Source organism: Uloborus diversus, chromosome 2, assembly GCF_026930045.1.
Source record: "Uloborus diversus isolate 005 chromosome 2, Udiv.v.3.1, whole genome shotgun sequence".
Classification (NCBI taxonomy): Eukaryota; Metazoa; Arthropoda; class Arachnida; order Araneae; family Uloboridae; genus Uloborus; species Uloborus diversus.
The window spans coordinates 116,817,916-116,890,004 of record NC_072732.1 but is presented as its reverse complement, the minus strand read 5'-3'; the positions used below and the strand labels follow the sequence as shown (position 1 = coordinate 116,890,004).

General features: G+C 35.0%; 1 protein-coding gene across 1 annotated transcript; it reads right to left on the bottom strand.

Annotated features, from left to right (window-relative positions):
• Window positions 1–24,874: 24,874 nt before the first annotated feature.
• On the bottom strand, window positions 24,875–61,914 carry LOC129217270 (protein O-mannose kinase-like). The gene is made up of 3 exons (XM_054851538.1): window positions 61,783–61,914; window positions 38,190–38,471; window positions 24,875–25,810 (listed from the first exon to the last, which is right to left on the bottom strand). Exons 2-3 carry the CDS (start codon window positions 38,439–38,441, stop codon window positions 25,067–25,069), a joined length of 996 nt encoding a protein of 331 aa, XP_054707513.1. The 5' UTR covers window positions 38,442–38,471; window positions 61,783–61,914; the 3' UTR covers window positions 24,875–25,066.
• Window positions 61,915–72,089: the final 10,175 nt, after the last annotated feature.

Below are 72,089 nucleotides of genomic sequence, written 5' to 3'. Positions count from 1 at the left end.
CTATATATTAGATATAGAAGAAAGTAAAAATCGGTGGAAGAAGTTTATTAAAACAAACAAGATCTAATACAGCATGCAAAGCACGGCTAGAATGACTGCTCTGGGGGTGATGCGTTGGCGCCCAATTTGTGTCACTTCCCGGCGGACGATAAGCGGTCCAGTTCTAGTTGAGGTCTGTGGTCACATGATGCATCTATGAACCAATTTTCTTTATCAGCAAGAATGAGAAAGCTCGGTCTACTCTTATTATTAGTCTATGTGTTATTCCTTTGTTCATCTTTGTTGATTTCTAGCTGCTTTTTTTCATTCGCAACTCCAACGAACTATAGGAGGCACTGAAGTCACTGTCTAATGGCGGACTTGAAAACTAAAACAAACGCACATGGTAACGAAGAAAATGCTAAAAGTGTTGTGATTTTTGTTCGTAAGTATGATTTTTTCGCTTTATTCTTTTTAAATTAATTTTCAAAGTCTTGTGGATATTCTGGCCCACGTAGAAAGAAATGAGAATTCAAGAAGCATTACTAAACGTCAAAGATTAATGCAAACTACGTAGTTCGTAGTTCTAAGCAGCTATTTCCACGATGTTGAATTCGATATTTATCAATTCTTGATAAAACTAAATAATAATTGTGGCCTGACAAGAATAACAATTAATGCTAGAAAATTCAATATGACATTACAAATTGTTATCGAAAGAAGATACTTTTTTGCCTTGCTTGGCTAGCGCTTATTGTTTTCCATTTGTAGCTGAGTTATTTCTCTCGAATTCCCGAATCGGTTCATTTAAAAATTTTCTGTTTCGATTTTTCTAATTTCTGAGTTACGATTTAATTGTGTCATATTATGCAAATCATCAACAAAATTCTCACGGATATATGGTGGTAGTTTTCTTTTCAGTTGATTGACCATTATTTCCTTTCACTTATCGAATTCTGTAATCTTACTACCATTTTATTCCACTCATGATAACAATTAAAAATGGTTTAACTAAAAACGCGAAATCTCGCCAAGGCTACTTTGCTCGCACTATACTAAAACTATAACCCTAAACAAATTTGGCGAAACCTTTCAGCTGAGAATAAAAGGAATAAAGTAAATTCTTTCTCGGTTATTCATTTTGTTCTACGATAATAAATTCAAGAAAATATTTTGCATACTGTCCATTCCAACTAAATGCTTCTGTAAAATATGATTAGTTAAATTAATTTAAGATTAAAAAAAACTCATATTCTTACAAATTCATACAAAACAATAAAAAATTTTACCTGGTATAACGTTATCCAATTTTGTCAATCCAGAGTTTTCTTGTTTACGCTTCCACCATTTAATACTTTTTTGAAAGAAATAAGGAAAACTAACATTATTTTGAGAAGCTCGAGAATACTACTAAAAGACGAATTAATTTCTGTTGTTGAAGGCGTTCTTAGACATGTTGAATGCGTTACTCAGAACAAACTGACCGCGTTTACGTCAACAGATACAAGTGGAGCGCAACGTGGCAATGTTTTAGTTGCATTCGCAGTTTTATAAATCACCGCAAGGTAGCGTATTCGAGCGCTGGAGTTCCGAATAGTTTATTTACTGTTGTTTTAAAGAAATAAATTGGATTAAAAAAAACAGGAATATAGGAAATATAGAACATTTTCCAAAAATATAGGAAATATAGGACGATTTTCATACTTTTTTTGAAAATATAGGAAATATAGGATATATAGGACCACTTCGACCCCTGTAATACTGTCCATTCCAACTAAATGCTGCTGTAAAATATGGTAAGTTTAATTAATTTAAGATTAAAAAAAACCCCATTTTCTTACAAATTCATACAAAACAATAAAAATTTTTACCTTGTATAACGTTATCCAAGTTTGTTAATCCAGTATTTTCGCTTTCACCAATTATTAAGGAAATAATGAAAACTAACATTATTTTGAGAAGCACGAGAATACTACTAAGGGACGAATTAATTTCTGTAGCTGAAAGCAAACTAAGACACATCGATTGCGTTAATAAATACTCAGAACAAACTGCCTGTGTTTACGTCAACAGACACACGTGGAACGCAACGTGACAATGTTTTAGTTTCATTTGCAGTTTTGTAAATCACCGCAAGGTAGCGTATTCGAGCGCTGGAGTTCCGAATTGTGCTGTATTCTAATTTTATAATCTGGACATAGACCCCTTTTACACGATTCCCGCTTTCGGACCATAGGCGGATTTAGGACTGAGTTCCTGGGGGGGCAGGATTTCTTTCTTTTTTTTCTTTCTTTTTTTTTTAGCAACATTTTTACTGCCCCCACTCCCATGTTTTTGTCTGTTTCCTGTGATGCATAAGTCCGTGCTTTATTTTTTTGTGTGTCGTTTTCATTAATGTATGTTTTCATGCTGTCCTTTTTGAATTGACCTTGAGAGAGGGAGCTGGTATCAAGAGAGTGACGCAGGGCTCCCTTTTAAGTGGAAAATTGAATATCTCCAATTTTAGGAGGCCGGGGGGTTTCTCCCCCAGAGGAAATTTTGTAAAACGGATATAAAATTCTGCATTTTGAAGCCTTTTAAAGGTTAATTGGATAGACATAGAAATTGATAACTAGATTATACAGTTGTACAATATTGTTCAAACTTAGTAAGAAACAGCCATTTTAAGTTTGAAAGAAAAAATAAACTATAGATTTCTTACTGCAACAACCTTTTTTTAATTATAAGTAGTGCAGAAAGTGAAAAGGAATAGAAAGGTAGTGTATCATTTTTTTTCCTGGCTAAACAGATTAACAATATGCAGTAGAAGTATTTGGAGCTCATTTTGCTTAGGATTTTCAAAGACGTATCTAATTATTTTCAAGGACTCTAGAATAAATAAAATTATTTAACGCACTTCATTTGTGCTTTCCAGTCTCTGATATTTTAGTACTTGATTGTAAATTTTTACAGTCCTGTTCTAACTTTGTGAGAAAAAGCTATTTTAAATTTAAAAGAAAAAAGAAACCATATATTTCTCATGACAACAACTTTTCTTCAGTTGCAAGTGGGGCAGAAAACGAAAAGAAATAGAAGTAGTGTGTATTTTTTTCCGTGCTAAACAGATAGACAATATGCAGAAGAAGTAAGATAAAAGCAATCAATACAAAAGAATTTCCAAAATACTGCATTCGGGATTGAATAAATAGCAAGAAATGAAACATGTGAGTCACAAAAATTTATTCCAAATAATATGTTACCAACGTGAGAATCGTGATTTTTACACTTTTAATACAGGATATGTGGCAAGGAACTGAATTTGACATATTTTGTCATTCCTCCCCCTCTACCATTTGTTAGAAATTTTGAAATTTAAGGTTTGTAGCCACATGTTTCCAAATATTCAAGGTTTTCAAGTACTTAAAAATGAAATTAGTTTTTTCAAGAAATTCCCATTTTTTAAGGAACGAATCATGAAACTTTTTGGGGAGTTAGGGACTCACTTCAAAGCAGGGGCCCTAAGCAATAGCTTGTTTATCTTATAGTCAAATTCGGCCCTGTTTGTAATTCGCTCTTACCTGCAAATTTTTGCTTGATTTTTTGTAATTTTTACGAAAATTCGTCAGTTTTTACGGTAAAAGGATTTTTACGATTTTACCAAACTTTGTTAAGTTTTTATAAACTTTTATAAATTTCAGCAAATTTTTCCAAAACTTTTGATGACTCAATTATTTAGATTTCAATAATAACAAGGACTGACTCACTTAGACTTAGATGATTATGACACCTTACTTTTTAAACAGTATTTATAAAGTAAGTAAAATTGTACTCTCCCTCTAAGTAAAAAGATTCATTTAATCAGAATACTCAGATAACTGAAATTTATTCAGTGTGTGGTAGTATTTATTTTTTCTCTCTCTCTTTAAAAAGAGAGAGAGAGAGAGAAGGGGAAAAAAACTGTTTTTTAGAATTTCTCAAAAGGTTAATTAATCTACTAAGAACATAAATATTATGCACAAATAATACTTGAAATGTGGACATAAATCATAACAAGTAGATCGTTATTTTAACGCGAATGGGGGGGGGGGGGGGTCCCCTTTGCTTTAGGTTCTAATTTGTTAAAATAATCGTCAATTATTATAAGTGTTGCAGTTTAATGTATAGCTCGTTTAGCCTATATTTTCATTCATATACTTGCCTAAATGGTTTTCAGTCCAAAAAAGTGAACTTAGACACATTTTCAGCACCTCAGTGACAGCTGTACTATTTGTATTTAATGTTCGTTCCCTACCCCCCCGCTCCTCTTTTCTTTTCTCCCATCAGAAAAGGACATTCGCTTTTCCCTTCATTTTTATTGAACTATTAAAAAAAGAAAAGTTGATTTTTTTGTGAGATTTTGGAAGGTGTGTTGTTACTATAGAAAGTCCTCCCAAAACTGGGGGGCATTGCCCCTATGCCCCCCTATAAATCCAACCATGCCCTTCTAAACTATTCAAAAAAGAAAAAAAATATTTTTTTTTAAATTTTTGGAAGATGTGTTGTTACTACATAAAGTCCTCCCGAAACTGGGGGGGGCATTGCCCCCCTCTGCCCCCCCATAAATCCGCCTATGTTTCGGACATCGGACGGCAGACATGTGACGTCACAAGTCAGAGGAAAATCGTTGCTCATTTACACGAAGGCGGAAAGCGGGAAGCGTATGCAAATTTCGTAACCGGTTCGGTGTTTTGACAGGGCGTCTGCACATGTTTGTTTATATTTGCTTCCGTTGAATCTTCTGTTATTTCCTACTATTTTTTTAATTGTTAAAGAATTGAAGTGTTTTCCGTAAATGTTGAAGGTTTATTTTTTAGAAAACATGTCTTGGATAGCGCTTTTTTTAATCTTTTTTTTGAGCCACGCTAAAAATAGAAGTAAAAAATTCTAAATTTGCCAAACAGTGCTTTTCCTTGTTTCGCGGTAATGGTTTACCGCTGGTTTTTTTTTTTTTTTAATCTGTGTGCATATTCAATACATAACATGTGCACAATTAAGCCAGGCTAAAAAAATAAATAGAAGATAATTCTGGGTTCATCGAAAAAGCATTCCCTCCCCCCCCCCCTGAAATTCAAAGATTAATTTAAAAAATAGAATGGTGTATGTTCTAGGATCTTATCACATCATGCTGCTGTTGTATGCATTTTTCTGAGGGTATACTCCCAGTAAACCATTACGCACAATATTTGTATGCGATCAAATCGTTGCCTCAGAGCAACAGTAGGATATCTTAATGTTATTTCGGGGATTAGATGTCTTAGTGTTGCTCTGAGGCAACGATATATGTAATATGTGTTTATATGGAAATTTTTGAAACTTGAAGGTATACGCTATATGTCTAAAAAATAATTGAGAATATACAGCATAAATGGAATATACCCTATGGGAACACCGCTGTTCTCAGTGTGCAAAAGTTTTTCTTTCGGATAGCCGCTCGGAAAACAACAGTTGATAATTTTTGCTATGTTATTGCTATTACATTTTCAGAACTCGATGAGGAGCATTTTTTCATTTAGTGATACAGTGAAACCTGTGTATGTTGACCCCTTTATTTTCTTGAAACATCATTAAAAAGTGTTGAATTATATAATTCATAGTACAGCTCGAGTTCAATAATGAAAACTCTTAAGTATGGCCACTCCTTCTGTGTCCACATTTTCACTGAACGAAGGGGTGGCTTCTCGGAGAGGTTTCACTGTATAATAAAATGCTTGTAGTGATGTATCAAAATGTATATTTTTTTAGAACTGCTTTGCATGTTATTGTGGAATAATACTAACAGTGGTGTTGAAATATTTTTTCGGGGGGGCGGGGGAGGCTACATTTAACACATGTGCAAATCTACGTGTATGCAGGCCAGCACCAAGCCTGATCGGCGCCATCGTGCAAATGTCTTTTGAGCGCCTTTATGCATTAATGTTCGAGAAAATTCTAGTTAACTCCTGGGGTGAGGATTTATAGACAAATGCAGTATTGAAAAAATATGTTTGGCATTTATTTGATGTATCAAAAGGAAAGTAATGTACATATATTTCATTTTGAACACAGTGTACGTTTTTACCTTTGAGCAGGAGTTAGTTATCTCTTCATCTCGAAGTTGTTTCGAGTAAGGGTGGATGTAAGGGAGGGGTGATCGGAATTGACTTTTGAATTATGGCTTTTTCTCTTGGAAACCTTGCATTGAGTTGTTGTTAAAAAAAGATGGCCATTTTCAGTTAATCAAAGCATTTCCCCCCAACAATTTAAAAAAAAAAACGTCTTGGAATTTGATTGAAATAATTCTTGCTTACTTTAGTCTGATAAGTACTTTTTTGAAAAATGGGAAATGGCTAATATGCAGCCGTTACAAGAAAAACGGAACTGTTACAAGAGGCATTGAATTTAATATCTAAAATAAATATGTAGTCCTTCCAAGGTTTTTTTTTTAATACACAAATAGTAAAAGAAATAAAGGGAGGGGGAGGGGAATTGAATAATTATGTTCAAGTCATTACTTTTCAGAACTAAAAAGTTAACCTAAATTATTGTCCGAAGTACATACTGTCCAACCACGGATTGCATGGAATTTTTATACGTCCAGATAAGACGAATCTATGTGAATAAGGGGGAAAAATAAAAATTTGATGCCCGTATTCCACTCATTTGAATGAGACTCTGCTTCTGCAAAAGCTGGCATCGATAAAAAATAATAGATTTGTCCATTTCCGGCTGTAAAACGGATGTTTGTCTTTCCATACAATCCGTGGCCAGACAGTAAATGTTACGCACATCTAAATATTATACATATGAGCAAACTATTTTTTATGTATGATAACACGAAGCAGATGAATTACCACAAATTAAAAATCGCAAAAAGACCCCAAATTTTGCAAAGATCTGTTGTAAGTTATGGAGCTGTGTAAGGAAAACTCCTTATGGGGGGTTCTCCCCCATTAGGTAGACGAATACCCTCCTATGTGTATTCCTAAGCATTGCACGACCTCTGCACAGTGGCGTAACTAAGGTGAGACGGAGGGGTTGGTCCGCCCCCCGGGCACCATTTTGCGGGGGGGGGGGGGGGGGGGGAAGGGGGGCAATTTCATGCTCTTGATGTGAAAAAAGTTCAACATTTGCTAATAGGGAAATCATGCTTCTGATCAATTACTGGAGGCAAAAAAAAAATTCTCGTTATAATATGAAACTAGCACTTGATTTTAAGAAAGTTACTCGAAAACTACCTTATTAAAAAAAAAACTATTTTTTTGAGGAAAGTTACAACAAGAGTAAGAAAAGAGAGGTCTGGGCAATTAATTGCTTATCTTTGGGGTAGCATTATCTGTTTCAGAAATTGCTTTAATTGGTCACTTATTACAAAACTTTTATTCAGACCAGAATTAATTTTATGTTTATCTTATAAAAGTACTTACTCACAACTCAAATAATAACTGCGACTAATCTTACTGCTTTATATCAGTAAAATTCCTATAAACAGCGAGTTTCAAACTGAGACATTCATTTAAGCAGAAGGTTTTTAATTAGTGAATTGATGTCTAAGTAAACCTTTCACATTCACATGGAAAGTAATGATTTTCAATACACAACTTTTCCTTCTCATGAATCAGTATGGTTAATCGAACTTATAGGGCTCATTAATCTTATCACCCTGTATCAGTGAAAAAGAAAACCATCCAAATTCTGTAATATGGCAGTATTGGATCTAGGAAAGCGGCAATTTCCGAGTTTTTCAACATTAAGACAGGCACCCCAGCACGGATCCAAAAGGATGTCATTACCCCCTTTGAAAGGACCAAAGAAACCATAAAATTGCAGAGCGGCGGCCTCTAAGCTCCTGCCTGGTGTCACCAAAAGGTTAAAATGCATTCTTAGGGCTAATTTAGAAATTTTTTCTGAATAGAGCATATTCTTTATTTTTCTTCGTAATTAAGTTCTTATTTTTCCTTTAAATACTTTTGACTGTTTCTCAACCAAAGGGCAGCAAATTGAGGAATTGTCCCGGGCGGCAGAAAATGTAGCTACGCCACTGCCTCTGCACAAGATTTGATAAACTGTATTTGTGTAAGGAACCCCCCCCCCTCCCATGGTTGTGCACCGTGGGGTGAAACTCCTCATGTAAATTCTCAAGTATCAAAGGACCTTTGTGACAAATTTGGCAAAAATCTGGCCTTAATTGTGGATTTGTATAAACTACATAGCACACACAATCACTAACATACATCATATTTTGTTTAGATATATAGATTTTACTTTTATTGTTTATTTAACTTTTTCCATGATTTAATTGGAAAATAATCAGTTTAAATTTTGAAAGAAACCAAAATTTAAAAGTTACCTGAAAAAATCCAGGTGCTCCTTTAAAAATCCAGTTGGGGTTTTACAAATGCTAGTTTTACCAACCGCCTTGTCTGGTGGTCAAAGAAGTGACTATGGGTGGGAAGTTACTGGGGGGGGGGGGGAGTCATGACGCAGTCTGCACCATAGAAATGTTCAGAAGTGTATCTTTATGGTTTTTTTGAGCAATCATGATTGCTTATTGCTTTCATTTGACTGTTTTGATGTCCTATGATTTTATTTTCCCACCAGCACCCTCTGCAGCATCACCGTCGACCGGCTCTTCACGATGCTACTCCCTAGCCAAAACTGTCTCCAGGTAGCATCCATGTCCTACACACACGCACATACATACACAACTACATGCACACACAAATACCCACACACTCATGCCTGCACACAGACACCACACACAGACAGACATACATACCCACACCCATACACTCATGCCTGCACACAGACACATACACACACGCATACATACACACATATACCCACATTCATGCCTGGACACAAACACACACCCCTACATACACACTCGTGATTGCGAAAAACATAATTTGACTTCAAGATGTCAAAATTCAAATTATTATTATTTTTTTGACTCTCGCTACTTGCAAGCACAAATGGAAATGAATATAGAAACAACAAACACGAAGATAAATATTTTACCCTCAGCTAAAGTTGATTAGCAAAACCAGAGGTTTAATTGTGAAGGATGTGAGAGGAAACTATTTTAAACATTGAAATTTTAGTCAGATGAAAGATGTTTATGGTCATTTTTTATTCAATGATGGCAAGGAAAAAAAAACCCCTTGAAGATACCCCCTCCTGTATATAAACAGAAAAATCAGATAAATATAGCTTAAAATGAACATGCGTAACATGCATTGAGATTGTTTTCCTTTCGTCCACCCACCTTTCACGATAGTTTGACGCTCGCAAGTAATGACTATCCTTTTCCAATGTTGATGTAACTTTGGAAAGAAAGATATCGAACAAAATTTTTGCATTTAATATTCTTATTATGTAGCCAACTAATGAATAATAACTTTCTTTTCAACTCCTGTTGAATGTTCATGGAAAATATTTATCAGGAAATTGAAGAAAAAAGTTGTAATTAACTTGTACACATTGTATTTATTTTTATCATTATCATTAAATGTAAAATTTATACCTGTGTGTGTTTTTTCCGTAAACTCGGATTTTTTTTAAAAGACCGCATAAACCAAAAACTAGGGATGCACTGAATACCAAACATTAAGTTAAAATTCTGTCCTTATCTTCAGCTAAATACTGAATATTTTGCCAAAATTTGTTGTTGTTTCAACATTTAGTACAATTGTTGATTAAAAATAGGAGTGAAACTGATTCAGCACATAACAATTTGTCGTGAATATTTTTTTTACAGTACACATAGTATTATGTCCCATAATAAATTACGAACAATTATGCCCTAGAATAAAACACAGTAAATTTAAAAGAATCCATTGCACTATAAGCGGTCCCATAATTGAGAATATGTACCTACTTGGAAGTTCCTATGAAAAAAGTGACTTTACAACATTTGATTGATAATTATTTAAAGATTTCTTCATTTGTTATGAAATGAAGCTATTACAATATTGCGTAAAACATTGTTTAAGCACTTCTAGCTACTAATGAAAACAATGTCATTATTTTTATTACATAATAATCTAAGTAATATCACAAAGTATTTGTATGATAAACAATCACAATGGTACTTACTTGAAAAGGTTTTAGGTGTAACATTGAAAATCTAGTAAATCTTCTCATTGCCTCCATAAGCAAGAATAAAATTATAATATCTTCTTTTTGCCAGCAAGATAATTCTTATGACAGAATATACAGAAATGATCCTGCCGATAAGAATTACCCAGCTAATTCGTATAGATGCTACTCTGCAGTTCCTAGCATGTTTAAAATCGCTTTTTTTTTCCAGTGCATGATGGTCCTTCATAAAAAAGAGGCTCATTCATTTCGCGCGATTATCAATGATTTACGTAGCTTTGTTCAATTTCGAAGTTACACTTTGAAATTCACTTTATCAAAATCATTACCGTAGACACAAAGATGGCTACCTTTTCCATGATTTTAGAAGGTTTATTGTTACCATAGAAACGAAAGCATGTGACATCAATAGCCAATCATTGCACGTCGGACTTCGCTTTTCTGACTTCGAGTTGTGGACGATCCACAACCCATTCCCGACGAAGTCAGGCAGGTTTTGGAGGCGCAAAAACTGGTTTTCGAGCTCAAAATGACGTCAGATGTCCGAAAGCGGGAATCGTGTAAATCGGCACATAGGCTGTAAATTTTTAATAATTCTCTATTCTTATCTTTGGGAAAGTCATTGTGTTTTATTAATAAAAATAGTATTTTAAAACCAGTTTATCATTCGTCACTCAATTAGTTTTAATTAACTAAAGTCATTAATTATACAATTGGTTTATTCTTCAGAAATTTAAAGCTTAACCCTTACAGGCGCGGGTCATTAAAATTTTAGAAATATAATTAAAAAACACAATGGATGGGATAAATTGGTTACCTGGACACAGATTTTACAGTCAAATTTTTTTTTAATTCATCCCCTCCAGCTGGGGGTGGTGTCCCCGTTTGTGACTACCGCCCTCCTAGAGCAGAAATTGTTTTCTGAAGTGGTTATGTTTACCTCGTATGACAAAAGTGGAGTAATTTCAAATATTTTAAGTTCTTAAGCATTTTTAGCAATTATTTCAATAATTTATGCCATTAAGAATATTTAGAACACAAAATCCAATATTTTTACTAGAAAAATTCCAAAATAAAGATGGAAGTAAAATTCAAGAAAGTTCATAAAAATTATCTAAATAAGCAACTTAAAATGTTAAAAATATTTTTGGCATTGTTCTTGCATTATGTGCATTCTTTTTGTGCTATAAAATATTAAATGAAAAAATACGACTGTATAATACCATTTACAGAAAAAATAATATCAAAGCTGAGAATAAAAAAGTATACAACTGTCTGGTAGGAAAAGCAGATCTCAAATGTGTGCAGTCATGGGCCTTCAAATTCATCTGTTCTGGGTCAAGAACCCAAAATAAATAAACAAAAGCCCGTTGAAAACTATTCTCTTGGGTCCCCCTTCTCTAAAATGTATCAAATTACATCTTTCACCCGCAACAGTGAGATCAATGCTCTAGAAGGGCGGTGTCCACATTTGGGGACACCTGGAAAGAAACTTTGTTTATGCATTCAAAAATCAACTCGAATCTTTTGCAAAATTATGATCGATTAGCTCAGGATTCCTGAGGGAAAATGGTTGACTACTTTAGGTTATGGTGTAAATTTTAAAATCTTGAAAAAAATATCATATTTGAGCTTGAAAATTGAGGTATTTTAAACAAGAAATTAAGCCAACAAAAAGAGTCATATTTAATAGTGCTGCCATCTGTGTGCATTAAAGAGAAATAAAAGCAACTAATGCAGGGGTCATTCCATGTCAATTCAAACAAAAAAATGGCATTTTGACACCCACCGACACGGATTTTGATAAAACTTGGTGAGTTTAGTTCTTTAATGTAGAAAAATATCCACATCAATTTTTTCTTCTCAATCTGGTTTAGTTTTTATTTTACAGCCAGTCAAAATTTTGAATGTTTAGTATTTTCCAAACTATGACGATTCTGCTTGTTGATTGAAAATAACTTGTATTTCATTTATTTTTCAGCTAATTTTTATGGAAATTTACAGTAATATTAATGGAAGTATGAGGATTTAAGAAAAAATATAAAAAATTTCTAAGTAATATTTTAAAAGTAGAAAAAAATTATTTTCACAATTTTTTTTTCTAAAAGTATGAAATACGTTAAAGTCAATATCAACCAAAGGGAATATGATAATCAAAAAAATTCTTTTTTCCTGATTATCTTAGATGTGTGTTCTGCCATTAAAAAAAATATAATAAATGGCTTTTTCAGTACTTTATATTTTTAGCTTAAAAATATATCTGCTTCATTGTTTTTTTATTTTATTTTATTTTATTTTTTTATCTATTTATTTTCCCACACTATTATCAAAAAGTGAATGTATTTAAAAATATAAATACTCCAATAATTTGCACATGCAATGATCTTAATTTTTTATTTTAATCACAAAAATGCTATTTTTTTACAAATTTCATTACATAGTACACTTTGCAGCCAGAAATACCTTCTGGAGGGGGGTTTTTGAACCAAAAACCCCTACTGGAAGGATTTTTTTGGATCAGTAATACCTACTGGAGGATTTTTTTGATCAACAATACCTTCTGAAGGGGACTTCTTGATCAAAAATATCTTCTGAAAGGGGATTTTTTCATCAAAACAGTCCTTTCATATGCATAAACTATTGTATTAGAATACACATGTATATTATAACCAATGCATTGGGGGGGGGGGGGGGTCACCCCCCCCCTGCTGCACCACTGACATAGTGGCCTATTCAAAGTGTTCTCTTCTCATCTTTCTTCCAGCTTGTGAAATGGTCTCCTATTGCAAAAGTAAAACACAAATCCTTCTTCATCTACACATTTCCCAAGCAATGGTTTACGAACACATAGGGGTTCGTGAGGGCTGAGAGGTTGAAAGGGGGTTCTCAAAAATACTATTGTAATGGCGGAAGTTTATAATTCATGTGCTGTTTACTCATCATTTATTCATTTGTCTCTTGCAAGGCGCAGGGTTCCATATAGTGCTGAAGAAGTTACACTTATGGATACAGGGTATATGAAGTTGAAAAGCATATAAATACTTTCGTTTTCTCAGTAACTTTTGATCCGAAAATTCGATTAAACTTAATAGAAACTGTACATGGAGCATATGCGAACGCCTGCTTCACTATTTAAGTGGGACAAGGAGTTGTCGTGTTTGTTAGCAGTAATTTTCTATGAGCGTTTAATGATGAAAAAGAGAAGGAATGATTGGCAACCCAAAAATACATCAGGGATGGGAAAAAATATTTTTACTTAAGAAAAATTTTCTGTGTGAAACTTGCTACAGTGTGAATTACACAGTAAAAAAAAAAAAAAAATTCAAAGGAATAAACTATGCAACTTGCTTTGTGGTGTATCTAAAAAAGGAGTTCATGAAATTTGTTCAGATGGAGTTTCTCTTAACAAGTGGGCATACAAATATGTTTGTAGATAAAAAAAATACCCTTTTTTTTAAATACCTGATTATTAAAGCAGTTCCATTGTTTTTCAAAAATAAAAGAACATTCTTAAGCACTCAAACTCGAAATTGCAGTCAAATGATAATTATGTGCCATATATTCCTACCAAACAGCTAGACTCATAGTCCTGTACAAGAAGTTATAAATTTAAAGACTGTTCTAGTTTTATTGCAAGAAAAAGGATCATAGTGTTAAACTGAGAGTTTCTAAAGGGTATTTTCTAAAACTATTCCTTAATTGCCATCTGATTCAATGTTACAAATAAATATACTGTTGAGTCAGAAAAAACCTTTTTTTTTTTAAATTTGATATCCCCTTTTGATCAATGTTTCAAGGAGCAAAAGAATTTTCCCACACACAGTGAAGCAAATTAAATGCTGAACATAAAGTAAGACTGAAACTGTCAGATATTTGAGTCAAACTTTGAGATACTTTAATTCCACAACTATTGCAGTAAGTTGCATTTAGATGTTCTGTGTGCTTAGAGCTGCTTATGTTTACCTGTTTTAGTAAGAAAAATGGAAGTGTAGTGTGGGAGAGTTGACATTAACTCATTGTCACAAATTTAGTCATGGAGCACACAAGTTATAAAAAATGTTAATGATTTGTCTGAAGATGAACAAATTTTCCTAAAGCTATGAAGTGAATCAGAACAAGAATTCAAACTACTTGTCTGCATCACAAAATATTTCTGAAAAAGTTTGAATTTCTGCAAAAGGTAAAAAATATTAATCTCTCATACAACATGAAGAAATTGGAAAAACATTTAAGTGGAATCAATATTTCAGAGAAAAAGTAAATAAAAAATACCTTGTAAATAATAGAAATAACAGGCTGATTTGATAGATGCTGAATGTTTAATAAAATAATACATTAAAAATTGTGTTTGTAGGCTCTTTATTCTAACAAATAATACAGCTATGTAAACAAACTGGGTAATGAAAATTTTCCGAAAATATTTTGTTTTAAATATATACATACATAAAAAGAAATGGAATAGCCATTAATTTTAGTTTTTTAAATGGCAGAACACACTTTTAAGATTCTCTGAAAGGCATTGGTTTTAACATATATGCATATTCTAATACAGTAGTTTCTGCATATGAAAGGATTGTTTGATGAAAAAATCCCCTTTCAGAAGATATTTTTGATCAAGAAATCCCCTTCGGAAGGTATTGTTAATCAAAAAACCCTTCCAGTAGGGGTTTTTGGTTCAAAAACCCCCCTCCAGAAGGTATTTCTGGCTGCAAAGTGTACTATGTAATGAAATTTGTAAAAAAATAGCATTTTTGTGATTAAAATAAAAATTAAGAGTATTTCATGTGCAAATTCTTGAGATATTTATATTTTTAAATACATTCATTTTTTGATAATAGTGTGGGAAAATAAATAAATAAAAAAATAAAATTAAAAAAAAAAAAGAAAAACAATGAAGCAGATATATTTTTAGGCTAAAAATATAAAGAACTGAAAAAGCCATTAATTTTATTTTTTTAAATGGCAGAACAAACATCTAAGATCATCAGGAAAAAAAAAGTTTTTTGATTATCATATTCCCTTTGGTTGATATTGACTTTAACGTATTTCATACTTTTAGAAAAAAAAATTATGAAAATAATTTTTTTTTACTTTTAAAATATTAGTTAGAATTTTTTTTATATATTTTTCTGAAATCCTTATACTTTCATTAATATTACTGTAAATTTACATAAAAATTGGCTGAAAAATAAATGAAATACAAATTATTTTCAATCAACGAGCAGAATCGTCACAGTTTGAAAAATACGAAAAATTCAAAATTTTGACTGGCTGTAAAATGAAAACTAAAGCAGATTGAGAAGAAAAAATTGATGTGGATACTTTTCCACATTAAAGGACTAAACTCACCAAGTTTCATCAAAATCCGAGTCGGTGGGTGTCATGGCTTGGTTGAATTGACGTGGAATGACCCGCAGCGATTTTTGGAGTTTTAAAGAAAAAACTTTTTTTTAAAGAAATTTTTAAAATTGGTGTCCTTTTTTGTGACCACCACGCCGGAAAGGGTTAAAATATTATTGTCTGTGCATTATTTTTTTTTATTTCTTAGGTAGGCAAAAATACTTTCATTATCAACTTGAGCTTGAAAAGTAAAACACATGAAATTTTCGCCCAAGTATACGAGTCTTTATTCCTTTTCTCACCACCCAACATGGCCCCCGCTCTCTCACAGTTACTTCAAACGGGACAATGGGAGTAGATACGGCATGTTCCCTCCTGTACTTCTACCTCCATAGATTTGAGTGGGAGTACTATCCCTTGAAGCTTCGGGGAATTCACGTTTCCTAAATATGTAATTGTAAGCCATTTCTGATGAAGATAGTGGAAAGGATCGGGCTTGGGATTCTCTTACAGAACTCATTCAAAATGAAAGTTTAAAAAATGCTCTTTCAGTCAACTTTTGGTGACTTAAAATGAAGGGATAAGTTTTGGGGACTTCCCTCTCTTCCCTTTCTTTGGTATGACCCTATTATCTTTTTTTTTTTTTTTTGAGCAATCACGATTGCTTATTGTTCTCATTTGACTGTTTTGATGTCCTTTGATTTTATTTTCCCACTGCCACCCTCTGCAGCATCACCGTCGACCGAGTCCTCACGATGCTGCTCCTATAGCGAAAGCTGTCTTCAGGTTGCATCCATGTCCTACACACACGTGCATACATACACAATTACACACGCACGCACACATATACACACAACTACTCACACATTCATACCTGCACACAGACACAAACACATATGCCTACACACACATACACATACCCCCCCCCCCATACACACATTCGTATTCATATACACAACTACCCACACACTTATGCCAGCACACAGACACAAACACACATGCCTACACACACATACGCATACCCCCTACACCCCCCCCCCAAACACATACCCCCCACACACAAACACAGACGTCTACATATACACACTCATGATTACGAAAAACACATAGGCGGATTTTGGCCGAAAATTTTGGGGGTGCAATAATAATAAGGATTGGGGGGGGGGGAGGGCAGGGTTGGATTACGGATTTCGGGGCCCATAGGCATTAGAAGTGTTGGGGCCCCCTCACACATGTATTTTATACATAATCTCATATACTATTTCTCTAGCCTGTATTTCTGTCACCACTCAAAATCTTCCTTATTCCTTTATCAAATTTCATAACTTACCCCTCATTTTAAAGCTGTCTGTGTTTAAAGTTTTAGGTCCTGTCTACAATTTCAAGTATTACCAATGATGTTTATTAACAATGAATACAGTAACTAAAATGTGTTTATGTTTACTTTTCATTTTAGAGCTAGAAAAAAAGATGTACAGAGCATTACTCAGTAAAATATTTCTGAAGCATTTATACCGTTATTGCTAACTGTAGCGGATTTTTTTGGGGGGGGGGGGAGGACCGTTTCCCTCCCAAACAGATGAAAATTACTTAACTACATTATTAACTAAATTTTAAGTTACTTCTTCAGAACATAAGTAAAAATAAAAAATGAAAAACACACACACATAAAACATATATTTCCATAGTGTCCCTTTTATTCTTTTATGATGGCAATATTGCAGTCAGAGGTCAGTGCAAAAAAATACGTAAAGCTCACAAATTTCGAATTCAAAGGTACAAAAATTTTGGTAAAAAATTAATATCTTGTTACAAATAATATGCCTGCAGCAGAAATGAATGATATATAAAACCAATTCTTGCTTGTTTTTATTATTATTATTATTTTTAATCAGTACATAATTGTTTTCTTACCTTTCTCATAGGAAACTTTTTACTTCTTAGAAAAGTATTTCAATGTGCTTTGATGCTTCATTTTTAAGGCAAAAAAAAAACACTTCAATACTGGTACAAAACATCAACTCAAAAACTAGCTTTATACAAGAACTCCACTTTAAAGTTTGGTTACCTTGCACATATAAAAACTGAAGAGGACCAGGAATTCGTTAGAGTGAAACCTCTCTACTTAAAAACACCACCTTTCATTCTGGGTAAAAGAGGTGCGGAAATGATAAAAATAAAAGAAATGGTTTGCAGGCGTCTAACCATAAGCTCGTATAGAAAAAGGGTAAATAATAAGTGCACCAGAGAACATTGTCTCATGAAGTGTTCTTACAAAAAAAAAAAAAAATTGCTTTGAATTTCGGCAAGTGCCTAACCAACGCGCGTTTCCGCAAATACATGTGTTCAAGCTCTTTATTGAACCGCCCATGCTTTTTTAGACTACAACCACCAGAGTCGCATATTCAACCTCTATTGTAAAGGCAAGACCATAGTTGTAAAGGCGGCAGGATTGGAGGGCAGTTTATTTACTCTGGAGGGATCAAAAATTTCGGCAAAGTGACTTGTTCACTTATATCTACTATTCCAAGAAATGCCCACGAATAACAGCCAGGACCTTATAATACTGCAGTCCTGCTAACAGCTGCATTTCTTGGAATCAGAGCTCGGGTCCCCAGGACCATTGTGTTGAACAGCCAACCTGCAGCTTAATGTGGTGGAAGCAAAGGATTTTCTGATTCCCTTGTTTTTTTCTTTTCTTTTCGAAGGGAAACCAGAGAGGTTTGCTAAAATATTTTAAAAAGAGATTTTTACAAGAAAAGCTGTGTCCGTGTCAGGATAAGTAAGTCTCCACACTAGAATAAAAGGAGATTTACTAGTTTAACCATAGAAAATGGGGGTGGGGTTATTAAAAAAAAATATCCGTAATGAGGGGTGTTCATGCTTAAGGGTTGTACGTTCGGCGAGATTTTCACTGTATAAGAATTAACAAAATTTCTAATATGCTGGTAAATAAAAAATTAAACAATTAATAGTCTTTCGCGGCTATTAATTGTTTTGTGGCAAATCAAATGTATATGTAACTGAAAATTTCTATGTACATCATATTTCATGTATAAGAGATTCAGTAAGTTTACTTGGTCACAGGTGCATAATCTTCAACTACGTTTTTGATAAACAATAGAGGTTTAGCAGTAACTTATTCAAGCTAAACATTCCTCTTAAAAGAAATCCCAGAAGTAGTTCCAGGCTTTAAAATAAAAACTTATTTGTAAGAATTGGTTATATTTTATTATGACTATCAGAGACGCAAGAAAAATTGCGTTGCTGAAAACTTCTCACCCGCTCCCCCCCCATGCATGAAATTTTAAAAATCACTATAAATTGATGAAAATTTGCGAAGTTTTTGCCCCTATCACTCGTTTAATCGGGTCCTTGACAAATTTCCACGAGCATAAATCTCTGCTATTTGTGAAATTTCTCTTAATAATGTGTAACGAGTAGGATAGTAGGAAACTGGGGCATACTGCTGATAACTTTGTCCTCATTCACCCTTTTTCCGAATTTTCCTTTTCTTTCTGGGATTTTCTCTTCTCCCCGTATCAGGTGGTCTAGGAAGGGCAATATGATACTTTTTGCAACGATCCATGGTTTGGTTTTCACGTACGGAAGTATGGCAGTGGGCCCCCTTCTCTCCACTCAGGGTCTGTTTACTGAATAGGAAAATTAGACCGCGGTCTGTGCTATTTGAGGCCTCCAAATAATGGCTAAAACTGTTTCAGCAAATGGAAAAAAAAACTAATGTTTAGCTACAAGAGGGCCCCGAAAATTGTTAGGCCTAGGGCCCCGATATCTTAATTGGGGCCCCTTGGTCAAGGTTCTGGGGCTCTAGGGGTCCCCAGAACCAATATAAGCATTTGAAACTAAGTTTGATTTATGGAAAAATTTAATAAAATTGAAAACAAATCTCAACTCCGTTCCCTCCCCCCCCCCTTCTCCAATCCAAATCCACCGAAAACCTTCTCTTGGCTGCCTTTTTCCGGGCTCCGATACGGCCAGGACTTTTTCCTTTTCTTTCAGGGATTTTCACTTCTCTCCATGGTAGGTGGCCTAGGAAATCGACAAGCCAAGGTTTGGTTTTCGCACATGGAAGTTGGACTGTGGGCCCTCTTCTCTCTACTTAGGGCTTGTTTACTGAATAGGTCTACTAGGCCGTACCAAAGCCTCTGCTATTTGGGGGCTCCAATTGGCTAAAACTATTCTAGCAAAAGGAAAAAATTGTATTGTTTGACTACAAGAGGGCACCGAAAAAGTGCTTGACCTAGGGCCCCAATATCATAATTGGGGCCCTGGGTCAATAAGTTTTTGGGCTTTAGGGGCCCCAGAAAAAATATTACAGCTTAAAACTAATTTTGATTTTTGGAAAATGTTTACAAAATTAAATGAAAACAAAGCTTAACAGTTTTGGGGCTCCTCCTGACTCCCCCCCCCCCCCCCGTGGTGCGGTGTCTTGCGTTACGTAGTTACGCCACTGAGTTATGGAGTTTATCGTTAGCAAACATTTAACGATCTGGATGCCGTCGGGCCACAATGACGGATCTACTCATTTTTTTGGCCTAACTTGTATAACGTAAATACTTTTTTCATGTTCAATTTTAATACCTTCTTGAGGCCCTTATATTGTGGGGGACCCCCCATATGGGACGATTGAGGTATGGAAAATCTGCCACTGTTAGCCCTTTAGCAGCTGAAACAAAAGGCCATGGTCTCCATGACCTTTGAAAAATGAATTACAAAACCTTTTGGTAGGGGCCCCATAGCTGTTGTGTATGCCCCAGATCCCACATGTATAAAACATTTCCTGTTTGACAGCAGTAAAAGGTGAGATAGAGAGAAAAAAAGGAAGGGAGCCTCATTTTTTAAAAAACTTTTTCCTTTTTTTCTTTTGTCGAAAAGAACTTTTTTCTTACATATTTTCAACTTTAAGATTTCTCCGGGGCCCCTGAGAACCTCGGGGCCCCTAGGCAACTGCCTACATTGCCTATTTAGTAATCCGGCCCTGGGGGGGGGGTATTCCCGGAACAAGAAAGCAGTGGTGAAATCAAAAAGTATTTTAGGCGGGGCGCACTTTTGTGTCTAAAAAACGCGATGTAAACCATACTTAGTAACATTAGGGGATCAGCAATTCTTAATATTTCAAACTGCAGAAAAAGTCGTAAACGAAAGTCGATGTTGTTAGAAGCAAAAGGTGAATAAAGCTTCTGGTTTGGAAGGGGATTCATGCCCCAGAAAAAATTTGCAATATGTAGTAGTTTTTAAAACGCAGTTTAACAGTTCTTCGTGACATTTTAGTGGAAAGAAAACTACGTGTGTGGGGGGGGGGGGCCTCCAAGCAGTGGCGGATCCAGCCGATTGTTTTGGGAGGGGCCATCCGAAATTTTTTGAACTAACTCCCCAGGGTCGAATTAAGTTTCATGCCGCCCCTAGGCAAATTTCAAATCTGCCGCCCCCTCCCCCCCCTAAAAGAAGCAAAATATCCTTGACTCAAAAAAACGTAAAAAAGTGTTCCCCAGGTTTAAACTGTCAAACTTATGAAGAAATGATCGCGTTTCACATTCTGAGGCGCCCCGATGAAATGATCACAGTGATCTTCCAAAAAAATTTTTATTCGGCAAATTTTGTTGACGATTCAGCAAATACCATGATTGAAAAACATTTGACTTTCATAAGATGTGTGAAAGTAATCACTATTAAATGACAAGAAAAGATTGTCTCTGTGGAAAATGAAAGAATGCTAATATTTTACTTTCAAGAATAACAATTTAATTCAAAATGTGTATTATAATAGCAAATTTGCCGCCCCTGAGAAGTTTGCCGCCCTAGGTAACTGTCTACTCTGCCTATTGGGAAATTGGACACTGATAACTCCCCAGAAATTTTATTAAAATGAAGTTTTAAAAACTCAATTTTCGGGGGTAACGAGCATTAGGTGAGGGGGTGGATTTAGGAATCTCTCTCGTAACTGTTTCAAAATTTAAATTTCCGAGTAATTTTTGAAAATTAGGAAACTAAAAACGCATTTTGTCTATTTTTGATGATGTACGGAGAAAGGTCAGGTTTCGAGCGCTGGTCCCAAAATACTTTTTGAAAATAAAGCTTAGAAACCAAAATATTCTGTTATTATACATTGAGAAGTTAGAAGAGGAGGGGTGCCCTTCTAACTCTTCAGCTGTCCAGCCTAAAAATGCACCTTTAGGTAATGTTTGCTTACATTTAAGGAAGTGTGAAGGTGCTTAGAATCCTTCCTTCCTGGAAATATTTTGTCCTTGAGGCTCTAAAAATTCGATTTTTAACTATATTTGTACATATTTTAGAAAAGGAGAGAAGATTCGTACAAGAAAATTCCTACAATCACAAGGCTTTGGGAGGGGCTATGGCCCCCATGGCCCCCCCCTCTAGATCCGCCCCTGCCTCCAAGGCTATTTTTAAAAATTTAAGTCTTATAAATGTGATCATAGTCCATATCTATAGTTTGGGTTAGGAATGAGACATATGGACTCTCCCCAATCGATTTTTGGAAAAACATATAGAAATATGTACCCCCCTCCCACACTACCTCTAATTTTTCATAATTGAAGTTCCAAAAATGCTATGGTGGACAATTTTTGATACTGTTACCAAACGGGGTGTTCTGGAGCTCTCTCCTGGAAAATTTTCAAATTGAAGTCCTAAAAATGAAGTTCTTATGCAATACTCCATCCTATTATAAAGAGAATTTCAAAGGCTGCTGTCCCAAAAGATTTTCCACCCTTAAATATTACGCAATAATAGTTTTCAAAACCAAAATGTTAACAATCTTTGATGATATTAGAGAAATGGGATCGGAGGCCCTTGTTCGAATATTTTCCAAAATTAAAGTCTTAAACACATGAGTGTCAGACCATATTTGGTAACGTTAGAGACAATGCAGTTTTTCAAAACTGAATCTCCAAAAACGCAATTTTAAACGATTTTCGAAGTTTTTAGGCGATTAGAGGATCTTGGAAATTTAGCAAAAGTGAAGTCCAAGAAACGAAATTTTAGATACTCTGTAATAACTTTGGCCGGAGAGAGGGCTTCAGAGAGGAAAAATTTTGAGGACTAATAGAAAAAAATGAAATGGAAATAGAAAAAATGAAAAAAAAAAAAAAAAAAGAGGGAGGGCGGATATGAAAGAAAGAGGATTGGTGTAAGGAGAAGGGTGGAGGTGACACACAATTCGCCGCGAATAATCTGAAGCTGTTAAAAAAATTAATTGTCAATAATTTCTTTTTGAAAAAAAATTAAGGTTTTCCCCCAACATTATTTATTTTTTTCTTCTTAAAATAATTGCGTTTTCCCAAAATGAGATCTTTTCTTCCCTTCAATAATAAAGAACATTTTTTTAAAAACATAAACTCGGCATTTTGTGAGGAGGGTCACCAGTATTGTGCCCCTTCCCCCATGAATGCACCAATGCAACAAGAAAAATTTCTTTATTTGCATGACTTTCTTTTACGTTTTTTTTCTTTTCAAATGGATAAAATTACTTCAATTCTTAATATGAGCACAGCTATATTTTTCTCGCACTAGCGACGTGAGATGATACACCGAATTTGTTTCAAGTAAATTTACTAGTATAGCGACTGTGAAAATTTTCCCCCTCTGCGTTTCTGGGTGAAACATACTAAATTATTTTTTTTCAAAACGCAACCAAAAATTTTGGGGGTGCGGCGCACCCCCTGGCACCCCCGTAAATCCGCCTATGGAAAAACATAATTTGAAAATTCAAAATGTCAAAATTCAAATTAATTTTTATTATTATTATTTTTTTTTTTTGATTATTGATTGAGACCCCTTCCCGAGTTTTTCTTTTCCAAAATCATTTGAGTGCTTGGGATTTAAAAAATGAAATTTTCAATTCCCAATCTGATATTTTTATTTGTTTGAAATACGAGCATTGGCTGTCTCAGTGAAAATATTTTTAACATGTGGTACGTTTTAGGGATATAGGAGCGACTCTTGCCAAGGGTGCAACAGGAAGAGGGGCCATAATTAATAAAATTATTTCAAAAAATATTATGAGTTTAAAGTTGATTACTTTAATGATTTTTTCTAAGCAGATTAGCAACAATAGAGCCAGAACGAAAACAGAGACAATACGTAATAAATCCCACCCTGTTAAAAAAGAATTTTGCAAATATGAGTCTGCTCAATACTTCTACACCGCAGTGATGTATCTGGGAGAGGGTTAGGGGCAGTTTTCTGCCTCGGATAAGCTCTCTTTTTCGAAAAGGGGCGGCATCTTACCTTTCAATGGAAAAAGAGATATTTTGAAATGTTACTCAAAAAAGATACAATATACATTATAAATTAAAAGGAGGAGAAAACTCCTCCCAGAAATATCACTAAAGACCGACTAAACTTGCGTTTTTAAAGCGACAACTTTAAAAATCGTCTCTCCCTCTCTCGCCAAAACCATTTAAGATTCTCTTAAATTTTGGCTTCAATTTCGTAAATGTTCCGAGAGACAGTCCCTGAAAACTCCTTCCCTTCCGGATTTTTGGAACTTCAATTTCGAAAAATTTCCAGAAAGCCTTGAATCTTTCTTCCCTCTAACATCACCTGAAATCGTCTATAACTTCGTTTTTCAAACGATGATTTCAAATATTACTGAGGGAGAACTCCCCCGTAACTCCCTCTTTCCAAAACATTCGAAGATAATCTACAGTTGCACTTTTAGAAATTCAATTGCAAAATTTACCAGGGGAGGGAATCTGAACTTATCCTTCCGTTTTCAAAGATAGTCTAAAACTGCTTTTTTTCAACAACAATTTTGAGTTTTTTTCTGCTGGGTTCAAGTAGCCCCATTTTAAGGAAACCAGTGCACTTTTACTAGCTTATATTAGTTACTGTGTTAATTATATGGCTATAACCTTAAAACACTGTAATTTTATTAAGAAATAGAATGCAAGTATAAAACCATCTTTACCTTAATGATATCAGATGTTTCCATGAACTTACACGTGAAACTTTGCAGACACTAAAAACAACTATTTAGACAACTTGCAATTATAACCTTAATCAGAAAAATGTATGAATAGCAGAAACTTTGTTTAACGCTCTAGCTTCTGTCTAGTACTGCTGCCTGTCATGGAGAAGGTTTTTTTTTAAGTCTATACACTGAGTTTTATAGGACCAAGATGGATTTTAAACTTTTTTTCTCATGGGTTCAAGTAGCCCCTGGAGCCTCTATTCTCTACCTAGTACTGCTACCTGTCATGGAGAAGGTTTTTTTAAGTCTATACATTGAGTTTTGTAGGACCAAGATGGATTTTTAACTTTTTTTATCATGGGTTCACGTAGCCCCTGGAGGCTCAAGTAGTCCCAGTTTACGGTAGATAAAAATAGATCAGTATGAAACATAAACTGGTAGCGAAGACAAACTATTGGTTTAAAAAATTAGTATAATTACATATACGCATAATTTATAGCCTATGTCACTCAGCAGGAATGCACCTTTCATATATTGAAAGAATTTTTCAAATAGCTGCAATGTATCTGGAGATTACCTCAAACATATAAACACAAAAAAAGATGCCCTCTCTCTTTATAATATTAGTATAGATTAATTTTTACAAATCATATAATCTAGAAAGAAAGAATTTAAATCACATATTTTAAAACAGAAAATTTATAAGGATTTCTGTTGGAATTGCTTTGCATAAATTTTTTCATATGCTTCTTTAATGTTGCTTGCAGATGGTCTTTCAGCTGGTTTAATGTTCTTGCAAAGTTGATTAATTTTAAATAATTGATATTTTACTATGTCTGCATCAGAACTTTCACCTAAAAACCAGTTGCAAATATTTGGTATTTTCCAAATATCCGTTTTTTCATCATACAAAGGCATGTTGCTCAAATTGAACTTTTGATTTATATTTAGCCATTTTTGTTCTGGAGCGACTAAGTCACCAAGTGGAGCATTTTTCCCACAATGTATTCCTCTTTTGGTAATGTTATTTACCTCAGGAGTAGCATCTAAATCATTTACGACAAGTTCCAAACTTGTTTTTAATAAGTATTGGGATAGTGTTTTTTCTAAAGTATTCGAGTCACACATGACCCTCACACCAACAGGACTAGAATGCAAGAGTTCAATAATAGCTACATAATTAATGCATAATTTGAGTCTAGTCTGAATGGAGTCGTATGGTTTTAAGTAATGTGAGAAATGATAATGTGTGTTTAAGGCATTTCCTAAAGGATGGTATTCAGTGATAATCATATTGTCACAAAAACCTAGCAATTGAATAACAAAAGAATTTCCACTAAGTGACTTGAGCATAAAAAGATTTTGCTCAAAATCATCCTTATATATTTTGGAAGACAGCACAGAGAGAACTACTTCATAATTCTGCCATTTTGTCAAATAAACCTGAAATGTAAAAACAAAAGGGATTAATACTAAAGAAAACACATTGCATACGCATACAAAATAATAAATTTAAGAAATAATTTGTGTACAGACATGATTTTTAAACAAATGAAATGAACAACCACAAAGTTATAGAATTAATTGTATAGTTTACACATAATGCCGCTCCCTCCCCACGTTTAAATTTTCAAAAGCATATTGTTCATTAAAAAAAGCCAATTAATCTTGTGAATTAAAAAAAAAGTTACAAAACAAAACCACATATTTATTTTGGCTATAACTTAAAGTAGACCAAAAAAAAAGGGGGGGGGGAGCAACATCAAAACATATATTACAATAACCTTCTTAGCAGTGACCTCAATAAATAAGTCATCAAAAAAAAAGAATAAATAAATCAGGACGGACCTGCTTTTAATTTTTAGAACACATAATCGTCAGTGGTGCAACCAGGAAATATTTTTAGGGGGACACAATTAAAATTTTCTCTATCTGATATGAGGGAGGGGGTTTTGGGGGTTCTCCCCTGAAGAATTTTTTGAAATTGTTGTCTTAAGAACGCAGTTTTAGGCAGTCTCTTGGCACTCTTAGTGACGTTACAGGGAGGAGTTTCAGGTGGCTTTCATAGAAAATTTTTAGAAACTGAGCTCTTAAGAACGCGATTATAGACGAAATTTGTTGACATATGGGTAAGGAATGGGACATAGAGGCTGTTTCTGATGGATTTTTTTAATTTTTTTTTTTGAAAAATACAGTGAAATCAACCAAACCTTCCCCCAGTTTTTCAAACTTTAATTTCCGAGACGCAGTTACCGACAAACTTTGATTTTAGTACTGGAAAGGGGGCTCTAGGGAGAGGGGTTTCTCCCCAAAAAACATTTTGAAATAGAAGTTCTAAAAAACGAGGTTTTTAATCAATATTCAGTGATACTGGGGAGGGGTTCAAAGCTCTTGTTCACATTTTTTTTTTTGGAATTTTAATTTTTTCATTTACAAAATTCATACGGGAGCTTCAGCTTACTCTATTTAAAAACGACTGTGTGCTAAGCGCCTCAACCAATTGCCGTATGAAAAATCCAATATTTTGACAATTTGGAGGATATTATAGAGAAGGGGTTGGGGGGGGGGGGGGCTCTTGTTCAGAAGTTTTCTGAAATTGAAGTCTTTAAAATACAATTGTAGGTCATATTTGGTAACGTCAGGGGCTAAGCAATTTTTAAAATTGTAGTTCCAAAAAGAAAATCTTAAACGAGTTTTGATGTAGTTAAAAGGCGAGGTGTTTGATAGTTCTCTCCCGACAATTTTGTGAAATTGAAGCCCTGGAAATGAGATTTCAGACGCACTTTAATGGTTTTGGCTGGGGGAGTGGGCTTTTGAAAAGCACCCTGTAAGAAAATTCTGATTGATCGTAGATTTGTTTTGGGCAACGTTTCAGGATTTCAGATTTCTGTCAATTTCCTGTGAAAAAAAAGTTTGAAGCAAGTATTTAAACTTCAATTAGGTTTAACGTTTTGCCTAATAATCCCAACACAAACACTATTTCATCTGTTTTACCTAGATCGAGGTATTCAACCTTTTACACTTTGAGGAACCCTTTGAGTTTACCGTGTTCTTGAAGGAACCTCCTGATCAAAGAGCCGAAAAAAATCGGATATTTAAACTTTAGCCTACTCAAAATAAGCAAATCGCATCCTTATTTCATCACTGTGCAAACATCTTAATGAAATAATGAATGGTAAGGCAGCTTTTTTTTTTAAATATACATTCCATGAAGAATAGACAAAAGCAACAATATTTTAAATTACGACAAATATTTTTTTTTTGCCTGCAGTTGTACTTCATTCTAAAATACTTTTAACGTCAGGAATATTAGTTGAAATTTACAGCCTAATGTTGAAATCTAAAACCTAACAAAGACTGCTATTCCAGCATACTATCTGCTTGAGTATTTTTTATTTATTTTTGTCTCAACACACACACAAAGAGAAAATTCCTTTGCGTACATAGGTTGAAACAAATTACATTAGATATTTCACAGACTTTTTGTCAACTTCAGGGTACTCCAAAAATGCATAATATGATGGTCCTTGAATCAATGTATTGTTCTCTTTCTTTTATTGGTTGGGATGTGTCAGTCTGGAAAATTATTTTGGACCCAAGATAATTTTTCTTTTTAAGCAGGAATATATTCAAGAAATACTTCTAAAATGCTCTAGAATAGTATGTGCTATTATGCTATGAAATATCTAATGATAAGTATGACTCTTATGAAGAAATTTTTGAGCTTTGATTGAGCTAGATCACTTGCGAAAACCCTTAAGGGAACCCTAGTGCCAAACGGAACTGTGTGATAAATCAAACGCATATACATTAGGGTGGTCACAAGGTACATGGACAAAAACTTTTTTCAACTAATCTCTTGCGGCATCTCCCTAAAATGTGCCAATAGACTAGAAAATGTGATTTGCAAAAGTTTCAAATCATTTTGATGATATTAACATGTGCCACAAAGAAGCTAAAGTTAAGAAAAATGGCAATTTTTAGCAAAAAAACGTAGTTTCTCATTTGTAAAACCAAAACAATTCATTCTAGAAACTTTGTTCTGGTCTCATTTTGTAGGAAATTTTATTCTCTTTAAGTCTAATTTCATCTAAATTCTTGTAAAAATTTATTGAACATTATTCAGGATTTTTCAAGTCAGGTCGTAGCTAATATCCTCAAAATCGCATAAAAAGAACGAATCATTATAATATAAATTGTATTGCTTTTTTTAGTTAATGATTGTAAGCCCTTTACAATGTTAAGCTATCAGAGCAAAAACAGCAATATTATCAGAAATATATGCAGTGAAATCCCGTTACAACGAATACCGATACAACGAAATATCTGTTTCAACGAAAGAAATTTTCAGCTCCGATTTGATTTCCATTACGTTGCTTGAATTTCATTACTACTAAAACCTTGTTACAACGAAGAAAAGTTCTGGTAATTTGAAGTTCGTTGTGGTCAGGATTTCACTGTACTATAGTTATGTCTCTAAAACTAAAACTCAAAGCTAAAACAAACAACTGCATGTAAAACTTATGAAATTAGCTGTAGAGGCCATAAATACCAGGGGTCTGTCCAGGACTTTTTGCAGGGTCCGTTTTTTGTGAAAAATCAAATAATTTTGCGAAAAATGAATTAATTTTGTGAAAAATCAAATAATTTCGAAAAAAATTTTTTTTTTTTGTTAAAAGGAAATTTTAGAAATTAGAGATGGCACAAACGCATCAAACTTAAAGTTGGGTGTTTTCCTCTTCTATGTCGAGAAAATCATTCTGGAGTGTTTTTCTGATATTTGGTGGGGGGATCCTCTCTAAAGTATCAATATTTATCTACCCTTCTACATTATGTTAAATTATACTAGAAATATTTCTGTACAGTATTTAAAATAATTGCAACAAAAAAAATAAAATAAAATAAAATTCAGAGTAGGGGGTTCAGCATTTAACTTTTTGACCCAACACTCTTAAAAAGGACAGAATTTCGTTAAAACTAATAAATTCCGTGATTTTGACAAAAATAAAAAGATATTTTAATTGTTTACCTCTTAACAAAGCGTAATAATCATCAAAAATTCGAAAAATCGGATTCCCATAGCGGATGCAAAGAGATCGCAATTCTCAAAGTAAAGGCATCAAAAGTATAAAAACAGCTTGTAAAAGAAATATTTTTGATAAAATTATTTTAAAATTGCATTTTACAGTCCTATGATAAGCATTTCATTAATATCTGTGGACACAGTTGACGCAAAAAAATAAACAAATAAATAAATTAATAAATAAAATAAACCATCTATTCAGCATTTTAATTTTTGATTCATAACAGAAAATGGAATTTTGCTTTAAAAACTTGAAATGAGAGTTCTAACAGAAATAAAGAGACTTTTCATTTATTTGCATCCTAATAAAGCGAAGTTAGCTTGAAAAAAGAACAAAATATGATTCTCATATCGAAAGTTAAAAGATTGCATTTTTCAAAATGTAGACATCTAAAGAAAAAAAAAAACGGAACTTAAAAGAGTTCATTTAAAGTTAATCATCTTTCTTAGCATCGAAAAATCAAAACCCATATAATTTACTCCGAATTATTTTAAAATTGCATTTTACAGTCCTATGATAAGCATTTCATTAATATCTGTGGACACAGTTGACGCAAAAAAATAAACAAATAAATAAATTAATAAATAAAATAAACCATCTATTCAGCATTTTAATTTTTGATTCATAACAGAAAATGGAATTTTGCTTTAAAAACTTGAAATGAGAGTTCTAACAGAAATAAAGAGACTTTTCATTTATTTGCATCCTAATAAAGCGAAGTTAGCTTGAAAAAAGAACAAAATATGATTCTCATATCGAAAGTTAAAAGATTGCATTTTTCAAAATGTAGACATCTAAAGAAAAAAAAAACGGAACTTAAAAGAGTTCATTTAAAGTTAATCATCTTTCTTAGCATCGAAAAATCAAAACCCATATAATTTACTCCGAAAATAACAATTAAACATCGCACTGCACTGCACCGTAAAAATGCAAATATTGACAAGCTGGTAAAATGATGAGAATATTTTCTAATCAAGTCATTATAAAGGTTCAACGCCAGACGCTAAGTGGTGATAATTTCATACCCTATCTGAAGCGATCATATTTTTCCCCACCATTACTATCCCTTTGCAGTTCGAAGTTCATTTCGCAGATATATATTATTATTGTTTATTAAATCATGAGTGGGGAGAAAAGTGCTTACCAATGCGTTTTCAGAAAAGTTTACACCAACACCTCTGCTAATTAGCTGTGATAAAACAAACAACCATTATATTTATTTGGCAGTAGCAATTATTTATCGCTTACAGGAGCATCGCAAGATAGCCGTTTTTTTTTTTTTTTTTCAAAATTAGCCGATTTTGTATAAGCTGATCCATCTAATTTGACTTCCAAAAAGGTTTTAAAAATTATCGGTTTATACACAGAAATATGCGTTATTTTGCTTTTAGATTTGCTCTTTCAATAAACGATTTGTGAAAGATCCGATCTTGTTTATCAGAATTTTGTGAAAGGTCCGTTATGTTTGATCGGGATTTTGTGAAAGGTCCGTTATGGTTGATCGGATTTTTGTGAAGGGTCCGTTAACGAACCCAAATATCCTCTGGCCAGACCCCTGAATACATGACGTTGCTTTCCTCCTTGATGGTCAGCGCTAAACACTTGCTTAAAAATCTCAGTCTTGTAAAGGTTTTCGACCCCCCCCAGAGAAGGAAAAACTACGATTCCCAGGATAGTGGCCTGTGCTCTTAGACGAGGACTTGTTACGGCTTTCGTTAAAATGACAGTCATTTTATGGCTCTTTTCTGCAGTATGAACCTGTGTTTTATGAGTACAGTTTGTTACAGAAAAAGTTTTTGTATTTAGCTCGTTGCTACCACATCTTAGAAGTTGGTTTGAAAGGAGTTTTGATTTGCAAAATAGGTACGTCCACTAGTCCTCAACCAGATATTTCAAGAATTTCAGGATGAATGATATAGATAAGAAGCAATTCAAAACAAGTATAGAAGATTAAAAACAAAATAAGCAATCAAGGTGAAATTCCAAGTTTTATTTTTGAGAAATAAAAACAGTAGCAACTTAGGGATGCCAATAAGAAGTTCATTCCACTTTGCTTAACTTATTTAGGGAGTCTTTTTCCAAACAATGTTACTTTTCTAGTACCTGGCGCTATTCATCACACAAGACGGATGGAATAGGCCGCATGTTGTAGTGAAAAGTAAAGGCATGTAAGTGGACTTTTAAAAATTCCTTATAAAATGCATTTAAAGTGCAGATACTAGGTCATTGAACTGTTTTTCTGAATCATGCTATATAACAGCTCCTACCAGAGCTACTAGTACCATCTCTTGCCCCTAAGCAGAGGAGACGTTCCCCTATTATTTGTAATGATTATCTCGAGAATTTTAATTTTGGAAATTACATTCCTTTGCTTCTCACTGCCTCATATACTCTTTAAAAATATATCTTCCCAGGGATGAGCTTTCCTTAATCGATTTAAAGATAAAAGGTATTGATGACATTTGGTTGCTTATCAACAATATTTACGGAAAAGTACGGTTTATTGTCTGTGATCCAGCTTTGGCCCCCAACCAAGATCTACAGTTAGTAAAATCTTTGGTTCAATACAAGAGTATTTATGAAGATGATGTAGGCACAGAACTACCTAAAATAATTAACCATTTGTGGTCCCTGAACTCAGACAAGGTTGCATTTCCCTTTTTTGATGACACTTTAGGGAGAAAAAAAAAGATCAAAACAAAGAAAGCTGCAAAATTAAAATACAAAGTAAGAGATAATGAAGATGATTGTAATGATAGGGATACAAAAGCACAGCTTAATCTGAAAGAAGCTTAGTTATTGGACAAAGAAGTAGATTTTTTTCATTTCTCCTCAAACTTTTTAAGATATACAATTTTTTAAAGAGATTCAAAATCGATACAAAGTTTTTAAATACTGATCTTGATGAATAGTTTGGAAACCAATATTATATTAAAGCTAAAAAGATAGTAAACAGTTTAAGTGTTGTCAATGGCACAACTGAAACAGGTGTAAAACTAATTTGTAACTAACGACAGTTTCTATTACAAGTTATGTCCGAATGCAGGCACATTTTTCCATTCATCAAAATCTATCATATCGAAGCCATTACCACTTTTAACTTCTCAATGAAAAGTAATAACATAATGATGTATAATTTAACAGTGTAAGCAATAAAATGCATTAGATTTTTTCTTTTCTTTTTTATAATTCTTTAAAACTGCTTTCTTTTCTGAACTACTTAGTTCCTTCATTTTAAATCAGCAATTTGTTGCATTTAATTTTTAAAGTACCTCCAAATGAAGCCTTTTAAATGGATAAATTAAAATCAACAAAGAGCAAATAAATGTAAATGAATATTGTAATGCTTTTAGGTATTTGCATGAAAATTCCTCATTGATGATATCTTCCACGACCTGACCTGAAAAATGCCAAGTACATTTCTATAAATCTTGTTTAAAAAATGGATAAGATAACTCATCAGGAGAATAAAATTTCCTATAAAATGAGACCAAAACGAAGTTTCTAGGATGAAAAGTTTTGGTTTTAAAGAAGAAAAACTACTATTTTTTGCTAAAAATGACTGTTTTCTGTAACTTTAGCCTCTTTGCGGCACGTGTTAATATTATCGGAATGAGCTGAAACTTTGCAAATCATGTTTTCTAGTCCATTGGCACATTTTAGGGGGGGGGGGGGGGGCTGTGGAAAAAAAATTCGAAAATAGATTTTTTTGTGATTACCCTAATATTCATTGAGAAACATTGAAAATAGCACCCCAAGAAGAAAACATTGGATTGAAGTGAAATTTAATATACATAATAATATAAGTGAGAGATACACTTTATCCCAAAATCTAGACACTTAAACAAATACAGGGTAAGAAATGAGATAAATACAGGGCTACTTCAATAGCGTGTTGGACCCCCTTTTGCTGTAATACAAGTTGCAACACGGTCCAACATTGAGCTAATTAAATGCCTGATGTTGTTCTGAGGCAGATGGACTCAAATTTTGAGCAGCACTTCCAAATTTTGCACAGAACAGCACAGTGGCATCTGGCGTTTCAGCTGATTCCATACATGCTCTATAGGGGACAAGTCAGGGGAGCGGGCTTGCCATGGAAGAGTCTCAAAAGGACCAAAGAAGTCTTGAGCAACTTTAGCTGTATGCGACTGAGCATTATCTTTCTGGAAAATGGCCCCTGGGAGACCACTTAAGAGCAGTCCCTACATGTGGTTGCAGAATTTTTTTAACATAATGCTGACCTTTTAAGGTAACACGTACCACAACTAAAGTGGATCGGCCATCATACGCTATGGCAGCCTAGATCATTATACTCGCGGTGCGGGCAGCGTGTTATGCGATAGAATGGGTAGAATTGTACCCTTCTCCAGGGCGCCTCCACACCCGTGCACGGTTATCATCTAATCCCAAAACGATCATCTGATCCCTTGGGACATGCGGCCGCTTACCGTTAGAACTGTCACTGCTTGGCTACACATTTACTGCTATAAATGCAGAAGGGAAAACTGACAATATGAAATGAAATAAAATTATGTTCTTTATATGGTTGCAAATGAGGGATCAGCCAAAGGTGTTTGAGTACACAGCACTATATCTTCCAATCTCCGTGTTTTTTTCTTCTCTCCCCCCCCCCCCCACCCCACTCAAATATTCTCTTTTCACATGACAATTTGATCGGTTCGTCGCCCCCGGAAGTCAGGTGTTGTCAATTTGAGCAATCAGTTACCCGTTAGCTCTTATCTCACACTCTTTAGAGCTTTAAAAACTGCATTTTTAGAGAAGGCAGAGGAATATTTATTGCCAATCGGTTTTAGGTGTGAAGATAGTTCTCGGAGTAAAGGGGGGTCTCGAGGTTGTTTCTCGATCACAGATGCACGGTACAGAGGCAAAGATTGGCAATTGATTAAGCCCATTGCACATTGAAGTTCAGAAGAAAAAAAAAACAGTGCAAAGAAAAGTTCGAAGCGAGGCCCATCGATTTTTCTTATTTTTGGATGAGAAAAATTTGCTTTCAATTTGTATTTTTTCAGTCAAGACTGACTTTCAATTGGGGAAAAATTCGGAACGAGCTGGAGATGTGAGGCCCTAGGAGGTGCGAGGCAGTGGGCAGTCACCCTCTTCGCCCACGCCTTGCTACGTCTCTGATTTCACGGCATTTTAGACATTTATATAGAGTCCGTAACATGACCTTTTTTTGCCATAACTTTTTAATTTACTGTTTGATTAGCATACTATTTTATTTTGAGCTTTTCCTACTAATCACACCAACTCAAATTAAAATAATTTGCAAATCAAACAGTAAATTAAAAAGTTATGACAAAAAAAGGTCATGTTACAGACTTGACATAAATGTCTAAAATACCGTGAAATGACCCTAAAAGGATTCCTAATTATATACTATAAATACATTTTATCATAATGTATGACAACTGTTACTAGTTTATACTTCATATGTTTCTTCAGCAAGCTCTCATTCACCCTTAAAAGTTTTTGAAATTGGGGAGTTTTCATCAAGTTTTTGACAGTTCAAACCAATATACCCTTTTACATCAAAAAACCATTTTTAAGATCAAAAAGTCAACCCTGATAAAATGTCTCAAAATAGCTCTCTTTCTCCCTAGGTCAATCTAAAGATGAGCAACCGGATCTATGTACCCGCAGTTTAGCACGTCTTTTAGGGACCCAATGGCCCAAGAAATTGAAAAAAAAAAAAAAAAAAAAAACTAGCACTAAGTCTTTTTAACACTGCAAATATACACTTTTGACCTCTGGGGAGGGGCAACAGATGAACAGATTTTTGTTACAGGTGGGCCCAAAAATGTATAGATCTCGGCCTTATCATGGTCAAAATGGGTTCTATCCACACTAGTAGCACCGAATAGCACTCCTACACTATGAAAAAGCAAGCACCTAAGTTGAATGACGATGCCATTCAAATATAAAAGTCTAATCCTCCGTAAATGAACTCTGAATTCAAGGTGAAATGCCAATTCTAATGGACTACAAACAAAGATTTCAAAACTTCCTTTAAGGCAAAAATGCTTTACATACAAACACAGGGTCACCTGTGCTCAAAAGGTAATGTGTGATAGTGTAAGCATCAAAATTTAACATAAGACTATCTGCGTCGCCCGGTTTTGCACGGTCTACCTTGAAAAAAAAAGTTACGTTAAGTGAGGCGTGTTCAACAACCAGGCTTGAACAAAAAAAAAAAAAAAAAAAAAACAGTAAAATTTTGAGGCAGATTGCAAAAAAAAAAAAAAACCAAAAAGGAAACATTTCAAATCCCCCCAGATTACAGGAAAAGGCACAAAACAAAATACAGAATTTGATTTGTTCAATTTTGAGAAAATAAAATGGCAACAGATCTTTCTTCTCAATGATTTTCTTCACACGACATATTTTAATAGAAGCATTGTTCCAGAAGGTTGAGTTGAAGCAGTGAATAATAATTTGAATGGAGGAAAGCCTTTGAAAAATAGGGATTTTATGTCGAAATATAAGTGTCATAATCAATAGTTATTAATTGATATCTCCACTAATTATTATTGGAGGATCGTGTTAAATAGCCAAACATAAAGACAGAAGATTACGAATCCATCGATACCCGGTTCGATGGTCAGTTCACTGTCATTCGGGAGAAGAAACTTGGACATAGATACATAAATGACTATATAGATACATATGCTCAGTTTTTAATTATATAAGATCGACAAATGCAAATTTGATTTCCCCCAGCGTCACCAGTTCAAAATTAATCTGTGTATGAGCTGGTTAAGATAAAAATATAAAGCAGGGGTGCACAACCTGTGGCCTGCGAGCGCATTTAGTTCTTTCTTTTTTTGAAAGCTTTTTTACCAAGAAAAATCTTCAGAGAGGGAAAGAAACAAGAAAAAAAAGCTTCTCCATATGAGATCTTAACCTAGACAAGCCAAATAAAAATGTTACAAAACTTGTTTGAAAAAAGATCTCAGGACTTTGAAGGGATGAAGAGTGGAACTGAGAATTTTAATTTTCATTTACTAGCTAGTGAATAGCAGACCCATAAAGTCTGCTAGCCACTTTTTCAGCAAACATAATAACTGTTCAAGTTTCAACCATGGCAATAAAAAAAAAGGCAGAGTCCTGTTGCAAAGACGTATTTTTATACATTTCAGTGCTCAACGCCAATGTTTCCAACTTAAATCAGGGTTGGCTAAAACCCGGGGTTTTTTTTAAAAAGCCCATGGACCCAGGGTTTTTCTAAATAAACCCCCCAAAAAAACCAACCAAAGCTGGATTTTTTAAAAGAAATGTGGGTTTTTTTGTCTTTTTTAAGGGAAAATGTGGGTACTTGTAGCATATTGTTGCGTAAGTATAAGGACAAAGCACACAAATTGTCTTGGGGTAAAAAAAGCTGGAAAATTCAACGTTTTCTGAAGAAAAGTATAAAAGACGACAAAACCCAAGAATGGTAAAGTTTCAGATTTTTTAGTTTCCACGATTATCAACAATGAAGGCAAAGTTACTTCTCGAGTGATAAAATCTATTGTTTGTTTGTTCGTTTTTAATTACTAGATTTTTTTTTTTTAATTTTAATTTATTGTATTTCATTTTGTTATGGAAAATTACTGTAGAACCTCAAGTAGTTTAAATCCTTTTTTACTGAATTCCAGCTTAATCATTACATTTCTTTGAATTTTGTGTTGTGTTACCTTGTGTTTATTCGAGATTTGTGACGTGTTGGTTTGCAGAAAATAATTAAAATGAAAGACTTTTAGCTAGAGTAATCCTCTGTACAATCTACAAATATTGAGAAAATCGACGTGACAAGACTTAGTCAAGATAATTTGAGTTATTTATTGACCAGTTAAAGAAATAAGTTAAATATATTTGTTTAAAATCTTTGAAGTATTTTTTAAATGCTATTAAGCGTTAAGAAATACTATTAAAGTTCAAAATTCATTTTTTATGTCCATTGTCTGTGGTGAAGAACAAATAAAAAAGAAGTTTAAATTGTGAAAGTAATTAAATTAATTAATTTTTTTAACTTCTCAGAAAATTTAAAAAAAAAAAAAAAAACAGAAGGAGGCTAAATAATGGGTTTTTTCAAAAAACCCCAATGGGTCCAACCCAATTGGGTCCTATCCGGCCAACCCTGACTTAAATGTTAAAAATCTTGCTCATTTGACTTTTTTATGTTGAATGCCATGCAGTTTTGGCATATTTTAATGTGATTTTCTACTTCTTTCAAATTATGTATTGCATTTTTTTGACAAACATATTCATAAGAAAATGATTCCTTTGTGAGAACATGCTTGCACAGTGAAACTTTTCAAACATTTTTAAAGGTGAACTATAATCCAAAAAACTTGATAAAGTTCTTCAAACATGTTTATTGTTAAAAATTCAGGGAAAACATTCCACTGATAAAAATGTGTACGCTGGTATGTGAAAAAAATAATATATTTCACTTGAGATGATATAGTTCTTGGATAAAACTGAAAATAATCATTTTCCACTCGCCACTTGGGACTAAATGCCTTACTTTCGTGACTAAACAAAATACTCAAACAAACACTTTTAAAATAATTTAACATCATTGATGTGTTTTCTTTCTCCAAAACAAGTCATTTCTATTTTATAATGTAAAAACTACCTCAAGTTCTTACATAGTAAGTAAAATTTCTTTTTTTTTTTCTAATTTATTGAGGCCTTTGCTAAGCTACTAAAAGTATATTTGAAAATAAACTTACCATTTTAACAACACTAAGAGAAATGACAGAAATGATAACAAGTTCTGTTTCACAACTCAGCCAAGGATGACAGGACAACATTCCAGGTAAAGCAAAGCTTCCATATGGACATTTTAATTTGCAAACTGATGCATTACGAACAAAGTCTTCCTCGCATTCCCAAACTGAAGAATCTTTATGATTGCCATTCTTTGTCTGAAGAAATAAAAATGCTAAAAGTATGCTGATAAGAGAAAAAAATGTCTTTTTCATGGTGAAACATTCCTTTGTTATGTCTGTTACCTGAAAACAAGACAAAGAAAAATAAAGCGACAACAAGGGTTTGAACAAGTCTCTACAAAATCAATTATCATATTCATTACATAATGCAGTAAATTAAGTATGTAAGTACTTACTGGAATAAATTCTAAAAGATACCCAGGCAGGGGCATGCACAGGGGGGAGAAGGGACACCTGTTGGCCCGGGCCCAAGCCTGAAGGGGACCCAATATTTTTAAAACTAGGGGTGAAATATAGGGGTAAACAATATGGAGAGAGGCCTGGAAAATTCATTTGTGATGGACCCAAAAATATCTGTGCATGCCCCTGTACCTAGGACTACAAAAGTATACAAGGGCTGTTAGATAAGTACTCAATTTTTTCTTTTGAGAAAACCTGATGTATAGGAAATCAAGTATACTTGCATGAGCTGACTTTGATTTTTTTTACACATGGGTGAATTTTTTCCCTGTCTGTCAAACAGGGAAGTTGCTGGAAGACTAATTTGACCGAGTTAGCTTATAGGGCTCTTGTTGGAATTTTTAACTTCAAGAGAAATGATGGATCAACTGGAAAAGTGCTATTGCATCGAAATTTGCCAGAAACTGAAAATTATTTGAAAAATCCGGACAGCTTTTAAGGATGAATTTTTAGCACATTTCTTGCACTTAATTGTGATAATTTTGGCAAAAAATTCTTGTGGCTCAATAAGCTCCCTCTACGTCTGATTTCCCCTTGCATTTTTTGCCAGTTAAAGAAGTGACTGAAACATACATTATTTCAGATAAGAGAGAACACTATGACTGCAATGTAAACTAAGCTATATTTTATTCCAAAATAGTTCTTGGAATGCTTCCAACAATGGCAGTACTGCGCTGGAACCCCAAAGAGATTACTCTGAGGGTAATTTGGTCTTCAACACTCCACATTTGCCAGTTTTTCTTTTATGCCAAAGGTTGGATACTTCTCTAGGAACCCCCATAAAAATACAGTAAACAAAGTCCAGATGATTTGAAATTTGCATCTTTCAAATCTTTTACATAAAAAATATTTTCAAATCAAGACTTTGTTATGACTATCTACTGTAATTGTGTTAAAAGTGTAATATTGTGTTTTACTGTTCGTTAGTAACTGAGTTAAAAGTGTAATATTGTTCAAGTACTTATGTTAATCAGCAATACATTTGATTATTTGATTAGGAAATTTAAAGGACAACAATTGGCTTTTAAGCCTGAACACATATATACAAAAAAATAAAAATTAATTGCCCGACCCTACACCAAAAATGCATCCCGCTCCTCAGAGCATGGTTTAAGGAATTTTTACTAGGCGACACAAGTTATCATAAGAGTAAAAATTATTGAGAAGGTTTCAGCCCTTTTCTCAACAAAGGCATACATATATCGTCGTCTCAAAGTGGTATTTCTGTAAGTACTGTTTGTTCTGAGGCGGCTGTATAGAACTTCTGATTTAAGAGGAAGCCGATATGAACCAAACCTTTAGTGAGTATTAACTCCGAAGTAAAGGGGATTCGGGGGTTTCTAAAGCGGAAATTTTTCGAATTTGTAGTCTTAAAATCGCGTTTTAGACGATCTTTGGTAATGTTAGGATTGAAGAGGTTCGGTGTCGCTCAGGGCCGTCCGAAGAACTGACTGCACCCGGAGCGAAAGTTTCCTGGCGCCCTCCCCCCTATACACACAGAAAAATCAAGTTAGTTATAACATCAATGCATAATACATACTTATTTTTTTAGATATTAATGAACAGAACCAATCAGAAGGCTATGCATAATACAAATTAAAACACAAGCAATGAATCTGATTCGAATATTTGTAAAATATTATAATGCCCCAAAAACTTTTCGAAAAATGGAAATGTTGAAAATCCAAATATTTATCTAGTAAAATCTTATCCCACTAGATAAAAAACTGAGTTGGTTATTCATATTGATCAAACTAAGAACACAAATAAATAATTTGCTAATTATAGATAGAAAATATATTTATCGAAGTAAATTACATCAAAATTAAATTTTGATCTGGACTCATCCAATGATTCTTTTGAAGAGTTTTTTGGTTTTACTTGTATCAACTTAATACCAGCATTCATATATGTTATAAACAAAGATGTTATTCTTTTGCATCAAATACTTGGAAGTTTTAGGGAGAAGCCCACAAATACTCAACAACATCGAAAATCGCTCAGAATAGCGTTTTTGGAGCTCTAATTTTGAAAAATCACTGATTCTAATATTACAAAATATGGCCTTACAAATTGCATTTTAAGACTTGAGTTTAAGAAAATATTCGTGCAAGGGTCCCCATGCCGGCTTTCTTTAATTTCACAAGCAATGGATTTTTTCAAACCACACTTACAGAAAATTTAATTTGAATTGCCCCTGAATGTAAAACATTGCTTAAATTTTTTGAACCATAATTTTGAACAATTTTCCTGGAAAATGCTCCAGATCCTCCAATCCAAACAATCTTCAAAGTTTGTCTAAGTTGCGTTTAGTTGCGTTTCTGAAACTTCAATTTCGAAAACTCGCAGGAGGAGAAGGAATTGATTTCAATCTATTTAAAAAAAAAAAAATCGATCAGAAAGTCTCTGAACCTCCTCCCTTACCGTAACTTCAATAAACATGGCCTATAACTGCGTTTTTAAGGCTAAAATTGAGTTTTTAAAACTAAGTTTCAAAATTTTGACCGGATAGCTTTTGACCTTTTTTCCTATCCGATCAGAAAGTTTTTTTTTTAATGTGCTCACTTAAAACTTTTTTATGGTTACGTCAATGCATGCAGAGGCAGAATTCAAGCAAATTTGGTGAGAACTAGACAAAGGAGAATTGCCTTTTGTTCGATTCTAAACAGTTAAATTCTCAGAAATTGTATCTGTTTCAATGATACAAAGGAAACAAATGTTTTGGGGACTTAGAGAAAGGAATATTTTTGAGCCCTAGGAAAAATAGAGAATCATTGCAATGATTCAGTATTTTGTGTGTCTATGTTTGTGTATCTATGATACACGAAATGAGGGGGCGCCGCAAGGCACTCTTCATGAAAATGTCATTTTCGTGTGAATGTAGTGTTCCGTCGAAATGAGAACTCATTTCGACTGTATTATATAAAGGGTATTATATAAAGAGACTGTATTATATAAAGGAAGATTGGAATCAAAAATATTTGGGCAAACAAACCTTGAAAATAGGCAAACAAACCTTTTTAAGTTATGTACTCTCTCAAGTTGAGATAATACACAGTAAAAAAATTTTTAGGGGTTGACACATGGATGAGGCAGTCCACAGAGAGCGAGAGAGGAGAAAGGATAATGCATTGTTACTTGCTCTCTTGGACTTTCGATACAGTTAGTTTTTAATCACCTCTGCAACCCATCGACAAAGTGCTTTAAACGAAATAGGGTACAGAAAATAGGTAACAAGAGAGTAACATACTGCCCATTTGAACAATTCATAATTTATACTCTTAGTAAGAAATAAAACTGAAGCATACTTTGACGAACGTACATTGAAGCACACACTGGATTTAACATATTTTGGCACTCCTCCTCCCTATCAACTCCAATTTGTTAGAAATTTTAAAATTCAAGGCTTGTAGTCACATTTTTGCAAAATTTCAAGCATTTGGAAATAAAATTGATTTTTTTTTCAAGTATTTTCATTTTTTTTACTAACGACAACTCACACAACTTTTCGTTATAAGCAATATCTTTCAACTAAAATGTAAATCTGGCCCTGCAAATGATAGTATAAATAACAAATGTTTCATAAACATTTTTACAAATTAAAAGCGGTAATGGATAATTAAAGTAACAGTTTTAGAAATAAGTAATTTTTTTTCCAACCAAACTCACCCTTCAAAATCCTTTGTTTGAATCATCAAAATGTATTTCAATTTCATAATGACTTTGAAAGGATTTTTAATTACAGCTAAAACGTACTACAAATGACTCCATCATTCTTCTTTCCAGTTGCCTCGAAACTGGAGAAAGAATAAATAGATCGCCAGTGCGTACAAGTTTCAACGCATGAATCCCTTTTTTTCACAAAGTCATAAAAAAGAAAGTGGGTGCTGTGTGGAAAGTGGGTTTTGCTCAGTTACCCTAAAGCAAAAACTACTGAAAAGAAATCCAGGAAACAATCCCAACCCTTCAGCTTCACTTTCGGAAAAATAGCCCTCTCTTTGCCTCTTGGAATGAAAAACAGCTGTTTCCGTTCCGCAAACTGCTTTTGCCGTCCTGTCCCAAGTAGTGTTCCTGTACTGGTCCCTGCTGTACACAGATAGCCGCGACGCGAAATGGTTATCGGCTATCACCAATAAAAAGGCTAATGAGGTGGGGTACTAATCGATTGGCGTCGAGTGCGTGGTGGCCCGGTTCACGGGCAGGGCCTTTCCACAAGGAAAGCAAAAGAAGACTTTCGTCATGTAAAAGAGTCGGCGGTTTTTTAAAAAAGAAGACAAGGGTCTTCTAAGGTTTTTACAAAGATTTGAAATCCGTTTACAAAAATGAGTGAACAATTTTAGATTTTCCAATGTCGCCCAGTGGTTTGATTTCGCATCTTCTAGGCAACAGATTTTTTTCACTAGGCGACATTGGTGTCGCGTAGTCCCTATGTTAAAAAATGCTCTGCTGCTCCTAAATTGTAATTTTCAGTAGGGATGCACCGGATATCCGGTAACTATCCAGTATCCGGCCTATCAGGCTGATTTTTTAACTATCCGGAACTATGAGGTATCCGATCCGGCAAGCCACTCCGGATCCGGATATCCGACAGTTTTTTGCAGGATATCCGAGCAGTTATCCGGTAAAAATGTGAGAGATATCCGGGGTTGATGTGGGGTTATCCGGTATGAAATGATGGTTTAATTTTGAATTTACTCTTGCAAAAATTCCAGTTAAAGCTTTCACTGTTTCATAAACTTTTTGATGATGCTTTCTCTTTTAATTGCTGCTTCAAAAATGACCATTCCTCTTCAAACCTAGCTTCTGGCATTCCCCCGCGTTGTCTCCCCCTCTGCTTGGCAAATCTGCTGAGGGTATGTTGCCAATAATTTCTCCCTCCCTCTCTCACTTTCTCTACTTTAACATGCTGAAGAGAAATTTTTCTAGAATTAAAGTAAAATTTAAGTTTATTGTTCAAATATAAATTTATAAATTCATTTAAGAAAGATTGAACATGTTTAGCATATATTTTAATATTATATATAAGATGTTAACTTGCATCATTAAGAATGTGTAACTTTATTTTTTGGAATTTAGTAAAATTTCAAGTTGATTTTTTAAGAATTGGTTTATTAATTTACCACGCTTCGCTCACGTTGATGTAGTTTTTTTCGATCGATTCAAGTTAACGGTCAACACAGGCAGAGGTAAAATAGTTAACAAAAAATGGTTTGTCTCCAGTTTCACTGATATTTTTAATTGCCTGCCCCTTAAAATGTATCAAAAGGTATGATGAAAAACTGAAAATCAGGGGGAAGGGGGGTAAATGAAATGTCGGCGAAACTGGGAAGACACCCAAAAAATCACACAAAATAAATCATGACAACGTTCAGGAGTTCTAAAGAAGTTAGTTTGGGTAATTCTCAAAAAATCCAATTCGAGTGAGGTCAACTATTTTTAAATAAAGTGAAACAATTTCCTTACAATCCCGATCTCCATCAAATAATATCCAGCCCTACACCGGCTATCTAAATTATTCTACAGGGTTCGCGTTTACGCGCTATAGCGGGTTTTTTACGCAAATTCGCGGGAAAGGGACGCAACTTCCACGAAAATTCGGGTCCTAGGGACCCAGAACACCCAAAAGATAAAAACCAGAAAAAAAAATTGTGGAAAATGCTGAAGATCTATCTAGTGAATGCTTTTAAGCTTCAATGACCAGGAGAATCAACAGAAAAGGATTAAAATGACCCTATCTCTGTATCAGCTATTCAAACACACCCCTACTGTTGACCAGTCAATTTAATTTTAGTGATAAGACTGGAGCTTAAAGTGACCTCCTGGGCAGAGCTCAAGGAGCAAAATATTACAAGTTCATAAATAGCCCATAGTACTGTATTCTAAGAATAAGTTCTCCCTCAACTTTTATCTTGGGGAAATTCCTGAAAACAACAATAAAGATCAAAAGTAAGAGTGGTTTCAATGCAATCTTCAGGATTGATACAGGACAACTGAGTAGTAAAAGCTTATCTATTTTGCATTCACCTAACCAGAATTACTTTTGAAAATTATTTATTATCTTGCATCCTCAATAAAAGGATGGGTGAAAAAAAAATGGCGAACATTTTCCTGATCGCGCAAAACACAAAGTTCTGAACTTAACATTTTTCTTGTTAAATTACTTATGAATATGAATTTTATACAAAAGCACTTTAACCTTGTTCATTTTCTAGTAATTCACCTATTTCTGAGGGGTTATTTTTATTTGGACTTGCAAAAGTCACGTATTAATCGATCCATAGGCGTAGGAACCGGGGGAGCTGGGGGAGCTTGAGCTCCCCCTGGAATATTTCAGACCGTCTCAGCTCCCCCGGAAAATTCTTGCACTGCAGCTTATTGCCGTACATTGATTTCCTCAAACCTGATTTCAAAAATGTGATCTGCCTTTTCTAAGAATTTCGTAATTTCCATCCAATAAGCAACAAAAGCAGGGGGCAGACGGAGTGGTCAGTGCACTTGAATTCACCTTCACTCCTTTTTCACTGGTAAAACATCTCTTGATTCCAGAAATGCGGAAAAGTGGGCTCTACTCCGCGGCCTGTGGAATCAGAACTAGTACCAATATGGGTTTGCTCCCCACCTTGAGCTCGTGTTTCGGCTTTTGACAGCGGCATCGCATTTCAGTTCATATTCTTATTAGTTTTGCATGCCGTTTTTTTGTTCCATGATCACAAAAACAGATGATAATGAGCCAGTTTGGCATTTACATATGAATAACATGGAAGGTGCGCCAGACATAACTGATGGAAAAAGGTTACTAAGGTTGTTTGTACTTGTTCAAATAATGTTGAACTTGTTCAAATAATTTCAACTTTCCAAAAACTTATCTCATTTTAAGTTATCTGACCCCTCAGATTATACTTTATGAAGTTACAATTATTCTTGGTTTTTTTTTTTTTTTTGCTTTCTCCAATTTACGATTTTTTCATCACTTACAGATATATTTTCATGCCAAAATTGTTACCTTTCATCTATTTTTGCAGAAAAAAACGCCAACAATATTTTATAGTTTCTATCAAAGACTTTTACAAAGTCTTTTTTTTCTAGTTCTCAGAAAATAAGAAAATCTTCTAAATGCTACGCTGTCGAAGCCTCCCCTTTCCTCCAAAATTATTACAGAGCGTCTCAAATTTTGTTTTCAAGGCTCAATTCTCTGAAAATTTCCGGAAGAGAGTCCCTGAATTCCTTGCCCTCCAACAACATGGGAGATTATGTAATGTTCCGTTTTTGGGATTTCAATTTCAAAAAATTGCTGGACCCCTTACGCCAACAAACTGATCCACAGTCGCGTTTTTCAGCGATTACATTTTCGAAAAAATTAAGAAGAAGAAACCTCTGAACCTTTTCTGATTACATCATTGAAAAACGATCTCTAGTAGGACTTCAATTTTGAAAAATTTCCAGAGTAGAGCCCTAGTACAGCCTTTTCTCCTGACATCATTGAAGGTTGTCTACAATTATGTTTTTAGGACTTCGAATTCGAAATATTGGGATGGAGATGTAAATTGATTCAAAAAATCTATCGAGGACAATCCTTCGATTCATATTTTCACTAAAGGCAACAAATATGGTATATAATCGCGTTTTTAAGACATTAATTTTGAAATTTTTTCAGGGAGGATATTGGAACCTTTTCTCCCCTTAACATTACCAAAGATCACCTAAACATTCATTTTTAAAACAAGAATTTTGAAAAATTTCCGGGGAAGAGCATCCCGAAACTCCTCTATTTCTACGTGCTCATCTTCGAGTACTAACCTTTTAAAAACCCCTTTCAAAACCAGAAGTTAAATCACCTCATTCTCTCCATAAACAATTGTATATATACAATATTAAATAAGAGATGGAAGCTTCGAAGCTAATTTTTTTTATGGGGAAAAAATTTAAGTGCCCCCCCCCCCCAAAAAAAAAATTATTTTCTGGTTGCGCCACTGCTTCTGCCCCTTAGATTCCAGACACTTCGTATACTGTGTCCCAGCTCCCCATACTTCTGCAAAGTTCCTACGCCTCTGAATCGATCGCGCCATTTTGAAAATGGCAAAATTTTAAAAGTAGCACCAAAGCCAACACAGATATTTTAAAAGAGTCACAATGAAGTCAAATTTTCTAATTTAAGATTGCAAATGAGCAATTTTCATACTCATGTGAGAAAATGTTTCGTTTTTGCGATCGCGATTTTTGCGTTGTGTTATTTGCTTGCGATTTTTTTCTATTTCTATGAAATTGCCATTGATAATTGATGGGGGGGGGGGGGGGGGGGCTAGTTGCTTTTTTTCACCTAGAAAAATTTTCATGAAAGCAAAGGTTAAGGGAGTGCTTTTTGCTTGATCAATCAAAGGCATTTATTTTTTATTTCATGGTAAAATCCAACTTTAAAGTAAATTTTGAGTTTACCTCTTTGTAACTGACTAAATAGTTTCTCAAATAACTAAATCTTGCAAGTGTATTATTTGAACATATGATAATCACAGAAAAAAAGGGCAAAATTAACCAATTTAGTTTATTTCATACCTTTTTCAAATAACTATGTGGATAGTTTCTTTTCCCTAAGTATAAATAGTTGTATATTATACAATTATGTGCTAAAATTTTCTGTTTAAAATTTAAGGGACTCATTTTTTCCACCAAAGGACCCAAATCTATTTCATTAATGGGTCCTTGGGACCCAAGTTACGGATAGTTGAGCGCGAACACTGATTCTATAATGTATAAAAAATTATTCTATAATGTCCAACAAAACTATACTTAAGCATATACAATTTTGAGTAATTTCCAAAATATGAAATTAAACTTCACTTGTTTGAAAAGATTTATCTTTTTTTTTTTCAAACATAGTCTAAAACATTGAGAAGGAATAATAATGAGGGAGTCATAGCAAATGTCTCAGTGAAATAAGCTTGGGAACCAATGTTTCCCAGGTCAGGTGACTTGTTTGGCTGGGAAGTTGTCGCGTTTTGGCACGCAATCGCTCTTTTGGCATTAAATATTTTTCAGAGGACGCGACGGCGCTTGTTATGAAGTCGGGGCTACAAATCAGAGCAACTCTGGCTCCAGCTCCTTTACCGCATAATAATAAATAAATAAATAACGGATACAAATACAGGCCTATCATTCAAACTGCCTCTCCCCACTTCTTTCCGGATTTTAAAATATAATGTTAGTACATTTTTCATGTATTTTGATGTTTATTCCCTGAAATGACGGGCATGTACAAATAGTTTAAAATGTTCTGTTATTGACTGAAAATTTATGAATTCATATGTATTATAATCAATGTTTTGAAATGATTTCATACGCAGGCATACTAGTATTTAAATTGAAACATAAAAATAGCAAATCTTTATTCTTGCGCATCTGCTGTTCACAGGAGCTTGGCGAGAAGATACTCGCCAACAAAGCAAATGTACACAAAATGCTTAAGAGCCGTTAAAATAATTACTAGTTAAGTAAAAAGTGTTTTTATGGAACTAAAATGTTATTTGCACTCAAGATATACAATGTTTTATAACTTTTATAGATAAAATAAGTACAAAAAATTAAAAATTATAGGCAACTGTGGAATATGTGTAAAACTTAAGAGCTTTTATTCAATAACAATGTAAACATCAAAAACGTTACATCACTTAATCATCAAACGTAAATCTCTTTCTCAAACCCGATAATTCCGAAAAACATCCAACGTGTTACAAAAATCATAATTCCAATCCCCATCGTTGCCATTTTCAATAACCCAAGTTCTTGCTTACAATCGGCCATCCTACAATCTAGTTGTCCACGACCTAGAGTGAATAGGCAACTTCTTGGCTCTTTGTTTACGGAATGTATATACTTCGTCGTTCATATGCTGTGTAGTCTCATCAGTCTCGGGAAACGGGGAGATGAGTTCGCTCGACGGTAACGGTTCGCTAGCTTGTAATTCATCATCTGAATAGCTGCACGTCACATTGTCTAGTGTGCTATCTTCTTCGTTCACAATGTGAAATAGTTTGATTTGTGAAGCGTGTGCAGCAGTCGTATGTGGCCGCCTTTTGCGCCCTTGCCCTTGTGTTCGGAAGTCCGCAACTTGATACACATCTGATGGTAGGACTTTAATTATTGCAAAAGGACCTCGGTACTTGACTTGAGTTTTAGTGCTACTTCCAGTACATTCTGGCGCTCGTTTTATCACAACCACATTGCCAACTGAATACTTATAAGCTTCGCAATGACGTTTGTAAAAACCATGTTTCATTTTCTTCTGAGCTTTCAAAATGTTTTCCCGGGCTTCTTCTCGGAGTGATTCAGGTCGTAAGTATTCATCGGAATCAGGCAACAAATCTTTTGGAAAATCTCCAAGCTTCACTGGTTTAAAACCGTATAACAGTTCAAAGGGTGGTTTACCTGTCGATTTGCTTGGGGTCCAATTTATACACCGTTGAACATCAGATAACGTTTTATCCCAATCTTTGTGAGAATCCTTTCGAACAGCTGACGATATCATTGGGATAAGAACATGATTTATTCTCTCGACTTGACCATTTGCTTGTGGTCTTTGACTGCAATTCAATGTATGTTTTACACCATACTTTGAACAAAACTCTTCAAAACTATCTGACTTGAAACATTGTGCACGATCTGTTACCACACGATTAGGACTTCCAAAATCATTTATAAATTCTTCAAAGTGTTTTAAAACACATTTAGATGAGCAGCTAGAACAAGGACGTAAACGTCCAAATTTTGTCAAGTTATCAACAAATACCAAGAGTTCGTTATTGCGATTTGAACTTAGAACAAAAGGACCCAGAAAATCTAAATGAATCATGTCAAATGGTCCTTTTCCTGGTGGGATAGGGTTTAGTTTTCCTTGAACTTTTCCTGATAGAATTTTCGCAAAGGCACATGTTACGCATTGTCGTATATGTTGTCTAATGTAGCTGATCATCCGGGGAAACCAAAACTGTTGAGATAATTAAAGAAACAACTTTATCTACTCCAAAATGTCCAGTAAAATCATGAAATTGTACAGCAAGATACTTTCGCATCGACTTGGGCATTACGAATTGTTTTCTTTTCTTCCCATCTACAACTGGCACATGGTATAAAATGTCGTTGATAAGTTCAAATTTGGCATCAAGATTCTTCTGCTTGTTCAGTTTAGGGTTTTTCAACATTTCAATAATAGCTTGCAGCTCCTCATCTTGTGACTGTATCAGGGCTACTTTGTCCTCTTCCGTAGCAATGTATAACACTATAGGCTCTGACTGATTATCTTTTCCCTTGTCTTGCCTACACTGATTTTCATCATCAGCGTTTTCAATTGGAGCACGACTTAGAGCATCCACACGCAGCATTTGAGATCCAGGTCTTTGTTTTACTTCATAGTCAAATTCGCTTAATTGCTCAGCCCACCTGGCAATTTGTGGTTTTATATTTCTTTGACTGTTCAAATAAGCTACTGCAGAACAATCCGTAACTAGTGTGAATCTGAGACCAAGAAGCAAGGGTCGAAGTCTATTAACGGACCAAACTACAGCTAATAATTCTAATCTGCTAGAGTGATACTTTTCTTTATCTGTGGTTGTTCTCCGACTAACACAGTAAACAAGATGTAACAAATTATTTTCATCCCGTTGAAGTAACATACCCGCCAATCCCAAAGAACTTGCATGAGTGTGAAGTTCAGTTTCATGACGTGGATCAAATAATTTCAAAACTGGCTTTGACGTTAATATTCTACGAAGCCTCTCAAATGCTTCTTGGTGCCTATAATTCCAGAGAAACGATTGGCCACTCTTCAATAATAGAGTAAGTGGAGCAGCAATGGAGGCATATCTTTTAATGAATCGTCGAAAGAATCCTGTCAGTCCTAAGAATCGGCGTACTTCTTCCTTAGACTTTGGTACAGGAAATTCAGAAATTGCAGAGAGTTTTCTCGGTCCAGGTCGAATACCTTCTCTGGTCACAACAAATCCCAAGTACTCAACTTCAGACATTCCAAACTCACATTTTGATAATTTCAGAGTTAATCCTGCATTACTTAAACGTTTAAGACCTTCTCGCAGTTTAATCATCATGGTTTCAAAATCTAAGCATCCAAAAAAAAATATCATCCATGAAACCCAATACACCATTCCACAATAAATCTCCCAAAGCTAGCGACATACCCCGTTGAAACACGGAAGGACATTCGTGAAGCCGAAAAACATACGTGTTGGTTCAAAATGCCCATCGGGAGTCGTAAATGCTGCTTTTCGAGAGGATTCATTGTCCATTGGGATCTGGTTAAAACCTTGGCAAGCGTCAAGTATGCAAAACAAATTATAACCAGATAGTTGGTTGAGCAAATCATCAAGGCAAGGTAAGGGGAATTTATCTTCGACTGTTTGAGAATTTAATTGCCTGTAATCGATTACCATCCGATATTCCCCCGTTTTTTTCTTTACTAGCAAAACTGGACTACTATATTCGGAAGAGCTGTCTCTAACTATTCCTTGTTCTTTTAATTCTTGAATAATATGGGGTAACACTTCACGCTCATGATGAGAAGCATGATAAGGTGAGCGAGCTACAAGTGAGCTACCTGGTTTTTCAGAAATACACATCAATGTATTATTGACGCATCCAAGTTCATCCAGTTTTAGTGCTATGCATGCTCTGTATTCATTCAATAAATTGCAAATTTCCTGTTGTTGTCGAATGTCTATACAAGGGCCGACTTTAATGTCTTCACATGTAATCTTTTGCCTAATGACTTCTTTTGCCATCAAAATATTAATTTTTCTACTGTCTTCTATTGAATCAGTTTCATTAGGGATTTGGTCGATCTTGAGAGGCTCAGGTTGTAAAATCCCTCTTTTAATAACGTGATTTTTTTTGAGATGCATAGTTTGGTAACTAAAGTTGGCGACTGGTAGTATTGTTTTACCACCATCAAGGTAAACTGCTGTTTCAAGATCTTCACCTTGTTCCTTAACTAACACAATTCCATTTTTCTGATCAACGTTGCTTACTACATGGATTAATTGCACCGTACAGGGTTGTATTTGAACAGGTTCGGAAACTCTGAATACAACTTTTTCTGGGACTTCATCGACTTCGATATTGCACATCTTCTTAAACTCACTGATGTGAAACAGTTTAGACATTCCCTGCTTTCGAACCATGACTAAATCGGGAAAATCTATAATGTCATTTCCAATGAGAATATTAAGTCCCTCAAAAGTGCCATCGGACACCACATAAAGCTTGACATCTGTCAAATGTACATTGTCCACTGTTACTTGTGCTGTGACTATTTTAAAAGACTCCGTAACTCCACCAATACCCCATATGTTGGTTGAAATTTTACTTAAGATGATCGCATTTATTTTAGTTACAAATGTTTCTTTAATCATTGATATGTCTGCTGCGGTATCCATAATTGCCTCCGTAGTGATGCCGTTAATAACGATAGTCTTAGTACTTACGTTTCTGTCCGAAGGATTCGAATGAGAAATGTTCACTAGAGGAGAAATAGAGGGTTTTTGTGGACAATCCTTTGTTCCATGACCTTCCATTCTACACCTGGTACACAACTTGGGTCGTCTCAATTTTAGACAGTCACGAGAAAAATGTCCCTTTTCATTGCAGTTATAACATACTATGGATTCTGTAGCTCTAACACGCGAAATGTCTTTATTCCAACTTTCGTTTGAAGTATGATTCTTTCTCAAAATAAACTCTGGACAGTCATTCACTTGAAGTTTACCCTTAAAAGAATTGTCCAGTTCTATGTATTCATCTGTCTTATTAGTCAATTCAATTGGTGTATTTAATGATGACCATGTGCTCAAATAGTAATCTCTTACTGCAGAAGGAGCCACCTCTTTGATACGATCAGAGATTATCAGTCCTTTTAAGTCGTTCACACTCTCAATTTTCAGTCCTGTAGTCCATCCGGTAAAATATGTTTCTAACTCATAATAATATTCACGCCAGCTCTTTCCATCCTTAATCTTATGTGAGTAAAATAGTTGTCTGAACTTTTCGGGACTTAATTTATATCGCATAAAGCATAATCTTCGGCATTTTTTTCTGGTTCTTTCAGAATTAATTCAACAATATCACTTGGCAATACTCCAGTAAGACACGCCATCCACAATGTCGATTCCATTTTAACTCGCATCATCACTCTTTCGAAATGGACAAGATACAACCCTATGTCGTCGTTAATTGAATCGAATTTTCTTAACTGAGCTTGCCAATCCACCTTTGGTAATTCTGACACTGCGCTGCTGGTAATAGTCTTTGCTTCTGACTCTAATTTCTTTAACTGAAGTTCGTGTTGGCACTTTTCGCGCTCAATTTCATGTTGGCGCTTTTCGCGCTCAATTTCATGTTGGCGCTTTTCTCGCTCAATTTCCTTTTGGTACTGGAGCTGTTCCCTTTCAAATTCCTGTTGGCGTTGCAACTTTTCAATTTCCTGTTGGCGCTGTTCATTTTCATGTTGGCGCTTTTCACGTTCTTCTTCACTGAGTCGTTCAACATCTAAGCTCGAAATGATGCCCTTGACTATAGAGGTGTAGACTGGTATTTTTCTTTGGTAGCCAGTGGCTACCAACACCAAAAACTTTGGTAGCCACTTCAAATTTTTGGTAGCCAAACATACACCCACACACATATATATACAGAAAAGCACCGTTTATACATTTATCTTTGATACGTTTTTTGAATTGGTCCCTGCAGAATCCAATAAATTTTAATGCATACCTATTGTACGTTTTCCCTCTTATATACTTTTTTCATACCGTCCCTTCAAAAACGTATAAACTCTGCTTCACTGCACATATATTTTATATATCTATGTATTAAAAATCTTAGCACAATAAAAATCAGTACCAGTGAAGATTGGTAAGTATTTTCCTTCTCTCATTGAAGAAATCTGAGAATGATTTGGATTGAAATAGGATGGAGGAACACATTAAGTTAAAAATCTAATATTTGTTTGACCTACTGGTTTCACTTTTCATGGAATCCCCCTAGCCAACATATTTGCAAATTTAAATTTGTAGGACCAAATTTTAAAATTCAAAACCACATAACAAAAACAAACTAGAAAAATATTTGTAGTTTGCGAACAAATGGTTATTTTAAAAGTCTGAATTAGAATTGAACTAATTAATAAAGTAGCTATCCACTACTCTATAAATCTGCCTATCAACATACGACATTTAGTATCGTTTATAGAAATAATACATTTCAAATTCAACAGCAAAAAAAAATATGTTTAGATTTAATATTTTAGGATAAAATTAAATTGATTAAAATAAAGCTTGTGAAAATAGTATATGAACAGGATTTATTACTTTTTAGTTATTAAAATATAACTTTCAATTATCAAAACTTCTGAAGTATTTAAAAAATGCAAAAAGATTAGCAAAACTGGTGTGCATTTTTTGCACTTTTCCCGAAAATAATTGCATTTATTATTTATTAAAATAAAACTTAAAATAAGCTGACAACTTCCGACTGCCAAAAAAATTAAAATATGTTGGTACAAGATGCAAAAGGAAATCTAAAGCACAAGATGCAATTATCCTCAAAGTGCGATTCCAAAGTTAAATTCCAAAAATAAATTATTTTATTAAAATGGAACATGAAACAAGCTAATCTAAGGTAACACACATCAAAATAACTTTTGCTTATCAAAAATATGAAGACAATTGTACAAGATGCAAAAAGATTGAAAATTCAACCACGAGGTGCAGCTCCCCGCGAAGTGCGGTTACAAAGGAAGCATGGCTTCAAAAATAAATTCTTTTATAAAAATAGAACATAAAACAACTAATATAAGGTTGCATTCGTCTAAATAACTTTCGTCTGCCAAAAATATTAAGATATGTATAAGATGCAAAAGGATTTAAAACTCAACCACGTGGTTATAGTTATCCGCGAAGTACGATTACAAAGAAAGCACGATTCAAAAATAAATCAAGTCTTTAAAATAAACATAAAAATAAGCTAATTTAAGGCAGCCTGTGCCAAAATAACTTCCGATTATCAAAAATATTAAAATCTGTACAAGATCCAAAGGGATTGAAAACTCAACCACGAGGTGCAATTCCCCGCAAAGTACGATTACAAAGGAAGCGTGGCTTCAAAAATTAATTCTTTTATTAAAATGGAACATAGACCAAGCTAATCTAAGGTAGTATACGTCAAAATAACTTTCATTTGTCAAAAATATTAAGAAATGAACAAGATGCAAAACTATTGAAAACTCAACCACGAGGTGCAGTTCCCCGCGAAGTACGATTACAAAGGAAGCATGGATCCAAAAATAAATCCATTCATTAAAATCAAACACGAAATAAGCTAATTAAATTTAGCCTGCGCAAAATAACTTCTGATTTTAAAAAATATTTTTAATATTTACAAGGTGTAAAAGGATTGAAATCTAAATCACGAAGTGCAATTTTTCGCACGAAGTACGATTTCAAATTTAATATGGCTCCCTAAATAAAAAGTCATGAAAATTAAACATTAAATAAGCTAATTTAACGCTGCATCTGTCAAAATATTTTCAGATTGAAAAAAATATATTGTATTAAAATATTCGCAAGATGTAAAAGGAACAAGGGAAGCAGATTTTCGCGAAGCAAGTCGTGAAAAGTTTCATGACACTAGTGTAAGTCGGCCACTTTAAAGTAGTTTGGTACTTCTAAAAATTGATTTTTAAATCGATAGCGTATTATACAGCAGAAAAATAATGTATTTGGTGCCATGTTTAGTTTGTCACACACGTTACAGTAATCTTTCCAAAAAAAAAAAAAAACATTTTTTCTATAATAATGAAAAATGAACTGACTTGATGCTGGTTGTCTTCGTTTTGAAGAACTGAAATAAAGTCTTGGAAGATGTATCCAATTTTATTCTCTTTGAGCTACCTCTACTCGTCATTTTCAACCTTTTAAAAAGTCATCAGAATTAGCTACGCCACCGTATTTACGTTCCCCTCCTCAGGCACTGCAGATGCTGCAATGTTGACCTTGATTGGGTTCGGGGATCATGTCTGCTGGACCGTAGGGGGGGGGGGGGTCAGTTTTCACCCCCTCCCCGAACAATGTTCTAAAAGCCCCGAACGCAGTGTAGGTGTAGCAAACGGGAAGTGGTCAACGAATCAGCGAGGAGAGGGGCAACATTTCAACTTTTCTTGAAGGTCAGTAAGTGACGTCTCGTCTAGACGAGTGACTACCGCAGCATGAAAAACTGGATCCGAAAGCACAGTGCAATCGATAACTTCAACTTGGGGGGGGGATTTTTTTTCCCCTTTGGTCACCCGGTGGTGATCGGTGCTGAAATCTATGGTAGCCCTTGAAAATTTTTGGTCGCCAATTGGCGAGTGGCGACCGCTAATCTGCACCTCTACTTAACTATTTCTTCTTCATAATTGTCATTACTTAAGATAACTTTGATCAAACGTATAATTGTTAGGTTTTTAACATCATCTTCTCCTAACTCAGTGGCAATATATTGCAAATCTCTCTTCCTGACTCTTGATAAATAGGACATTGCTTCAAAAAAAAAATTTTATTATCCCACTTCTGAAGTGTAAAACTTAAGAGCTTTTATTCAATAACAACGTAAACATCAAAAACGTTACATCACTTAATCATCAAACGTAAATCTCTTTCCTCAAACCCGATAATTCCGAAAAACATCCAACGTCTTAGAAAAATTGTAATTCCAATCCCCATCGTTGCCATTCTCAATAACCCAAGTTCTTGCTTACATATGTACTCGTTGAATGCATATAAATGTTATTTTTTCTTTATTTAGAAGTAAAAAACATTCGTACATGCTAGGGAAAAGTTACTGGACCTCCTGGTGTGGCTTTTTCCTCACAGTTTACAATGCTGGAATACTGCACTATTACTATAAATCTAATTTTTTTCCTTCTACAGTCAAAGGTTGTTATCATGCATGGCTTCAGCTAATGCAAACTTCTTCAGCGGTTACGGTCAACTCGAAATTGCTCCTAAAGTCACATGGTACTGTTGCCGTATCAGGATAGTAGGGTTGCACTCTCTCCATCTATTCCTTCTCAATGGTCTAAAACCTTCTCTATATTGCTATTGAAGAACAAACTTTTAAAAAACGTAGCCACCCGTAATCCCTTACTGCGATTTAAAATGTTATTAAATTTGCATTAATCTTATTGGTATATCTTAAATGAGGCTCCCCTCCCTACTTTGTAAAACTGTCGTGTTACTAATTTTCATCGAAGAGATAGTGTCGCCAAATACTGAGATACTTCTGGTGATTATAAAATGTTGTTACCTGAAATGTTTCCAATAAATACACTGGTGTCCAAAAGTTAAGCATAATTCATAAAATGCGAGAAAAATCTGTAAATTTTCGTAAAATTATATAAAGTTACTTATGGAGATTAATTGGTTGAAGAAGAAACAATATGTTATGCAAAATAGTATAGAACAATATGTTATGCAAAATAGTATAGTTGATGGTGTCATGCGCGAATTTAGGTGCGCGTTTCGGAATGTGGATAAAACAGCTCGCACGCTTTAGAGAGTTCAGGCGCGTTTCATGCAATTGCTGTACCAAGAAACATTGGATCTGGTGAAACAGAACTAATAATGGCACAAAGATGCCAATTGAACATGTTTGCGAAAGGAAGAATCGTTGGAATGCTAGAATCTGGACAATCACAAACTGAAGTGTCTCGTATTCTTAATGTGCCTCAATGTGCAATCTCGAGACTGTGGCAGAGGTTTTCAAATATGGGAGATGTTACCCCGCCGACCAGTACCAGGTCGACCAAGAGTCACAACCACAAGCCAAGATCGTTTTCTGGCAATTTCTGCACAACGTCATAGGAACAGCTGTGCCAGAGAACTGGGTTCGGCGCTCAGTGCCGTCACAGGAATAACAATTTCGAGGCAAACTGTTTGCAGGAGACTCAATCATATCGGTCTGTATGCCAGAAGACCAGCAGCTTGCATTCCTCTCACATCAGCGCATAAACGCGCTCGTTTAAACTGGAGCTTGCAAAAATCGGCATTGGAGTCTGGGATAGTGGGCTAATGTGATGTTCAGTGATGTGTCCCGCTTTACTCTACAGAGTGATTCTCGTCAGATAACAATATGGAGAGAAAAGGGGGACTCGTTTCCAACCGCAAAACGTAAGAGTGACATCATTTTGCGTCAGCAGGAGTAATGGTGTGGGCGGGCATTATGTTGGATGGCCACACCGACCTTCATATTTTTGAGTCAGTCACTCGTCAAAGATACAGAGACGAGGTTCTTGAGCCTTATGTTCGCTTGTTTCGAGGTGCTGTTGGTCCTGAGTTCATATTCATGGACAATAACGCGCCATGTCACCGAACAGCTGTGGTCGATGACTTCCTCGAATCAGAAAATATCCAGCGAATGGCCTGGCCTGCGAACTCCCCTGATCTGATCCCTATCGAGCATGTCTGGGATAAGCTCGAGAGACAACTTGCAGCCCGTTCGCCCCCCGCCAAGCTCCGCTCCGGAACTAAAAAGAGCTCTCCAGCATGCTTGGAAAGGTTTAAGCCCACAACTCATCCACTACCTCATAGAAAGTATGAGTAATCGTTGTGCAGCATGCCTGGCAGTCAGAGGTGGCCATACACACTATTGAACTTCAGCATCATCTTTTAAAGAAAAATTTTTGTGCAAAGAGTAAACTCCTCATATGCCTAATTTTCATTTAAACTATTTTTTGGGATGATAAAAGCAAATATTACAGGTTTTATGAGTAGTTTCCTTATTTTGTAACCGTGTTGCACTCACATATCAGGTTTCCCCCCTATTTCGATGTATATTTCTCACATTACTCACATAACTAACAATTATGCTTAACTTTTGGACACTAGTGTAGTAAACATTTGGCAATTGTTTGAAATTGTGCGCAAAAACAAATTAATAGAAGTTTTTGTGATGTTTATGGATTTGCTTAATTTAGTTGGCAAATAATTTTACGTGTTAACAAATTTAAAGAAAGAAATATTAAAGAATTGGCGATATTTGGTTTCATGGTGAAAACCGAGAAACAGTATTGCATACTCTTTAGCTTCACAAACAGCGACAACTGAAAAAATTGCCAAATGCCTTAGCTATTGAAATTATTCCACAAAAAAAGTTTGGATAGATTCCTGCTGATCGATTAAATACTCAGTCAACATAAATAAATAATAAAGAAAGGAAAAGAAAATTAATTTGAATTCTGAAATTTTGAATCCAAATTATGTTTTTTGCAATCACGAACTGAGACAGGACCCTACTCATTGGAGTTATTGTTTCTAGAAACGGCTCCTGTCCCCCCAAGCCTGCCTCTCCTCCTGGGCGGTTATGTGTGCATAGTTGTGTGTGTGCGTAGATCTGTGTGTATGCACGTAGGCGTGTGTGAGTGTATGTGTGTGAAGTCGTGTGTGTGTATGCGTGTGTGTGTGAACGTGTGTGTGTGTAGGACATGGAAGCCTCCGACCAGGAGATCGGATAGCTCAAAACCGGAGCATCCGCGTCGCGCCGGCAGCAGAGGACGGTGGGCGGTGGTGCTGCAAAGGCTTCTGGTCCAAGTTGAAAAAGGCACGGACACCAAAAACGGTCAAATGTGAACAATAAGCAATCGTGATTGCTCAAAAAAAAAAAACGAATTAATTGCCTCAAAGTTGCATTAAAATGGAAAATAATCAGCCAAATCCATGTATTGTTTGCCAATCTTGTGCAAAAATCTTACTTCAAGATTTGACTTGAGAAAAGCCTTGAACAGTCACGAAAAGCAAAGATAATCAACAATACAACAATTATCGCTATCGACAGGGAGTTGAGATGATATACTAAATACTGTATTGAGTTGACGAAAGCCTTCGAACATGGAACTAAAAAGCTCATAACTCGTTTTTTATTCTACTTAGAAATTTCGAACAGGTGCCATCTTCAGCAGAAAAATCAGAGCTTTCGATGAACATACAATGTAAATATATGCAAGTATTTTTTCATCCCCATATTAGAGAATTTATACGAAAATTGTGTTTTATTGCCCCCCTTAGGGGGAATTTGCCCCCCATAGCGTGATGAAAACTACCCTGTGTGTTATTCTGATGCATAAGCTATAATATTGTAAAGTTTCATCAAAATCCGTTCAGTAGTTTTTGCGTGAAAGAGTAACAAACATCCATACATCCATACAGACAAACTTTCGCATATATAATAGTAGTAAGATTTTTAAAAGCGTGAACGTGTTTAACACGACTCTTAATAGTTTGTTTAAAAACGTTAATTTGCATCATTTACGAATGTGAATCTTTATTTTCTGAAATTAAAGTGAAATTTTCAGTTGATTATTTAAGTATAATTTTATTTATGTTTAAAAAAAATTGTTAACATGTTGAGAACGACTTTTAATAATGTATTTAAGATATTAATTTGCATTTTTTAATAATGTGAATCGTTATTTTCTGGAATTAAAGGAAAATTTTAAGTTGATTACTTAAGCGTAAGCTTATTAATTTGTTTTAAAAAGTGAACGCGTTGAGAATGACTCTTAATACTGTATTTAAGAGGTTAAATTTCATCTTTTAAGAGAGTGAATCTTTGTTTTCTGGAATTCAAGTAAAATTTTCAGTTGATTATTTTAGCATAAGTTTATTAATTTGTTAACTGGGGTGCCCACCTAGGGGGGGGGGGGATGTTTTAGGGGTATTTTTCTCTCTTTTGGGGGGCTTTCTATTTGGGGGGATATTTATGGTTTTTAGGGGGTGGGCCCTTGCTCTTAGGGTGGGGGCACCCCTGTATTTAAGATGCTAATTTGCATCTTTAGAGAAAATTTACCTTTATTTCTGGAATTAAAGTAAAATTTTAAGTTGATTATTTAAGTTTATTTATTTATTTATTTATTTTTTTGAGTCAAATTGGCCCTGTTTTAATATTTTCTTTTTTAACTTGTATGTTAGAAAAATTTTACACGTGTATTATCTGTAATAAAAATGATTTCAAAGCAAAGTTTTATTTTTTGTTATTTCTAAATTGGAAACAAGAAAATGTATTACTTTATGATGAAGTTTAATAAAATTTCTACACGTCATGCAAATCTAATAACAAATACGACTCATTATACGACCTTTAAGATTTCAACTATGAATAATTAAAAGTTTAAACCATGTGTACATTACATACAGAATTAATTTTTGCCAAAAGTTTGTCTTTCGAAAAAATCTGTCGAAATAAAAAAAAATTTAATGTTTCATTTTATATATAGCACAATTCCTAAGTTGAAATATAGAGGCTCTAAAAAAGTACATTTGAATGTACTTAACATGTTTTTAAAGAAATGATATGTGGAAAAAGTTTGATTTATTGTTTTGAAACGGCGTTGTAGAAAAATATGCGAACATGCAATGCAATCGAAATGCCGGATATCCGAATCCGGCAGGTAAGGGGGCATCGGATATCCAGTATCCAGTATCCGGCAAAATCACTATCCGGTGCATCCCTAATTTTCAGTCCAACCAAACACAAAAACAACTATAAAAAGTTGAGAATAGCTCTTGTTTACAAGATACAGTGTCATCTGGAATAGTGAAATCTCCCTAATGCTCTCTTTTCCGCCAGCAGATAGAAGCAACTCCCATGAGACTGACCTTATTTTGAACTTTGAGCCCTGGTTGTGATAAGAAATCCCACTACATAAAATACAAATGAACTTCAAGATATATAAATTCCCAAAAATGTATTATGGCGGGCTTCTAATTTATTCTGGGCAGACGCTGAATTTCCCAGTACTGCAATTAATACCACTGCCGATCAGCATTGTATGATTGTCACAACGATAAGCATCGGCTGCAATAAATTCCTGTTGCTTTTCTTAATAATTTCGTTGAAAATTTATTGAGTAAGATGGTCAATAACTTAGGAGCCAGATTATTGTTTTGAAAAGGTTTGTTGAAAAATGCTATCGTTCCCCTTGGTCATAATTATTTTCGAATTCGCTGCCTAGGATTTCTGACTGCATGGTTCAATACCCACTTATCTATACACATAAAATAAATCAATAGTTCCAAATATAAATCAAATTAAAAAAGGACCATACTGTTCAGAGCTTTTCAGAAGGATTTTCTTTGGGTGCATCTGGCAAACTAAAGCCAAGCAAATCTGCGGTTTCTTTCACAGACCTTTCTCCTTTTTTATAATATAGTTTCAATAACTCCTGATGTTCTCGAGTTGATTGCAGATAGCACAAATATGCTTGAGCAGCAGAGAGCAGCTCTTCGGGACTTTTGCAAGTCATTTTCTCAGTAGTTTGATGTCTTCTATATTGACTCATTAAATACTCAAAAGCATTTGTTTCAGAAATAGGTTTAAGCTTCGGATTTCCTAATCTAAGTTCATGGATAATACCACGTAAAACTCTTAAAGCGACATTTTTTTGAACAATTCATTTCAAATACGCAGATTATTTGATAGAATTAAAATAAAGTCGGATGGATTTGAGCACACTTCACAAAATAATGAAAATAGATTTCCTGAAAGGCTGTGGCTATTGCGCCGGCATAGCCTCAGGCAATCATGTTCCCGGCATCTATTACCGGCGTAATAGCAGCAGGGCTATTGAGCCAGCAATTTTTTAAGGCGTAATACCCACTGGGCTATTGAGCCAGCAATTTTTAAGGCGTAATAGCCACTGGGCTATCGAGCCAGCAATTTTTAAGGCGTAATAGCCAGCAAGCTATTGAGCCTTAATTTCGGATTATTATATCCCAGGGGTGTCCACCTATTGGGAATCATGGCGCACACTGCGCCATTGAAATTTTTAGGGGAGGAGGTTGAGGGGTATTTTTCTCACTTTAAGAGGGCTCTTGCATTCCGGGGAGGGGGGAATTTAGGGGGATGCGCCCTTGTCCTTGTGGCTGGTTTTGGGGTTAAGTCAGGGGTGCCCATCTAAGCAGGCGTGGGGGGGGGGGGGCATGGCACAAACTGCGCCATTGAAATTTTTAGGGGGTTGAAGAGTATTTTTCTCACTTTAAGGGGGCTCTTGATGCACTTCGGGGGGAAGTCTTAGCGAAATTTAAGAGGATGAGCCCTTGTCCTTGGGGCAGATTTTTGGGTAAAGTCAGGGTGCCCACCTATACGCGGGGGGAAGGGGGGTATAGCACAGACTGCGCCATTGAAATTTTGAGGGGCAGTTTGAGGGATATTTTTCTCACTTTAAGGGGGTTCTTGCATTTCGGGGGGGGGGGGGTTTATGGCGATGTGCCCATGTCCTTGGGGCTGGTTTTGGGGTAAAATCAAGGGGTACCCACCTAAGCTGCGGGGGGCATGGTGCCAACTGCGCCACTGAAATTTTTAAGGGGAGTTGAAGGGTATTTTTCTTTTTTTAAGGGGATCTTACATTTCGAGGGGGGGGGGGGTCTTTGCCAAATTTTGGCGGATGCGCCCTTGTCCTTAGGGCTGATTTTGTGGTAAATTCAGGGTGCCCACCTAAACGGGGGGGGGGGGCCTGGTGAAGACTGCGACATTGAAATTTTTATGGGGGTTTAAGGGGGGTATTTTTTTACTTTAAGGGGGCTCTTGCATTTTGGTGGGGTTAGGGGGATGCGCCCTTGTCCTTAGGGCTGATTTTGGGGTAAAATCCGGCGTGCCCACCTAAGCAGGGGGGTGCATGGCGCTGACTGCGCCATTGAAATTTTTAGGGGGGTTTGAGGGGTATTTTTTTTTAATTTTAAGCGGGCTCTGGGAGCATTTCGGAAGGAAGTCTTCGGGAAATTTAAGAGGATGCGCCCTTGTCCTTGGGGCTGATTTTGGGGTAAAGTCAGGGTGCCCACCTAAGCGGGGAGGCATGGCGCAGACTGCGCCATTGAAATTTTTATGGGGGTTTGAGGGGTATTTTTCTCATTTTAAGGGGACTCTTGCATTTCGAAGGGCGGGGAGGGTCTTTGCGAAATTTAGGGAGATGCGCCCTTGTTCTTGAGGCTGGTTTTGGCGTAAAGTCAGGGCTGCGCCATTGAAATTTCTGGGGGGGATTGAAGGGTATTTTTCTCACTTTAAGGGGGTTCCTGACGCATTTCGGGGGGAAGTCTTCGCGAAATTTAAGAGGATGCGCCCTTGTCCATAGGGGGTGTGGGCACCCCTGATATCTACTATTGTGAACAATTTAAAATTGGTTTCGTTTATTGCAAAGGAACTTTTTACGAGAATTCAACGTCTATCTGTTTTCAGTTCAATTTTAATTTTCACGTGTGAGATGGAATTAAGGCAGTCACATATGGAAACCTTAGTAAATTACTTATCTTTTGTTTTCTTAGAAGTTCATCCCTCTGTTTCAGGGCTACGGAGTCGGAGTCAGGCTGATTTTAGGGTAAAATCATTGGTGCCCACCTAAGCAAGGGGGGGGGGGGGGGACATGGCGCAGAATGCGCCATTGAAATTTTTTGGATGGAGTTGAGGGGTATTTTTTCATTTTTAGGGTTGCTCTTACATTTCTGGGGGGGGGGGGCTTCGGGAAATTTAGGGGACGCGCCCTTCTCCATAGGGAGTGTGGGCACCCCTGATATCTACTATTGTGAAAAAATTAAAATTGGTTTCGTTTATTCCAAAGGAGTTTTTCACGAGAATTCAACATCTGTATCGGTTTTCAATTCAATTTGAATTTTCTCTTGTGAGACGGAATTAAGGCACTCACACTGGGGGGGGGGGGGGGTCATGGCGCTGACTGCGCCATTGAAAGTTTTAGGGGGGATGTTTTAAATATTATTTTTCACTTTCGGGTTCTCTTGCTTTTGGGGGGAATTTTCACAATTTTTAGGGGGATGCCCTCTTTCTTAGGGTGGGTGGGCACCCCTGGTAAAGGAGATGGAGTCGCTACTCAAAAGTTTTAAATTTACAAGTATCTGGAGTTGGGAGTCGTTTTTACCTCCAAGTTCACAACTTTCCCATCTTGTGGAGTCGGAGTCGAACTGATTTTGGGGGTAAAGGATTTGAAAATTTACAAAAATCGGATTCAGAGTCTAATAATTTTTCCTTTAAGGCCACAACTATCTCATTGCTAGTGTAGAATGGATTTTGAGTTAAAAGAGTCGGAGTCGGTTACTCGAAGAGGCCTTAAGATTACAAAGGTTGGAATCGGAGTAAGTCATTTTCGCTTCAAGTCCGCAACTCCGTCATTGCATGTGTGGAGTCGGAGTCGGTGCGCGAATGTTTTAAATTTACTGAAGTTGGATCCGGAGTCTGTCATTTTCCCTCCTAGTCCTCATCAACTCTCCCACTGCTAGCGGAGTCGGACTGATTTTGGTGATGCAAAAGAGTCGGAGTCAGTACTCTAAGGTTCTAAGATTTACAGATTCAAAACTCGAAATCGGAGTCAGTCACTTTCCCTCTAATTCCGGCGCAACCCGGCCCTTGCTTGTGGAGCCCCTGACTGATTTTGGGGCAAAGGAGTCGGAATTGAAGCAGTGACGGATCCAGACGACCCTTTTAGGAGTGGCGAATGACTAATGCATGTGTGGGGGGGGGGAATAAAATTTAAAAACTTTAATATCCTTGCATAAGTAAGAGTGTTTTTGGGCTCTCTACCAAATATTTTTGTTCAGAACGCATTTTCAGACGTTCTTTGGTAGTTAATAGAAATATGAGGTGTTTAAAGGACCCTCTCCGAAAAAATTTTGAAATTTCAGGGTATATTTTCAAAAATAGAATTGTTTGCCATCTTTGGTGACTTGAAGGAAAAGGATCAGATTCAGAAATTCTCTCTTGTTGCGTTTTGATATTAGGCAGCAGAAATGAAATTTCAGAAATCTAAAATGATGCAGAACAAGAGGTTTCGGGGGCTTTCACCCGGAAAAAATCGGAATTGAAGTCCCTGAAAGCGCAATTGAGGACATCTTTGAAGACATAGCAAAAGACATGTAGTTCAGAACTTTTCCCCAGGAACGTTACGATGTAGGAACTTCTCCGGAAATTTTTCGAAGGTGAAGTCCTGAAAACGCAATTGTAGGTCATCTTTTATGACATTGGAAAAAGCAAAGGGGTTCGGAACTTTCCACCAGAAATTGTTCGAAATTGGAGTCCTAAAACTGCTCTTGTTTACCATCTTTGATAGCATTAAGGGAAGGGATGGCATCGGGAGCTGTCCCTCAATTTTTCGATAATAAAGCTTCAAACATGCAGTGTTAGGGGATCTTCATTGATGTTCCCCCGAACTTTTTTCGGAATTGAAGTCTCTAATAAAACGTAATTTAAGACCATCTTTAAAGACATTGACCAAAGACATGAAGTTTAAAACTTTCCCCCGGAAATATTTAATATTAAAGTTTTAAAAGCAGCCCAGATTTTTTTGTGATGTCAGGAAGTGGTAAGGTTTTAGTCTTCCCGTTTAAGTTTTTGTAAACTAGGGTCTTCGAAATTGAGGCTGCAAAAATTCCAAAATTTTGATAACATTTTAGAGTGACTCTCCCCTGGAAATTTTTTGCAATTGAAGTCGCAAGAATAGTTGTAGGCGTTTTTTTGTGATGTATTTGGGGGGGGGGGGGGTCTTCCGGAATGTACCTTTTCCCCCTGTGGATCCGGCACTGAGTTGAAGGTTCTAAAATTTCCGGAACCAGATTCGGTTATTTTCCGATGGAATATCGGTTATATTATAAGGAAAAAAAAGGCAATTTAGATATCAGAAACGCAAATAATTTTAGTTCATTCTTTTCAGGAGTTTTACTTTTTGTCAAAGAAAAAATTCCAATAAATTTGAGTTAGGGTTTAATCTTCCAAACGGGCAATCCCATCCATTCTTTAAGGAGTGGGGACTTTATATAGCAAGTGCGAAAAGGAAAATGTATGTTGCAAGTAAAAATAAGATCGTTTTCTGTCATTGAGTACTGCCATTTGGGGAGCCAATGTAGTGGTCAGTGGCGGTCCTAGATTTTATGGGGGCCTCTGGGCGAAGACTTTTAGCGGGGCTTCCAGCTAAAAAATATTAATCAATGTATAATTATAGGGATGACCATTGCAAGAGTAATGTCATCCCCCCTCCCGACTACGAACGAGACCCCTCACATTCGTTAGAATAATGAAATTCAAGGTTTGCAATACATTATCCTAATGTTCAAAGCTTTCGAGCACTTGAAAATGAAAGTTTTTTTTTCTTCAAACTTTTCATTTATTTTAGGAAAGACTCCTGTTGTTTTTCGGGAGTTGGAGGCTCCCAACAAAGTTGGGTTTCTAAGCTTTAACTTGTTTAGCTGTAGGTAAATCCAGGTTTGCAAACAACAATACGTTAATTAAGACAGAGACAAGTGCGGTAGAGGGGTGGGGAGTCAGGAGGAATGGGACAGCTGCATTAATAAGCCGAAGTAAAGTGAGAAAAAATAATTTTTAGCTAGTCCGGTAGTGGTAGCAGCTTTAGACCCTCGCTTGTGTGACTCAACTCTACATCTATAACATCTACTGGACAAGATGTAGAAATAATTTTTCACTTTATTTCGACTTATATAAATGCAGCTGTTCCACTTCTCCCGCAGTCCAATTCTTCACGACTCTCCCCTAATTATTGTAATTATTAATACATAAGAAAATCAATCTTTGAGGGGAAAAAACAAAAAACAATAAAAAGTTATCACAAAATTACTTAAGAGTTTAGAAAGGTGATAGGTGAGATTGGATAGTTTTCCCTGGATGTTCTGTATCTAACAGTATAAGAAGTATTGACCTGGTATACAATCTGGAGGAGATAGGGTTACAGACACACAGATACACGAAGAAGTTAACAGGTTTTAGTAGTATAAATGAATAATAATTTTTAACAGGTCCTCTTCGTGGATCATTCTTGATCAGCCTAAAAATAACTGAAATTTACTTCTACTTTGTCATTGAAGTTTCAAAGATATTCTACCCAACTTTTATACCTCATTCACTAGCTGATTCCGGTAACAGAAGTAAATCTTGGTACCACTTTCAAAAACTTGGGAACCAAACACGGGGGTTCCGTGTTAGGATGACCGTCTAACCACATAACTAGAGAATTAACCACTTTCTTCAGAATTATTTTTATCGAATTCATCATGATTTTGTATGATTAATAGAGTTTGATCAGTACGTTTAAAATTTAATTTAATTGCATGAATTAAGAGGTATACATATCAGACTCAAACGCATATGCAGCACATGTGCACAATGTACCACTTCCACTTTTTTTATGAAAAAGGAAAAAAGGAATGTACTATTAAATTTGCCAGACATTTTATAAGGCTTTCTTCTCACGTTCTAAATTATGTACTACAATATTTCCAATGTACTATGAATAAAACAATAAATTGCGTGCATACAAAGTGGCCCACTGTGTCCCGTTTGTGGAGTATAGTTGACCAATCTTTTTTATTTATAGTGAACAAACATAGTACTGTTTTGTTAGGTCTTTTTATACAATTCTAATTGAAAGAACACAATGAAAACATTTTCATGAAGTAAAATAACCAAAATGTATGGAAAATACGTAAATGATGTGACATATAGAATGCTTTTCTTCAGCAACTATAGTAGGGGCAAACCTAACCTAGCAGCATTGTGAAGGTTATGCAGATTCAAATCACAGCATTATCATGCTGCAGATTATATTTTATTTGCTCCAATTATAGTTTAACTGCTGTTTCAATAAAGTGAACCGACAAAGATCTTATAATACAATTCCAGGGCCTTATACATATCATCTCTAAAAAAATTAGTAATGAACTTACTATTTTATTTATTTAATGCTATTTTGAAATCTTTTTTAATATCATATAATTTAAATATTTATTAATTTTTTATATGAATAATTATTGTACTACTACTACTGAAATATGAATTATATTCAATAATTTATTTATTTTTTTTTCCAATATTTTCAACTGCTTGTTATAATAACCAGACTTTAATATTTTGCCAATTTTGCACTTTCTGGTTCATTGAATAGCAGTTCACTGTGCCTCATGTAAAAGCATAACAAATTAACAATACTACACCTGTATGCTTGAACGATGTATTTAATTTCGAGGATTTTTTTCATATATAACTTAGTTTTTGGGTTTAAATGTATATCCATTTAATATTAAAATTATTTTTACAAGATAAATAAGTGCTGGTTCCAGTTTTGTATGTTACGGCTGAGAATCAAGTGCCACGGAATAACTAAAAAGGAAATAATCAGGTTTCCACTAATTCCCTAATTTTTCCAGAAAAAGAAAGTCCACAAAATTCCAGAATATATGAACTACATAATAAAATTAAAAGAGAAATATTCAGTTTTGTTATGCACAAAAAAATAAATAAATAAAATAAAAATTAAAAAAATAAATAAATAAAAAGAATAAATTAAAAAAATAAATAAATAAATAAAAAAGAATAAATTAAAAAAAAAGACAAAAAACACAGACATATAAAACTGAGAAAAGACAGAAGCACACGTTTGCAGTTATAAGAGGTATTTTAATAGCATCACACAAATTTTATTCAGTCTAAAATCTAAATCTTGAAGTTAATAATATTTGATTAGGGAACTCTTGCTGCATCGTCAAACATTCATTTTATGTGGTGAAGTATCTGGCTGCTACTCCATATAAAGGGGGAAGTAACATCTAACAACCCTTGTACTTCCTGAAAAAAATTTCCTCAGTCCTTTTATTCAGCTAAAACAAATTCTGCAAGCCTAAAATAAACAAATAACAAGCTAATTAAACTCAAAACTCACAGATCAACTGCACATACTCATATAGGCATCAAAACATGCAGTTAAATATCAAATACCTCATGCTAAATTAATTGGATCATACATTACTAGCCTGGATACCAACAAACCAGGGTTGACAAGATTTTGAACCTCAGGGTAAAAACCTACATTTTTGGAGAAAATGTATTTTGTTAGAAAATATCAAAAAACAGAACAAAATTATGTTTTTATTGAATATTTATTCAATGGTGGACATTCAAGTGCAAATATATACGTAACTTATTTATACAGCTGATTCTAATCTAATTAATAACGTTGAATTCTTCATTTAAAATTTCAACTTGTATGCATGTTTCTTTTCATAATAGTAACCAAATTTTTCGACATTTATGCATGGGTGCAAAAGAAAGTATTCAAAATATAGAGCAATAATTGAATTAAATGCAATAAATGACAATTTTTTGTAGTTACAGAATGTATTAAAAATATAAATTTAAAAAAGAAATTGCACAACTTTTAAAATGTTAGTGCAGTGTATTTAATCATCAATTTCTAAATCTCCCTGCTGCATACTATTCAATATTAAAGAGACAGCATTCAATTCTCTGCACTTTTTTCAGCAAGATTAAAAAACTACAAAGCCTAAAATAACAAATAATTAACAAATTTAAACATAAGCAATTTCAAAACAGGCAGTGCCTTCAAAACTCACAGATCAATCATATTTAGAAAAACAAGCATCAGAGCATTCAGCAAAAAATTTTAAATACTTTACACAAAATTAACTAAATCAAATTAGTCATAACTAAGAAGAGAAGATTTTTAAAACAAAATTTGTTTTTATCTTTTTTGTTCTCAGACAACACGTTTTATCTGGTAAGACACAAATAAGATTTAAAAAAAATAAAAAAAATTAATTTGAATTTTGACCTCTTGAATTCGAGTGTGTGTGTGTATGTAGGCATGAGTGTTTATGTGTGTGCGAGTTTGTATGTAGGGGTATGTGTATGTGGGCATGTGTGTTTGTGTGCAGGTATGAGTGTGTGGGTAGTTGTGTGTATGAGTGTTTGTGTATGGTGAGAAATGTGTATGTAGGCATATGTGTTTGTGTGCAGGCATGAGTGTGATGAGTGTGTGGGTAGTTGTGTGTGTATGTGTCTGTATATGCGTATGTGTGTATGTATGTGTTTGTGTGTATGCGTTTGTATATTTATTTGTGTAGTTGTGTATGTATGCGCATGTGTGTAGCATATGGATGCAACCTGGAGACGGTTTTCGCTATAGGAGCAGCATTGTGAGGAGCCGGTCGACAGTGATGCTGCCGAGGGTGCTGGCGGGAAAATAAAATGATAGGACGCCAAAACAGTCAAGTGAGAACAATAAGCAAAAATTGTTGCTTGCAAAAGAAGTTGACAATGATGTCACAAGAGGCGAAGAAAAACAGAGTTAACAGAAAAAACGTCACACTTACTAGCTCCCTACCCTACCTACTTCGCAAATAAGAAGAGATCATCATCAGTCTGTGAGCTGCTATTGGTTGGCATGTCTGATTCAAATGGATAAAATGCTCAGCTGGTTGATTGATAATATTCAACGATTGAGAGAAATTATGACAAAAAAAAAAGGTTACTTATATGTGTGTCTAACTAACTAATCCGATTTCTAAAGTGAAGAGCAGAATTTTACCCAAATGTCGGACAAGGCGCTAGGAACTATTTCTTTCCCTTGGCATCAGCTTATTTCTCCATTGTCAAGTAAGCTTGCATTCAAGTATAGGCAATTGTTGGCTGGTGGAAGGTCCATGTCTTCTGATTGAAAGGCAATTTTGCTTCAAGTTTAGGAGTTGCTGGCTGGTTGGGTACAGCCTAGTCAATCCCCCTTACCAGAGGCATTGCCTGATACAAGTACAGATGAAAATGTGAGAGATGAAACACCTCCATCTGATGGTCCAGTGAAGGCTTCCATGGTGTTGTTCCGTTCCATTGGTACACAAGGGGGGCAGCAATAGCAGTTTTGTCATGAATAGAAAGTTCTTTTTTTTTTGTCTTGCTTCCATTTGTTTGGCTTTGTCTGCAGCACATAAATCTCCTTGATCTCATTAGTTCCACATCAGATAGGGGTTCTGATCTCCTGATTTCTGTTGCAAAGTGAGATAAAACCAATATCATTTATATCAAGTTCAATTATACAATGGTATTTGATTAAACATTGGAAAAGAAGAGGAAGTAAATTACTAGAATCTTACATTAGTCCTAAATTATTAGAATCGTCATGAAAAGTACATGGTCTAATTAAAGCAGATGGCATAACTGCTATTTATTAAATTAACTACATTATAATTAGCTGTGCCAGATGCTGAAGTCGTGTCTTTTGTCAAACTTACTATCATCGGGTGTTTCTGTGTCACACATTTCACCTAAATACAATATTTTACGGTTATTTGAGGCAGTGAGAAGCAAAGGGATGTAAGTGGCAAAATTAAAATTTGGCGATAATCAGTACAAATAGTAGGTGAACATCTCCTCTGTCTTGGGGTAACAGATTGTACTTGCAGCCGTGGTAGATGCTGCTGTATAGTATGATTTAGAAAAAAAATAAAATCAATGGAAGCCTCCTAGGCAGTTATTTCTAAACTCTTTTTACTCAAAACTTGAAAATGTCCAGTAACATACTCGGCTGCTGATACGGAGTTTGCGCTTAGCATGGCA

Excerpts from the sequence above, each read along its gene's own strand:
- LOC129217270 (XM_054851538.1), bottom strand. The coding sequence starts at position 38,441 with ATGAAAAAGACATTTTTTTCTCTTATCAGCATACTTTTAGCATTTTTA. Across the intron at positions 25,811-38,189 it reads CTCTTAGTGTTGTTAAAATG|GTTTATTTGACAAAATGGCA; the intron begins GTAAGTTTATTT and ends TTTACATTTCAG.